Source organism: Poecilia mexicana, unplaced genomic scaffold (genome assembly GCF_051168715.1).
Source record: "Poecilia mexicana isolate PSO_F unplaced genomic scaffold, ASM5116871v1 scaffold_2, whole genome shotgun sequence".
Lineage (NCBI taxonomy): Eukaryota > Metazoa > Chordata > Actinopteri > Cyprinodontiformes > Poeciliidae > Poecilia > Poecilia mexicana.
This window is the reverse complement of record NW_028263371.1, coordinates 48,867,022-48,938,101: the sequence shown is the minus strand read 5'-3', so window position 1 is coordinate 48,938,101 and position 71,080 is coordinate 48,867,022. Positions and strand designations below refer to the sequence as shown.

General features: G+C 37.5%; 5 protein-coding genes across 7 annotated transcripts; 1 reads left to right on the top strand and 4 right to left on the bottom strand.

Moving 5' to 3' along the window:
- Positions 1-48,279: 48,279 nt before the first annotated feature.
- gtf2e1 (general transcription factor IIE, polypeptide 1, alpha) lies at positions 48,280-57,097 on the bottom strand. Its single transcript, XM_015006747.2, has 6 exons — positions 56,904-57,097; positions 55,802-56,097; positions 55,545-55,702; positions 52,287-52,482; positions 51,799-52,037; positions 48,280-49,430 (listed from the first exon to the last, which is right to left on the bottom strand). Exons 2-6 carry the CDS (start codon positions 56,089-56,091, stop codon positions 48,970-48,972), a joined length of 1,344 nt encoding a protein of 447 aa, XP_014862233.2. The 5' UTR covers positions 56,092-56,097; positions 56,904-57,097; the 3' UTR covers positions 48,280-48,969.
- A 125-nt stretch (positions 57,098-57,222) lies between these two features.
- On the top strand, positions 57,223-61,654 carry rabl3 (RAB, member of RAS oncogene family-like 3). Of its 2 annotated transcripts, none has more exons than XR_015761842.1 (8): positions 57,223-57,293; positions 57,889-57,980; positions 58,336-58,465; positions 58,549-58,663; positions 58,767-58,917; positions 59,893-59,964; positions 60,055-60,265; positions 60,407-61,654. XR_015761842.1 is itself a non-coding variant. In XM_015006754.2 (8 exons), the coding sequence occupies exons 1-8, from the start codon at positions 57,248-57,250 to the stop codon at positions 60,461-60,463; spliced, it is 702 nt and encodes a 233-aa protein (XP_014862240.1). In that variant the 5' UTR covers positions 57,223-57,247; the 3' UTR covers positions 60,464-61,654. The 2 variants fall into 2 exon arrangements, 1 of the variants encoding a protein (XP_014862240.1); XM_015006754.2 differs by having other exon boundaries at positions 60,227-60,265.
- Positions 60,655-63,300, bottom strand: LOC106929670 (mast cell protease 4-like). Its single transcript, XM_015006756.2, has 5 exons — positions 63,163-63,300; positions 62,845-62,992; positions 62,555-62,699; positions 61,065-61,325; positions 60,655-60,951 (listed from the first exon to the last, which is right to left on the bottom strand). Exons 1-5 carry the CDS (start codon positions 63,212-63,214, stop codon positions 60,799-60,801), a joined length of 759 nt encoding a protein of 252 aa, XP_014862242.2. The 5' UTR covers positions 63,215-63,300; the 3' UTR covers positions 60,655-60,798.
- Positions 63,301-65,058: 1,758 nt separating this feature from the next.
- Positions 65,059-67,839, bottom strand: LOC106929667 (granzyme B-like). Its single transcript, XM_015006753.2, has 5 exons — positions 67,687-67,839; positions 67,453-67,600; positions 66,745-66,883; positions 65,500-65,760; positions 65,059-65,354 (listed from the first exon to the last, which is right to left on the bottom strand). Exons 1-5 carry the CDS (start codon positions 67,736-67,738, stop codon positions 65,202-65,204), a joined length of 753 nt encoding a protein of 250 aa, XP_014862239.2. The 5' UTR covers positions 67,739-67,839; the 3' UTR covers positions 65,059-65,201.
- A 449-nt stretch (positions 67,840-68,288) lies between these two features.
- LOC106929665 (granzyme B-like) lies at positions 68,289-69,917 on the bottom strand. 2 transcript variants are annotated; one of them, XM_015006750.2, is made up of 5 exons: positions 69,828-69,917; positions 69,585-69,747; positions 69,207-69,348; positions 68,694-68,954; positions 68,289-68,584 (listed from the first exon to the last, which is right to left on the bottom strand). In XM_015006750.2, the coding sequence occupies exons 1-5, from the start codon at positions 69,877-69,879 to the stop codon at positions 68,420-68,422; spliced, it is 783 nt and encodes a 260-aa protein (XP_014862236.2). In that variant the 5' UTR covers positions 69,880-69,917; the 3' UTR covers positions 68,289-68,419. The 2 variants fall into 2 exon arrangements, with proteins under 2 accessions (XP_014862236.2, XP_014862237.2); XM_015006751.2 differs by having other exon boundaries at positions 69,585-69,729.
- Positions 69,918-71,080: the final 1,163 nt, after the last annotated feature.

Here is a 71,080-nt window from a genome sequence, read left to right as displayed (position 1 = left end):
ACATGATATGACAGGGCAGAGACAGGGGAGAGGAGGAAGGGAAAGCCTGAAGAGTAGAGACCCCTGCTTCAAAATACAACCTCTGTGGGAGGATAAGCTGCAAAGATTTAAATGGATGTCTATTTGGAAATATTTCATAATTAGGTATGTTTTTCTTGACATTGTTTCAATTACATCTACTTATGTTTTTGCTCCTGTTAGCAGAAGATGGTATATCTTTGCTGTGATCGATGAGGTTTAATTATATAAATGCAATAGTGTACAGGGTCAAAGGCCACATCCTCAAATTACAGAATGATGCAGTGTTTTCATAATACTTTCAACAAGTCTCTATTAGCCCATACATGAAAGACGACATTAATTCAAGGATACATTCGTACACCACCTGATCTTGAACCAATGGCCAGGATCTTCTGCACGGGGTCAAAGGCCAAAGATGTGGGTTGGTACGGGAATCCATGCCGAACCGTCTGCAAGAAAAACAGTAACGTAAAATATCAATACAAATAATATCCATTTTACTTTTCATGTTTAGTAATTCAAATGTTATTTTGCAAAGAAAATATTTTACTCTGCAGCTAAAAAACTGCAAGGAAGACACTAAAGCTTCCTTGTTCCTTTATTGCTCCTGTAGGGATTACATCAACACACGAGGGGAGAAGAATCCCACAAGATGTAGCACATCATTTTAACTTCATAATGTCAAGAACAATTGATAGTAGAAGACATAAAAAAGGAAATGTTCTACCTGTGACATTTTTGCTTTGTTATTTTTGCACCTGGCTGCTACTTTTGTAATGTTCATTGAAAACCTGCAACTTGCAGTTGAGAAAAAGCATTAATCTAAGAATCTACTGTCTTTGATTTATGTGAGATCAGGTTACAGCAATAATGAGTCCAAGAGGGAAAACCCAAACATCTTTCATACTTATAGTTCCTGAAACAAGTGTTTTGGTCTAAGCAGGTAACCATTGAATTAAAGCACCTGGAGGGATCCTAATCGTATGTCTGAACCGCCTCTACGCTCTTCTCCAGGTGGAGAAGCAGCAGCTCTGCTTTGAGCTTCCCCTAGATAGACACACTCTTTCCCAAGACTGAACCCAGTCGTCCTGCAGTGGATGCTCATTTAATCCATGCTTGAATATAGACAGAAAGGGAAATCGAGAGCTTGGTTTTTCAGCTCAGCTGTTTCTTTACTACAATGCCCCACAGCAGGATTCACATCACTGTCAAAATTGCCCAAATCCATCTGTCCTTGACTGACTTCTTCCTACTATTATCCATGAATGAGACGTTAAGTCAAAGAAAAACAGAATTTGTCAAAGACTTACATTTTACAGTTCTCCTTTTTCCAACCAACAACCAAATTACTTCATACTCGGCTCCAAAACCACTCCAGTGCGCATACCGTCATGATTTGAAGTTGCCAATAGAACCACGTCAGCCACAAACCCAAATATAAAACTTTCCTGTTCACCAACCAGTCACCTTCCTTTCCACAAACAAGATTAACGACCAGAAGCAGCCCTGACAGAGTACCACTCAATTCTGAAACAAGGTTATTGCAGAGAATGAAGACAGCAGAATGAGGAAAAAGTCATCATCTTCTGTAATATGTTATGTCTATTATTCTCTTTTGCCAAAACAAAACAGCATAGCTTTGACAAAAAAATTAGATTAACTAAAGCAGAAATAAAAAAGGTTTATATTTTGAACTCCATTCATCTGGAGCCTGTATCATTGTACTGAGATGCAAGGGAATCATTTCTTGAGAACCTATCGATAAACTTTACCTTCTGTTCACAATGCAGCTGGATTCTGACATGGAGTTAATTGAATTAGCTTCAGCTGTCTCATTCCAGAGGCTGACAAGGCAAAACAAGGCTGTCTCTCAAGGCCCACTTTGAAAGGCCCTGAATGCTCTGCAGCTGTCTGCCATTAGTCATGTTAAATATCCCAGCGGACTGTCACTTGCAATAAACCTACTCTGAGGGGATGTACATGAGAAACACGGCCATGATGGCTGCTGAATAAAAGCCCACTGCAGAATGAGGGAATGTCCTAATAAGATGCTATATAAAAAAAAATACATCCTATGCAGAGCTGCTAAATCAATGGTGTGATACAAACAACCCATGGAAGGAGTGACCAGTCCTCTTTATACAAGCAAACTCAATTAAAAAAGGTAATGCACTGAATAATTCTAACATTTTAATTGGACTTTGTGGTAAACACCACAATACAGGGACACATAATACCAGGATAATATGGCAGAGCCCATTTTTCTGCCATCTTCTCAATGACTCAATGCTTTCTAGTTTGTAAACTCACCCTGTGCTGTTTTTTTTTCTTCCTTACAAGCAGAAGTTCAGTTAAAGTCCCTCACTGACCATTTAAGGCTTCACTGTTATTCTTGCACAATGTAATGTCTGTTTGATCCAAAGTGCAGCACAGGACATCTGACAGAGAGAGCTCTTAGCATAATTAGCAGGAGGGAATATGGAGCCTAGACAAGCATATCAAATTTAAAACTACAGTCAGTGCTCACCATTAGCTACACCTTGCTGGGCCCCTTGTTTGCTTTCATAACTGCAATAATACTTCATGGCATACATTCAGCAAGATGTCAGAAACACTTTGTGAAGATTTTATGTTCGCAAATCCCAATTGTGATCTATTGGATTGAGATCAGGTGACTGATCTGATTCTGATGGTCAGCTTAATCTTCAGCTGAAGTCCAGAAGATGGCAAAATGTTAAATATGATGCTTTGTTGCCATTTGTGTTAAGAATTTGATAGGGTGTAGGCAATAATGGGGCTATTGAGTTTATGTTCGACTGAGAAACATTTCAACTTATCCACTTGGATGAAGTCGAGTATCTTAAGAACATAATTCCATAAAACTAAATGATGGTAGTCATCTCGTGCCCATTGTGGACTGTTACCAGGCAATGCTCACACACTGAAACATATGGGATCAGAAAAATATAAAGGTCACTTAGTCTGTATCTTCTCTTTTAAATCATTCAATTTGATTGTTCACTACAGTCCCTTTCCTCAGTACTACATCCTATAAGCGAGGTGGAGGTGTGTAATTCATCTTTGTTATAGATCTGTGTCTCTCTTTGCCAGCTACCATTTATTCACCCATTCACCACCTCAGCCCCTCTATCTCTGGTGTGTCCTCACTATGAATCTCACTCCATCTTCAGGAGTCATGAGCGAGAAGCTCTCACTCCCTGGGCACTCAGTGCTGCTCTCAGTCGCTTCTTGCACTCTTGTGAGTCTCATTAAGCTTTTCTTGTGTAGGCGTGAGCATGCAGCACCACCATTCAAGACAGGGGCACATAAAGCCTGCCCTTACATGCCTCACTGCTTTTCACCGGCCAGGGTCAATAATGGAAGCAGTTTCTGTCATAAGTTCCACATTCAGTGAGTGGAGTACCAAATATTTCTGTTAATGAATTCAAGCAGAGATCATGTAACAGATCATTTTCATATCATAGAAATTCCCAAGCATTTGCACAAACAGGGCACCACAGCATACGCAAGTTACTTTTATAAGGCTGGTCTTGTATAAAGGTCACTTATATATAAGGCCCTTGTTGTTTAACAAGGCCCTTGTTGTTAAATTGGTTTAAAATATAAGTAGAAACCAGAATGTACATGCAGATGCGCAAATGCAGTATAACTGAAAAGTAAATGAACTACTCTCGTCTACAACAAGAAAAAGACGGAATAAAATGTTTCTTTTAACTATAAATGTGACATTTCAGTTTGAGTTCTGCAACATGAGAAACTCCCCTGGTGTGGGTATATCTTGTAAAAAAATATTCACCAGGAACAAAATGTTCCCAAATATCTCTAATAACCTCTGGGCCAAGAGAGATGGAGGGTTCATGGATCAAACTGTATGAGGAGCGAGGAGAGAGGAGCTCGCGCCACTGCATTATTTGGGTTGCACATAATGTCTCATCATCCAAAATACCATCAATCATTCAAAAACTGCAATAAAAACCAAGAACACAGCATGAACAGAAAAAGGTCTGTTCATGCTGCAGTAAAACCTGCAGACTGTTTTTAATCAACAATTTTGAATGGCTAGTAAAATGTTAAACTAATCACCATCATTAAAATCCCAAGCCAATTTGGAATAACACTGTACACATCCAGCCTTCCCAAGCACCCAATCACCACCACAAAACATATTTCTTTGACCACCTTGATTGTACAGAGTCTGATGTTGTTGCTCTCATTAATGCTGGAGAGGCATGCGTTAGTAAACCTGCTGTAAAATCGCACAGAGGAGGAGGTGGTCGTGCTAAACACGGCAGTGCGAGAAACGAGACAGACGCAGTCTCATTCCCACCGCACTGCATATGTATGTGCTCATGGTTTGCACATGCAGAGATACAAAAAAAAAGACATAGATGCACCCCTAAGACACCCTTCCGATTGCAATTGCTTTTCCTTAATGTGTTATCTGGCAGAGCTTTTTGCATGTTTGTTTAGCCCACTTGCTTAGATAAACAGTGTTTCCGAAACATAGACTCAGTTGGCATATTTAATAATCTCTCTCTATTTGCAGCCTTTCTTTCGCTTATGTTTCGGGCCAATACAAATTTTGACATCACTGGTTTCTGTCTGAAATCATTTTGGTTCAAAACTGTGGTTATTTTAGAGGTAGAAATGATTACAGTTTGAGAATGTTGAATCTGTCAGTGTAGAAAGCATCACTATATCACTGACCAGTAGGAATATAATGCTAGATGTACCGAACTGTCAGACAAAAGCAGTCAGATGTTGAATGTGTCAGCCTCAGGTGATCAGTGCTCTGATCCAGAAGGGTACACACACACGTGCTTTCATATCCAGGGGAAAAAATGAGACAAAGCCTCCACACCAAACCGGTAAAGGAATGGCTGGTCATGTTGGCGTGCCGAAGCTTTAAAATTCACCTGTTTGCTTTAAATCAGCATTTTGTAATTGTTACATGCTTTTAGTAACACAGCCGTAGGCATAAAAAAATGTAGCAGGCCTATGGGTTAGCATAATGCATATTATATGTTAATGTGACATGAGTCTAGCTGATGTTTGAATATACATCTGACTATATATGAAATGTCAAACTAGACCCTGAAAAATGGACACCAGCCACAAAATTAACCAACAACCAGGTAAAAAAAAAAAAAACACTGAACACTTTATTTATTTAGGGAGGCAAAGCCTTAATGAAGTTATTCAGTTCTGTCCATAATGTTGAGGCCAATTTAGCTAAAACAAACAATGTAATTAGAACTTCCAAATATAAAGTATATAGCAAAACTGCACAATTTGAATCATAATCTAGTGACATCACAATGAACTGAAGATCGAAAAAATCATAACCTAAAAAGGCAGGTTGGTATAAATACTCTTTAAACACTTTGAATCTTCAGATATCACAAACTTCACGTCAAATTAGCATAATGTCAATGTCAAATGTATTTATATAGCACTTTAAAAACAAGTGTAAAACTGCACCAAAGTGCTGTACAAGAACAATAATAAAATAAGTTGATGAAAAGAAAAAGAGAAATATTACAAGAAAAGAAAAAAAATCCGTATATATTGTTAAAATAATATAAGTAATAAGTTAAAAAAAAAGTTTTAAGTGTAATCAATATTTAAACTTAAACACTATTTAGATCTAAATTATTTCTTTCCTTCAGGACAAAAAAGTTTCTTTGTTTCTCTTGTCATTTCTCTGGGGTCTCTTCCTATCATAGAAAGTTAGAACCATAAAGTTGCACTGCAAAACACTGCATGTGTCATTGTCTCATAGAAATAAGGATTAACTGAAAATAACCTGAGTACTCGCCATGTGTGGCATTTTAATCCAAATCTTGGCAAATACATTCCAGTCATAAATGAGAATTTCATTAACTACCTTATAAATAAATCAAATGTCTTTATATTTCTGCTTGTGAGGCTAAGCCTTAATGTAATATGCCACTCTGGAAAATATGGGTAGAAATATTACACTCCCTGAGGGTAAGGTTTACAAATGTTTTTCCCACTCAGAAAAACAATACACATACGCTTTGCTGTAAATCTATATGCCGTGTGTCAACGTGCATTAGAGTAAGCACTCCTGCAGCAGACCAATTAAGACTGCCTGACCTTCAGACGCAACTATATCCGATGGTCAACAAATGCAAACATAGCAGGGTTCCTGATGAACAGACTTGGTGTGCTCATTTCATTAAAAATTTATTTGTAAACAGTAAATGACCTACATTCAACACATAAAATGCTAATTTCAACATGCAATGTAAATCTACTGCAACCTTAACTTGTACATGTATTTTTGGTGGTTGGATGTTGAAGACCATTAAACTCTGGTGATCAATGTAACCTGGCCATTGTACTGGGATTTGTGCCACTGAGCTTGATTTGTCAGGATGCATTTCATCCTGTCCAATCAGCAAACAGGCAAACAGAGGGGAGGGAGTTGTGAACGATAACGCTGATTTTCTGGAATGCTTTTGAATTCTAGCCTGCCTGTAGTTTTAGCAATGGCAGCCGAGGACGTGAACAAAGTCACTCAGTCCGTGTTGGGCATGCTTCCAAATATTAAACAATTAGTCAGGGCAAGATGAATGTTAAAGGCATTTTATTGTTGGCAAAGATTTTGTTTCCCAGCCTGCAGCTCTCATTAACAGCCATCTCGTTTGGCTTGGCACTTCTCTTTTTGCAGTGGGGGATGGTGATTTACAGCATACACAATTTCTGGTAAGTTTCGTAGCGTCTCTTCCTTCATGATCAAGCTGGCGTATCGCATGTGTCACGGCCAAACGTTAGCAATTGGGCAAAATAAGATCCAACCATTCAAAACTTAAACAGAGTTTGCACCTCTAGGAATCAAATGTTTCTCCAAAGCTGAGGGTTCAGACCTTCTGCATGAAGCAAAGCATAGAAAAAGGCGCTGATTTTTACCAGGCTGTAAATAAATGTAGATATTTTTAAAGACGTTCTTAAAATAACCAGATTCCTATGCTTATATCACACCAAAATAGGTAAATATTAAATTATGTGATTAACAGAGTATTGTGTTAAAGTGTTACAATCTTCAATTCAATTCACTGCATGCTCATGGTGAAGAAACACATACGTATCTCTGAGGACCAACCTGGTTAAACAAACACATTCACACCTTCTTCCTCCAGGTGTTGCCACTAGTCCCCTATGTTTTCTGTAGTTGGACTTCCCTGACTCCATTGCACAGTTGCTGGGATACAGGAGTACCAGCCCCTTACATGTACACACAAAAGTGCCAAGGGTTTGAGAAATGTGTTATCCATCTATTTATCTTATACGAATGTTCTCCATCTACCTGCTTTACTTTTCAAGCTGCTATCCACACAAATACACATTTATGCACACGCCTTATGCTCTATCAGACACAGTCCTCACAAATATCCCCACCCCCTACAGACTGATACCACCACATGCCACCCACCAGCCTCTCTCGCTCTCTTTCGATGCAGCGCTCAGCTGCAGAGCTGGTCTAGACCCCTGGTTCTATAAATAGCAGTCAGCATCCATGTCTACCAGTGCCAGCCAATTGTGCACTGAAGAGCTGGATCTACAAACGCATGTCAGCACAACATGAAATCAGATTCTCCCTCCCAAATGTCCAAAAACAGCAATTATCCATAATTATTATACAACATAATGTATATACATTATATACATAATGTTGATGTTTTGTTACTTAGTAGGACGGAAAAAATTTTCTATGCTCCCAGTATGTTTTGCTTTATTATTTTCTATGTTTTTACATTGATGTTATGTAAGGACAGATGTAAGGATTTTATAGTGCTGTACAAATTAACTTTCCTGGTCTTGCCAAGAATGTGAAAAATGTATTTTAGCAAACTTGTCTGAATACCTCGGCTAAATCCTATGCTGATTGCCTTTATTAGCAAAAGTCGATGTATCCTGTTGTATTGATCTTTCTCACTTTTCAGGAAGGTTGGCAACCTATGAAATAACCGCCACAGAAATTACCAGCTTTTGTCCCTGTGACTAAGCCCGGTCAAAAATGCTGGGTTTTTTTTTTTTGTTCTAAGTAGAAGCAAAACGAGTGAGTATATAGCCAACTGTATACCACAAGGAAATTCAAGTTTAAGAGTTGCATTGCCTTTGTGTGGTAAAATAACAACCATCTCTTCCTCACTGTTACTACAAGTCACTGCAAAACATCATGCTAATGCATCAACCCAAAAAAATCCACTGTCTACTACTAGCAATTGCTCATGCTATATCAAGCAAAAGTATTCATACCTGAGGATGTTTTCACATTTTGTCATTCTAGGAGAACAAACTTCAGAGTACTGAGTTTATTTTTGCATATTGGTCTTATTTGACCACAGCAAATGACATTTTGTAAGACATATGACACTCTTATTGTCACTTTTCTATGAAGGCTAGATTTTTAGAGTGCATTACTAATAGCTGTGCTCTTGACAATATTTCCCACTAGAGTTGTGGATGTCTGCAGCAATTCCAGAATTGTTGTGGGATTCTTGGTTAGTTCTTCACTGCTTAATGCTCCTGTCCACCAATGTGTCAGTTTATTAAAAGGACAGCCACATCTTGATAGCTTCACAGCTGGGTGATACTTTCTTTTTTGATTGATATCTGAAATGGTGATGCATTAGGTGTCCAAAGCGCAGGTTATCGTTTTGTAACCTTAAAATCTTTTTTTACAGCTATATCGTTTTCAGTCTTCACGATCATGAGTATTCTCTACCAAAAGGGTTCTTAACCTTTCTGTACTTCGTGTCCCAACTTTTCTAGTTCAACATGACCTGAGGCCCATTTTTACAAATGTATTCATTTACCAAACTGTCCTCACTTTTGTTTGATTTCTATTCATTAGAAATCAAACAAAAATTGTTAAGCTGTACATGTATACGACTATACATGTTCAGCTTAACAAGCAAAAATGTCAAATAATGAACAAAACTGCAACAAGAATAAAGCAATTATTGTTGTAAAATTACTTAATTTTTTTATTTGCTTGATTCTTTATGACCACCAAAATGACTTTTAAAAATACTCAAATATTTACATATGGGAAAATGTGGAATAAAATGCTCAAAAAATGCAGTAATTTTCAAATTAAACATACTGTAAAAACACACATTGAAATAAAATGCAAATGAAAATATAACCATATAATCTGCAAATTAATGTGACAATTGCTTCAGCAACTTTCATTTTTACATGGTGGAACCAGAAGCTGCTCTTCATATCTGTAACACAATTACAATCACAACCGTTTATCTTTTGGCAAACTACCACACTTTTTTTTTTATGTTCGCTTCTTAACGAGACACTAGGGCCTGCCTCTTTCACACAATTAGATCCAGTCTAGTTGGAATGGGGGAAAGACTCACTATTACAGTAGCTCACAGATTAGCTAGGTGTCTGTTTTGGGCTTTGGTCTTTATTGTAGCCACAATGGAAAATCCTGATTCACACAGGGTTGTGGTTGTGGGTGGTAGGGGGAGTTTCACACTCCTCACTGCTAGAGGTGGATCCCAGGTCCAGTTTGCACTTCTGTAACTTTTAAATTGGTGACAGGAGAAACTCGTAGAAGCTGGGATTCCAGATGTGAAGACAAAGCAACGTAATTTTTAGTAGGATCCACAGAAAATGGGTCCAAAATCCACACGTGTCCCCCTCTAGGATCCTCCGGAAGCACTCATCAAATTTCTCTGTCAGTTGTGACAGGTGCCAAAAGACTGTTTCACTGATCTTCAACTGAGAGAGAGCCTTCAAAAAATGTCAGACAAAAGTGGAAACATGCCCTTCCTCTTTTCTTCTGTCCTTTTTGTCCACGAAGCAAGCTTTTTCTTGAATGCTTGAATTTTGTCTGCAGCAAAAAATGTTATTTCTTGTTATTCAGCTGGTTCAGTAGTGGAGCGATGTCACACAGGTAAGCAAGTTTAGCTGTGAATATTGTGTGGGTATTTTCAAGAGGGATTTTTTTTTTCTTGGTGAGAAAATTACAGACCTCATTCCTGAGGTCAAACTAATCCATAAGGACCTGTCCTCTTGACACCCATCTCACCTCTCTATGTTAGAGTATAGCTGCGCATGGTTCGCTTCTCTGTCCCCACAAGGCTTAGCTAAACTTCTGCAGTTCACAGCATTCTTTCTGATGAAGTTGACAGTTTTCACAATTAACTGTGGTGACATCTTATTTGCAGCAAGTTTTTCACGGTGGAGCAAACAGTGGGTCTATTTGGCTTCTGGTGCACAATCAAGTACATGATGGTGTGATGCCTTCCAGTCATCGATGCTGCACTTTGCATACACCGACACGGTTCTTTCAGGTCAGGCCATTTTCACTTACGTAGTCATCAATGCACCAGAAACATTCCTCAGAGTAGCTCAGAGTAGTTGCTCTTCAACTACTACTGTTACTCACAGTGTCGTTTGAGAGTGTGTTGGTCAAAACCTTCTTGGCAGTAATCATCTCACAGTGTGTATCTGGGCTCTGCCTCGTTACCTCCATTGTCAAAACTGTGCTAAATGAAGTCCGGGTTGTACTTTCACAAATTTTTATTTTATTTTTTTTTAAATACTGAGATGGTATTTTTAAATACCATCGTCTACATTTATTTTTTATTTATTTCATTTCAAACTCCTCTCTATAACCATCTGTTACAATCTTATGGCAGGCTTATTCTTCTGCGTATTAGAGCTTGTTAAACAACTGACTGTTGCATTACTGCCACCATGTGGTTGGAACCTGTATTGTAACTGAGAGTCAATTATTTTCAATTATTTTCCCTGTAACCAAAGAACAGAATTAACTGGGGTTCAGATAGCAGTTTACTATCAACTAGTTATGTTTATTCCAAGTTACTGGACTGAAACACATCCAACTTAAACACATCCAACTTCGTCATACACTTTTCTTGGAAATCCAACAAAGAAAAGAAAAAAAAAAACATTTAGATCATAAGTAATGCTTTCAGGGTCCTTGGTAAAAAAAAAATCAAATTAAAAGAAGCTGGCCAGCAAAAAACATAAATTGTTCATATAGAGTTCTATATGTGTGTGTGTGTGTGTCTGATGCGTACGAAACAGATCGATGAAAGAGGTTGTCTTGGTTGGGATGGCGACCCAGAATGACGATGGCAGCGGCGTCCACAGACATGGAAAACCCTGCAGCCTCTTTCTCTTCCTCCGCAGGAACAGGAACACCTTCCCAGTGTTCCTTTCCCCAATATCGGCCACAATAATGCACTAGCAGGAAAACATCAGGCACAAAGAAGTCAAGCGCTATGCAGAAGGTAGCCAGAGCATATCTCTGCTCCGCAGCAGCTCTGAAACTCCAAAGCCCGGGAGTTTCCCTAGTAACTGCAGTCGGAACACTGCCGTAAAGTGATGTCGTACTTTGCTCTTAAAGGGACACTACCGATAAAGTAAAAATACAGAAAAGCAAATAGCACAGAACAAGCAAATAAAATACAGCTGGGTTACATGGTCTTTACAGAACATATGTTGTAAAGACCACAATAATTTACAGATAAAATGACTCTTTTTACTGTGACATTTGAACTCAATTTGTTCAGAGGGGTATCAAGAAACACAAATGTATGCCAACTTTTTCCATATTTATTCCAAAAGTAATGGAAGGCGTGTCTCTATTTTCTTTTAATGCCGATCAACTCTGGTCTTTCATATTTAATGAAACTTACATAAAAGTGTGTGGTTGTATTGCTAAGGTAGGCAGTTTCAAAGTTTCAAGCCATACAGGTCCCTGCCTGGCTTGTAGTCACCTTATTCAAGCAGGGAAATTATCTCCTCAGCATTTATCTTTCTGCAGGAGACTGTTAATGAGTCACTCAACTAAATAAATTGTGTTCAAACAGGGAAAGATCTATGAAAAGGAAATGCAAGATAGGTACTTGTTCACATCGTGAGAAAAACAAAGGGGGAGAAATACTTTTGATAGGTAATGATTTTGTGTCTATCCTTGCAAAGCTTTGTTATTTTACACAAAGTAATGAAGATAATTACTATGAGTAGCAAAGAGCATACTTGACAATAAGTTTTATAATGAGATGGATTCAGTGATGCTCAGTTGTCCAAAGCATTGACCCAAATGATTTGGTTTTGCTTAATTTATTCTGCACATGACATCACATTACATCTTCAATGACAACATTCCACACAGGTACGTTAAAAATGTTGCCAGTACACAACACATCCTAACTTTAGTGTTGCTGCATTTATTTATACAACAACTAAATCCCAGGAGAATCCTTGTTCACAGGCCAGGATACAATTGTAGAATAATTTAAGAGGCCACTTGTGATTTGCAGTTTGGAGCAAGCGCTCTGAGAAATGGAGAGTAACACTTGGTAAGACTTGTGTCTGCATGCTGACAACGGTGGAATGCAAATGGAAGCAGAATTTATAAAGCCTGTGTTATGCATGGCAGGTCACAGCAATTCCTGTGCATTTCTGTTTGTAACATTTCCACAGCATAAAGTATTTTTGTGTTGCAAAAATGGAGCAGAGTTTGGCAGGAAGAAAACACAGTTTTACTCTCAATATTGTTTTGCTACGGTGCTGTAAAAATAAGCATTTGTTTCTGTCTACTTACTTTATATTGTCAAACCAATCCTATTTACTTAGATTATTAATGTTATAGATTTGGTATTAACCCAAAAGGTATGAAGTCACAAAAAATGTACTTTTAAAAATAATTGATATTATTCTGTTAATATATGATTTAACAAGCAGTGCAGATTAGTCCTTTATTAGATATTTATTTATTTATTTTTTATTTATGTTTGGCTTATATTGAAGTTTGTTTGATGATCTTAAATAGCAAAAGTACTGTCAACCTTGTTTGATAAAATGTTATTTTATGTAGCTCGTTTGGTTTTCTGGCTAAAACTTACCATACTGCTAAAAGCGAGTGTTTATCAGGGATGTTTAAAACGGAGTTAGCTTATCTTTCATTTCATAGCAGGACTCTGTCTGGATTTGTCAGTCTCAAACTAACAGCAGCAGTAACTCCGGCTTTTTAGCCTATTTGAGCTTGCGCTTGGCCCTTCACTTCTAAAGCTTTCCGGTGCATTTTTTTACTAATAAAAAATTGAAAGACACTTATTTTTCAAAGCCAAAAGAAGTTGCTCTGTTTCCTTTGACTGGAAGGGAAAAGTGGGCCAATAGATAATTTATGAACAAATTTTTCTGGGCTAAGTTTGTTATTGAAAGGCCGACGTGTGTATATGCCACAACAGATCTAGAGATGAGTGCAGTAAGGAGGGACATGAGGTGTTTGAGCCAGACGTCAGGCTAAAGGAAGATGCGCAAACAAAATATGTAAAGGTTTGCTTGCACCATTTCAGAATTGCTGTTTTTAAAATCCACACACTGCATGTGTACATTCAACTTATAATTTGCTTATTTCACAAATTTATATTTGTGCACTCATAGTCTATGAATTAAAACCAAAGCTTTTCGAGGTAAACTAGTTTTTTTTTTTGCTCATAGTGTGGAGATAATATATCAATATGTTTTGAATGCAATCTGCGATTCCTGGTTCCTGGTCTTCATCCATGCATCAAATCCAACCAACTGGTTTTTACTATATCACCTGACTATGCAATTTTAAACACCCGTTTTCATGAATCTCAAATATCTTGTGCCTATTTAATAAATGTAAGAAGAATGATGGTGTTATTTTCAATTAGTTGAGTCCTGACCAAACAGGTGTTGATACATAATGCACTAACAGAGTAATGCACAAACAGGTAATTCCCTCCAACGCTTTGCAGCATCTTTAGCTCTTATTTTATCACTCCAGCAAGTAAATAGGGCACATATGGTCTTCCTGCAACAGTGCCAAACTATTCTCATTCCTCTTAACCTGGTGAGGCTGTTTGGTCTGATAGGATTTTTTTTTTACGTTGATTTATTTACCCTAAATAACTGGATATCATTACATATCTTGAATGCCAAATTGCTCTTTTAAATAAATTTGGTATTTTGCTTCAGAGAAATGCCTTTCATGTGTTTATTATTTGTCTGACCTCAAACAGTGTATTACTATGTAATCCTTTTAAGTCTTCTATATGTTTGAGGCATATGGTTTGTTTCTACTGCTTTATAGATGATGCTTATTTAAATGGGAACATACCTGGATACAATATGTGACTGGGATTTTCAAATAAAATAAGAGCATTTTAGTGTCACCCTAAATTCACTAAAATATATTTTAACTTCTGTTTTAGTTGATCCTTTGGAGCAAGTTCTGAAATAATGATGCTTAAAACAAGTATGCCGCTTCATGTCATTAAAATGTGTTTTCTAATAATTTAATTGAACTCTTCTTTACTGTGTAGACTCAGCACAACTCATTTTGCCACTCAGCAAACAGACATGTTAATGTCACTAGTTTGGTTTATAACTATATTTTAAACAGTTAATGTTTAATGAATGCCAACAAGGAGGTGAAATAAGATCTTGCTCTAAAAGTATTTAATTTTAAATTAAAGTATGTCTTGCAAAATGCTGTCTTTAGTAGCCATCATCATCTGCTTCTGTCTGGAGAATTAAGTGTGTGCTACGGTTCCCAGATAAAAAAAAAGTAAATGTTTTAAACTTCACACATTGAATCTATGATTAATGCTCTTTTTTTTCCAAGTTAAGCTGGGGACACTACATGATTTTCTGCCTGATTTTACTCTTGATTCCAAGCGGGGAAATGTTTGCATCAGTCTGCAGTAGTTGGAGTCAGTAAGAGGGGCGAGTCGGTACAAAAATCTGTTGGATGAAGACCGGAGCCTGCAAGTGTGTGAGGAAAACCGACCCAATCTGACCTCAGCTGCAAATCTCCAATCCAACTGCAGATGTTTGTCGCTGACTAGATTGAAAAGAGATACTGGAGTATTTCATTTGGAACATGAACCCACAAAAACAGTGGGCGAAATACAGACCGTCATCTAATTACAGTCACATTGTGATTAAAAAAAACAAACAACAAGAGAAAACAAAGACAACCTTTTAAAATAATCTATTCTGCATCTGTTTTTTTCAGATTGAGTCATTGATAAATGAGATGGCCATTAGCTAACTGACAGACAAATGCTAACATTAACAATATGTTGGTCTCACATGTTCAGCTTAAGCTTAAAGAAATTCCTTATTGGAAAAAAAAAGAGAGAGAGATCAAATGTTTCAGAAAGTTACCAAGGAAACCTGGCAGGTAAATTTGGCAAATAAGAGATCTGAAAAACAAACAAACTTTGGAGCAAAAGTGTGACAATACAAACTGGTTCTACACGTCGTCTCGCATTACTTTATGAGCTCCTTATGTACATAGCCTCCTTTAGTGTGTGCAATGTGTTGCCTTTGTGCACCCAAACTGTTCTTATGCATCACCCAGGTGTTTTAGCACCTGTCCCCCCAGGCTAGGTGTCAGGATGAGAGGCAGCGGTGCAGGGAGAATCGGAGTTGCCTATTCCTGTCACAACCAACCATTCCAATCAACATGACTTTACGGAGTCAGAGCACCCATCAAACAAACAACGGCGCATGTGTCTTTCGCCTACCATCGTTTGAAGAGGGGAGATATTTTGAGGTTGCTCTGAAATTCCTTTGATCTAGTCAGGAGCTGCCTAAAATAAAGAGAAGGCATAACAGAACGTGGATTGGAGAGGAAGATTTCTGGGAGGAGGAGTGGAAGAGGAGATTAGGGATGTCTGAGCGTGGGAACAAATGTTGAAAAAAATAAATTGGTAAAAAAAAAAAAAAACATGGCCTTGTGTCAATTATTCATAAAAGGTAAGTGACGTCTATGCATCCATTTTTCAACTGAAAATTAAAGTTTAATAGTATTTTTAAAATTATTAATAAGAGTTATAGTTAAGTGGTCATTGATTGACCCTTAATTGTTTTTGTTTTACATAATAAAAGTACACATATCACAATCTAAATGTCTTGCAAAAGTATTCAGATCACTTTTTCTTCATTTTTGAAAATGTGGCATCCATTTGCATTCACACTCTTCTACTCTGATTCAGCTCTGCCTACTGCCTCCAGAAGGCCCTTAGTTAGTAGACAGAGTATCTATGGCGCAAGGAATAAAGTTATGAAGAAGCTTCAGGCAGAGTTAGATTTTTGAGCATGTCTAAACAGAAGTTTTGGGTGATTTTGATTGATTTTGATGAATACAAGAATTATTGGCCGACTGAAACCTCAGCTATTCATGCTTATGATACTAAATGCTCCTTTCAGCTTCTACCTGAATGAAGTAGTTCAGAAGTTTCACATCCCGATGAGCTGTGAAAGTGAAGTGATGAAGGGACTTTCCTTTCATCACTGAAAATAAACCAGATCTAATCAGCAACTCTACAATACTGTGCTGCACATAAATATACGCACACATACACACACACACACACACACACACACACACACACACACACACACACACACACACATTCAGAACAGCCATCAAATGTACACAGGGTGAGAGCCCAGTGTGTGAGAAGTCTAAAAATGAATGAATGAACCCATCAAAGATTCCTTCTCCGCAGACTGCGATGATCTCACTTGTAGAGCTGCAGACGACATGTGCAGCCAGATGGTGGTGAATCAGATGCACTTTGCATCTTTATTCTTTTACTCTTTTTATTTATAGTCATTTTAAATCTTACTTACGATTGGTCTTTTTTTATATATTTGTTTTTTGCATATTTATATTGAACGTTTTCTTAGCCTTTATTTTTGATTTACTCATAGCTGCTACCTATTTTGGCATAGGCCACTTTTGGGGTTACATGTTAGAAACATTTCTTTTCTTTGAACACACTCCTTGTTCAAAGCCAGATTTAGATAAGAATGAGACCGACAATACTGAGGGTCTTAAACACAGATGTAAAGAACAGTTCTTGATGAAAACTCTGGATAAAATGCTAAAAAACACACCAATAATAGACCATTGAGGTTAATAATAATTACATTTAATTAAAAATAATTACAGTAATCGCACTATAATATGATTCGTTATAAGTTGTAGCATTTCTGTCCTCAGTGCTACAAGCAGAAAAAGTAGCTTAAAGGCATCTTGTCATTCATGGTGCTTCCCAAATTCTTAAAGAGAGCTTAAAAATTACTTAGAAATTACTCATCCAGTCATCAGGGGGTTTTCTTGAGTGCAGTCTGCAGTTTGAGGATGTTCAAATAAGCGTACTCCATTTTGCAGGTTTTTCCTCTTAGTTTATTATGAAAGCATGGCCTGCTGTGTAACTACTCCCCGTTTCTGGCCACTATCATCAAAGCCACTGAGATGCCATCTGTAACTTCAGAAGGATTGTCACAGTTCTGGCTCTTACGCCTGATTTGTGACCTTAAAGATGATCACCAGTTCAGGTTACAAGCTATGTGACCATGAGCAGTAGCACAAGTAAACACAAAGATGCAAAGGGAAACTGCTTTGCCCCATTAGTGTGTTATTCTATATGTCCAATCTAATCACAATTAAATTTTATGCCAACCAAAGACGATAGAGAATAACTACTCAAACATCCCTGGCCTGTAATATATGAAGACATAATTGCCCTTGACAATCAAGCTGGTTGCAGCAACCACTGCCCTCAAGAATTTGTGAAAACAGGTAATGACGCTTTAATATCTCTGCAGAGGAAGCTGACCCACTCGTCTTTAAAGAATTGTTCATCACAGCCACCCTGAGGTTGTTTTCAGCTCAAATTCCCTGCTCAAGATCATTCAACAGCATTTCTATCAGATTTTGAATGGGCTCCTTCAAAACAATATTTCTTTTATGACCAAGACTTGCTGGGGGCATTTTTTGTTTGGGCCTTGGAACATTCATATTGTTGCCTAGTCACTTTATTGTTGAAACACAAATAATGACTAACTGAAGCAAGTGAGGCCTGTAGTTCTTTATAAGGGGTTCTGGGCTCTTTTTGTACTCCTGGATGAGTCGTTAATCTGCTCTTGGGATTATTTCGGACGGCTGGCACCTCTTGCAATAGTTCACTACTGTTAGTTATGTTTTATATTTGTGGTTTATAGCTCTTTTTGTATTTCACTTGAGTTTCTAGGCCTTTGATATTGCTGTGTAACTCTTTATAGACCAACAGATGTGAATTAACCTTTTTCTCTGTTCCTGAATTTCTTTAGATCAGACTATAACATGTTGTATTTTGATTATTTGTTTTGATACTTCAGGGAGTATTTGGGCTTTGGAAATTGAATTTATAAAAATTGATCTGCTGATCTGAAACATTTAAGTGTAAAAAATGAAGTTTTAAAAAGGGAAAATACTTTTTACAGCACTATGTGAATAATAGGTATGTAAAGTTGCTGATGTTTTTGCATCACTATTTAGCAGAGCTAATATTTCACCAAGTTTTATCAGAAATTGCTTCTAATTTGTTTGACTTTGTAACTTTCATTTTCAGTTTTTACCTCTCATCCTGCTTCTCCTGCCTTCACATCATTGTTAACGCCTGACCTTATTCTGGAAAGTAAATTATTTTTCGCTTGATTACTCCCGATAAAAAGTTGCTGTGACACATGCAGCATACGGCCTCTTTTTATTCGGCAGCATTTAACATCATTCGTTTGCATTTGACCCTTTAATGTTAAGCACATATCACTTTAGATGAGAGCGTGGGCTTGATATCCAAAAATACATAATTCATTTTATGTAATCGCAGAGCAGTGCGTACACATGTGAGCGTGGGTGGAAGGGTGATTGTTAAGACTGTAGGCTGGGGCTTTGCGTTGTGTTTCCATGCATCCCTGAGGTCACAAAGCAGCCATGTGGGGACCTACAATACATGCGGTTTAACCTTACAAACCAAAACAGCCAGGCTGTCCATCACATATAAAATCAACAAGGACGAATAATACCAAGGAGACCCCAGTAAGTCTTCCTGCATGTCTTGTGTTAACTAAAAGAATAAATATTTTAAAATGGGAAAGAAAAAAAAATCTGTTTCCTGGTATCCTGCTCCATATGATGGTCCTAAAAGCTGAGCTTCTTGCATTTATGAATTATTAAACGCTATGAAATGCATTCAAGCTAATGCAATTGGTAGTTCCCTGAACAGTCTCGCGGATGAGAGTGTGTTTTTACCACTCGCTAAACCATATGCTGAAAATGCATTGTAACAGTAAGATGAGGTATGATTTCCTCCTAGGAGACATGAAGTAAATTTTTGTGAAATTTTAAACAAATGTGTGTGTGTGAGAGAACTTTTCCACATTCAAATATATCATGAACAAACTTCATGTTTGATCTGAAGCTTTGCTGAATTTTCACCTGTCATCCTAGATTGTATTTTTACACCTAAAGTATTGGCTTGCACTTGTCTGGTCATTGACTCAATCATGCACAGAAATTGCATGATGGGAATTTTGTTCGCAACACGCTGATCATCCCAGTTAAAGCTTGAATCAAATAGACAAAGATTTTGGATGAGATTAAAGATTTATGTATTGCTTTTATGTGTTACTTGTATGCATACAATTTCAATTAAACTTAGAAAAAGGGGGTAGCAGAACATTTTATGAGAATTTAAGACTCCCTTGAAGTGAACATAGTCGATTTTACCCATGCAGTTATATTTTCCACCCACCACTCTGCAGCCTTGCTGCTACTAATGTCGATGCTGAAGCATCTCAGTCTGTGGTTAGAACCAGAAGGTTTTTAACTTCTTGAAATCAGGTCACTTTTAGGTTATTTATCCACATATCCAGTCTCTTTACCTTACTGTCCTTGCATTGTTGCTGCAGAGCAGGTGCCTACCTAAAGCAGTCACAGGAATCGCCAGCCCATTACACGACCGTTTTCATTTTAGAGATTATTAAATTAAAATTTACTCCAGTTTACATAGAACTCATTTACGAGGACTGTAAAATCTAGACAGCAAAGGAGGCTGATTCAGGTCCAGAAATATATAATTGAATCAATATAGTTGATTATATATTTGAGCCACATAGACAAGTAGAATCATATTCTCAATTTGATCCTTGTTAAAATGCAGCAAGTCAAATTCAGGTAAAGCATCACACAGTGAAAAAGTTAAAATGTCCAGTGAATCAAGTCATAGACTTGCAACAATGCGTCATCTTGAACCAGCATACGACAATGGAAAGTCACCTGTGAGTTTTACTGTATGTGAATTCTCAGTACAGACATATTTTGTGTCATCGTGGGTCTCATTTGACTTTAATTACCTCCATTTCCTGAGTAGTGATGCGTTTCTATGGAAATATAATACAGGATTAAAAACTTTAAACAACTGCGTCGAGGATGGAAAGATGGGCCTCTGGCTATTGTTGCAGTTTTTCTTGGCAGCTTTAGCGACAAATTCAGAGGTATAATCCCTTGTTCATGTCGTTCTATTTCTCAAAAGTGAATGCAACTTGAATTCTATCCTCTCCATGAACCACATCATACAAAAAAAGCATTGCATGAGCTCATTCTACTTGAGTGCAAACACTGAAAACTAAGTGAAGCGGTGATCTGTTTGAAAAGCTCACTCGATTATATTTGCACAGCGTGAGGTGAGGCAGGCAGTCTGCTGTCACTGAATGGACAAAGAGTTTGAAAGCCCACACAGAAATCAAGAGGCGTCTATTTCTCGTTCATTCTCTCAGACATGCTGTCACAGACACAAACAAAATGTAGAGTATGACACAACAGCAAATGGTTTTACATAGCATTTGTGAGACGTTACAGAAATCTGTGCATATTGTGTTTTAAAAGGTTCAGTGTTTTCTAAAGATGCTGAGGAAAACAGAATTTCATGCTCCACCTGACTATGGATTACTGAAAATGTATCCTATATGTTTATTTTTTTTCTCTATACTATCCTCCTAGCCTGACATCAGCTACTCCTTAATTGATCCCACACTGTGGCTTCTGACAGGCAGCCGACACATGGTAATGTGAGACTAGCTGGAAGTCAACCCACTGAGTCATCACACCCATGGAGAGCTTGTGGGGTCGCTGCTGAGGGAGTGAGGGTGATGTCATCCTTACAGGCAAATATATTGTGCTGACGGAGGAAGGCGGTACAGAAAAAGGCGGAGGTTAACTCCAACCCACTAAACTTAGAATATAAGGTTAAGAATATGCACTCGTCTAAAATGTCTTCAGAGAAAAAGTTAGTTTTTCGACTAGCATTTTCTGAAAGGTTTCTGCAAAATAGATTAGTATGACTATAGGATTTCATGAAGAATTTTTGTATCTAAATTTAAGCAATGCATGATCAAAAATCAAAATGTTAAATAAAGCAGATTTATTTTTTATAACAAAGCAAAACATTTTTGGTTAAATGAATTTCATCTTTGCATCCTAACAGGGACAAAAGGGATGACAATATAAAGAGAGCTTCTAATTCAAAATGCAGCTGTGCTGCTGTTCTGGCTAATTGTACATCTCCTTCTGAGATTAATCACTTATTAAAGCAGATTAAAAAATGCACTGAGGTCAAGATGACCTAGCAGCACACCGTTTTAAATTTTAAAAAATTCCACACAAAGAATTATGTATCAAAGGTTAGAAATGAATATTTATATGCAGATGTGGAGATGATAACAGAAAGCCAGAATGCATTGAGTTTTCCTTTATTTAACATAAACCTTTATGGCTAAGGGGACAAAAATGCAATTATTGCAGTACTGCAGCAAACACAACTAAGTTTTTTTTTCCCTTCAGCAGACTGCAGCATCTTTACTTGCCTCAAGTCATGAAGAGATTCCCATGAGCTAAAAGCAGCGACATATATATATATATATATGTATATATATATATTCAGAATTTTATCATTAGAAAATCCAGGCAAAACAATTTCCTGCCATTAGCACTGCAACTAAGGGGCTTCAATGCATCTACCACATTGCTGAGGTATATACATAAACACTTAAATGTCCCACTAATAAGTCTGCCTAAAATCTGATATTACGCAGATACTCTGTCTTTTCTGATGAAAACTCACCTACACCGGCTTGCTAAATGTTTGGAGTTGCTGACGTGGCCAATATCTTTGCCTTTATTGTCATAGAATAGTGAAAAACAGCACCCAAATGCAGTGAGGAGACAGGCAGGTACAAATAAACACTTTGTCTTAGTAAAAGAAAATCTTAGAAAACTAAAGTTAGAGGAGAATCCAAAGTAACAATCAAATAGAACAGAAGGAACCAAGCTGATGACAATAACAGGACAATGTAAAAGGAGCTGACTGCCTGAGAGATATTTAAGCTCTGCAGTTGATTACTGAACAAAGAGCAGGTGGTTGATTAGAAACTGGGTGCAGCTGAGAGGGAAGGCAAATAACTGAAGATGAGCTGAGAAAATAGGAGAAATGTTCGATAGAAATCAGAAATGCAAACAAATCAGAAACACAACCCAACACAAAAAATGATCAACATTCAAACCAAAAAGGTGACAAGAGAACACAGAACCAGAAAAGTAAGGTTCTCAAAATAAAACAAAAACTAAGACATAGAACTATAACTAAAAGACTGAGAGTTTAAAATAAATACGAATCACGTAAAAAAACAACCTAAAGTTAACGAGAAATCCAAATAAACCAAGGAAAAAACAAAATCCTATATATCATGTCACTTCCTTTCTGATTAGTTCAGCTAATAACTGTCAGATTATTTAGAAGATGTAATTATAAAGTCAGATTGTGCAGTTTGTAGAGTGTTCAATTTGATCAATAATTTAAAAAAAAAATGTAGATGGTGACATCAAGACTCTACTTATGTACCCCGGCCCAAAACGCATACACAACATTAAGCCGAGACACATCATAAGAGACACACATACTTTTAAGACATAGCAGGACAAATATCTCTTTGTGCTTATTTTCAGATGTGCTAATCCTCAATGCTTAGGTAAAAGGTAACTGGTCTTCTCATTTCCTGAAGAAGTTACCCCGCTCATCAAAAAGACATAGTTTTGAATATGTTTGAAAGCAACAGGCTTTGTAATCAGAAAAAATCACAGTGATGGGTCTTTAAGGTCACTAAGGGGGTAACTAGGATAGGTCAGCCACTGGCTGTACCTTCTGTTCAACTCAATGTTTGGGTTGTTGTTGCCTGACATCTGAAATGTGTCTCCCGTGATGCTGCGTGAATTGTTTTAGTCACATGTCCCAAGGTGTGAATGCTGCAAATCTGCCTGGGATGACTCAAGGTTTCACTGTAGGTGTTAGAAAGATTAAACCTGAGGCTACCTTCTATTATTATTATTATTATTATTATTATTAATTTAACACTAATGGCTTCTTTCACTCACTCCTTGTTCAAATAACCTGTTTTCCCTGTACAGAATGTGCACAACTTAAACCAAGTAAATTAGAAGTCCAGTTTTCTTCTACTCAAGCTCTTAAAAAGAATGCTCTTTGTGTTTGCATTTGCACCAACTTACAAGGCAAGATAAGGAACAGTTTGACACATCAGAGAATGATTATGGTCAGGTTTTCCAATTTCTACAATCCTTAACCTCACCTACCCTCTACTTCTTGCCTTAGTCTAATCACACACAGGGCTGTAATTATAAAGACTCATTTTGAGGGAGTTAAAACCTGTGCACACCTTTGCACATCATGCACCTCAAACATTTTCAGCCACCCAACCCAAATCACGTCAGAAAAGCTGCACTCTAATAAGCCCATTGCTTGAATGCTTTCTGATCGGATGCAGGACAGGATAGCTTTGTCACAGATGTCTGAAAACACACCAATGCACATGTGTAGATACAAACAATCTACACTTATCTATGTAGCTTAGATTTCCCAGAAATCCCATGAATAATCAGAGTTGTAATCTTCATTTCAGTATGAATGTGGGAACCTTTTTTAGAATTCTGCAGACAGGACTTCACTTCAGAGAGGTTATGGAGTAAATGGGAGTTACACATGCAATATGAATGAAGTCATTTGGATGAAAAGACTTCAAAAAATTTAAATGACAGTCATTAAAATCAAATTGTACCAACTTGATGATTATAGTAATTCGTTCATTTTCAGATGTAGAAGCATTATTCAGTGGCAGTGTCATTGATGATTGTGATTGAAACTGGAGGCCACACTCCACTTTAAGGCATATAATTGCAATTTTGGCAACCTGGTCATGCCTGGTCAAAGTTCTGTCACAGAATATGGCACAACAGATTAAACTTCCCATGAACTGTGAAAGTTATGTCTTCTACTGTTTTGTTGGACCATATATGGAATTTTAGACATCACAAATGTTAATGTATTTGAATGATTTTATGTAATTTTCTAGAACAAAATAAGGCACTTTGGTCATTATTCTTCAGAAAATAACTTAAAATGAATTAGACTGGATGGAAGGCATTTGGTGATTTTCAATGTGTTGTCACAAACTAAATTGGATGAAGGTCTAAACTGACAGAGCCTACTAATTAGGTGACATTTGAAGCCAGTTGTTACAATGGGTTTTGTCTTGGGTGATCAGAGTACATGGGGATCAATATACAATATAGTCCACTGCACTGAACCCCATTGAAAACCTCTTGTTTATTCCATCAAATATTGATCTCTAAACTCTTTCTGAATTAAAACATTAGTATTGTTGTTGCTAAATGAATATAAACTTGTTTTCTTTGCATTATTTGAGATTTGAAAGTGCCCATGTTTTCCCATTATTTTGACTATTTCTCATTTTCTGCAAATAAATGCTAAATTTGTGCTTGGAATTTCAGAGGCATGTTGTCAGTAGTTCTTATAATAAAAGAACATTCATTTTACCCAAACATAGGCCTATGTTTGGGTAAAATGAACTACGTTACTATGTTTGTCCTATGTGGTACTTGTGTGGTCTATTGACTTAAATCCAAATATAAGGCATTAACATTGAGAGCTTTAGCATGACAAAATGTGAATAGGTTCAAGTGAAATTAAAGGATTGCAAGTTATATTTTAAAAACAAATGTGTTAAAAACATAACGTATATTTTTAATCAGAGTTGGATTCATTTTCTGATATTTCTGGTAATAAATTGAGAAATGTATCACTCTGCTAAGTATTTTCTAGTCAATCAAGGGGTTAAGGTCTGGAAAAAGCTGGAAAAAAACGGCACAGTTCTTGGTTACCTAAGCAACAATATCACACGATTGTTAGTATTTTGATAACTGTTTTGCCCTCTGTTGAGACTGATGTCTCCGGTGCACACCAGTGTGACCTTCTCTGTGTTCTGAGAGTCGCGTAAATGTTGGTGAGTAACATTTCCTTGAAGAAGTGAGATAACCTTTAGACTCTGAATCACAGGCAATACACATGACTAACTGCCATCAAGATTTTGCTCTTGTTAAAAAAAACAGCAACATACTTTTGGTGTCCTCTTTGTTGTTTGTTATCAAGTAATAAATAAAGCAGCATAATACAAATTATCAGAAAAAAAGGATATATATTTGACATCTCAGCTGCCACTTAGTGCCGTGGAGTTTTAGTTTGGTGGGTATTTATGTTTTATCTTCCTACCTCCATCACAAAATTAACTCATTTCCCTCTTTTAGAAAAATCGATATGCACTGAAACTCCTCCCCACCAGCATGATTCCCATATCCTTCATTAGCTTCAACCTTTAGAGTGACTTCATTTGAAAGCTTGTTTCAGCATCTCAGCTATAACCACTCAACCAGAATGTTTTTGTAACCGATGTAAACAAAAATACTGTATTACATAAAAAAAAATGAGTTAATGCTTCTTCCTACACGCCACAGTGAGGATAGAAGTCATGACTACTTTGAGAAGTTTGCCAAACCCTCCCACACGTCGTACTGCACCAGCTGACAGATTTACATCCACTCCAGAAAGTCTAGATCCTGTCTAAATATATTTGGGATAATGAATGGAAGGGTAAAATTAGATATCTTCCTGGTTTCTCCCACTGTTTGTTTGAGAATAAAGACAATCTGTAGCTAGAACATTGCAGAGACAGGTTTCGCTGTGTCTGCTTGCTCAGTTTGATCCAGACAATGACTCGTATTAATTTTCTTCGTAGAACTTAAATTCAGAAAGATGGGTTCTTTTGTGTAAAACCGGTTTGTTCTCTCTCCGTGACGAAAAGCCAAGTTAAAGTTTTATTTATTGTATTCTGCACAACACCATACTCTGCTTGACAAGGGAGAGCAGAAATATCTGCACATCCTCACCATAGAGACACAAAATGCAGCTATTACCATAAAACACGATGTCAATCTCACATGCAACCTTTTCATTCCACCCTGATTCTTACAGATAATGTAGAAAAATAACATCAAAGACCCATCCAGGTCCCCACCTCTCCACATTTTCTCTGTTGCTGGGAGAAAAAGAAACCAAATCTACACATGCAACAGGAAAATATGCTACAAATTATTGGTGACAGTAGATTTTAAGGCAATATCTCAAGAGAAGTTACGTCAATGTATTGAGCCATTAAGTGAGGGGATGCAGCCTTCTGCATGGGACCAGTCTATATTGCTCTGCTCTATTCTAGCAAATTCTCTTACTTGCTATACGGTGCTCTGCAGCATCTTTCTCAGCTTGTGAATCAACCTCCCTCCTCGGTCTTCTCCAACCCACTCCCTCCCCCAACCAGTTTCCCTTTGCCCAGTAATAATCCAGCTCTGCAAAACACCCTGTGTGTTTTTTTTTCTTCTCAGGCTTCTCAATGAATTATTAACAGCCATGCCCACAATGCACCCCAGTTTCTGTAAGAGGGTAAAAGGGGGGGAATAAATAAACGCAGCAAAATGCATTCAGAAAACTGGCTGCTGCTATGCACGACAGTCGCTGCTATAAATACCCCCACCCATGCATTCAAGCTTCACCCCCTCCCTCATTCTCTCCCTCTTTCCCAGTGAAAAGCGCATCAGCTAGGACAGCACTGCAGGGCCCCTCCGCTGGCTTGATGTGCACTTTTTTTTTATGCAAAGGGAGGGACACCAGTTATGTCATCGCTGCCACACCATTCGTGCTCGCTTGCTGATGCAACGCGAGTTGGTTGCTATTCATTGACTCCCGTTGCACTGTTTGTAGCACATGTGTGTGAGCTACTGCGGCTACACAGCATGCTCATGTCGGGAGCCGTGCAGCCCATACAGATGGGGACGGGAGACTTCCCACAACTGTACACTGTGACACCGTTTGAGCTGCATTTCTGCAACAAAAGCGCCTCACATGTCAACTAAACGCAACAACTAATCGCCTCATTTGAAAGCGTGAAGTCTAATAGAAGAGAGAATTTGAATGCTTAATGTTTTGTTCGGAGTCGCTGTCCCTGGTGCTGAAGCGTTTTATACCGCGGACTGGAGAGCCCCGCGGCAGGAACAGCTGCAGAACTCGAAACTAACTTTTCAGGGGCTTTTGTGCCAGTAAATTCCCCCAAACACGGGCAAGAAACATGAACAAAAAAAATAAATGGATTGAAATTAAGTCTAACAGGTCGATGCTTTTATCGACTCTGCGCCGTCCCCGATGTTGCAGACCTCCAGCTAAATGCATTCACCTACCTTACACAGCTGAAAGTTTTCCGACACCAGCGTCTCCTGGACGTCGATTTCCTTGGGAGTTGGCGCCGCGGTGGGAGTCCCAGCCGCGCTGCCGCACGATGGGGACCCCATAGTCCCCCCCGGAGAGGAGGTGGTCAAACCGTCCAGCACCTTCCGAAACTTCTTCATTTTCACTCGGTCTGTCGAATGCTTTTTAAGTGAGTGAAACGGAGGATGCAAAGGGAAATCAGCTTCCTTTGTTTTCCCAGTGTTCACTTTGATGCAACAACCCTAATTCGTTTGACAGCAAAAGGGGGGAAAAAACGCGTCTCTTCCTGTGGAAGCAGGATGTACAGAGGGACCCCCCCCCCTCTTTTTCTTAGGTGCAGTTCAAAAAGTCACAAATGCACCTCATCCTGAGCTTAATGTGTTGCTGCCCATATAAAATGTTCCACTCTGATGGGATGATTTCAGCCAACGTTGCAGATGCAGGTCGTCTATCTCATCTCAGATTATGCACCAAAGGCCACTTAAACTACTCAACTTCATCTTCTCCCTGCTTCCTCTAGTAAGATCCACTCCTGAGCATGGAAACAAATCCCGCACTTCTGTTCCTTGATTTCATTAATTACAGAACAGAGCAGAGATTCTTTCATACGAAGGCAGCTTTAACATACGGAGGAAAAAAATCCAAAAAGAAAGAAAGAAAGAAAAACAACTTCGGTCAGGTCAGTCCACTCTCTTCCCTCCGTTTTTTTTTTTTTTGCAAACAGCAACAACAACAACAACAACAACAACAACAACAAAACACACTTTCACAACACGGTAGCCGCTAGTAACAGGAGGAAAATGAGGAGCCAAAAGCCAGCAGACGCAGAGGCAATGCAGTTAAAGGAGGTTGGTCTTCTGAGTCAGGCCACAAAACGAGACAACTCAGGCATCAAGCAGAAGGAGGGGAGAGGAGGAAGCTTTACGTTCGCGCCGTGAACTCGTGGTTCATCTGCAGATCGATATGAGTTTTTAACCTGATCCTGCCGCGTTTTGAGCGTCGCTTCGCTGCAGCCCACACACAAGTGGCGGGGATCTGTCGTGGTGCTGTGGGGAGGTGGGAGAGGGGGGGATAAAACTAAAATAACCAGCCAGCCCTGCGCCCCGCCCCACCTCTCCGTCTCTCCTCCCGCCTTCTCCTCAACGATTGGTTACAGAGCTCTAAATCAGAGAAACGGCATGATCAGGAGAAAGAGCCAAACCACAATAATGGAGTGATCCACTTCAACATATTACAGAAAACAAAGGTTAACTTGACACTCTTTCCATAAAGATACGAGGAGATCAGAAACCAACTCGTGAGGCTGGTGTGGAAAACCGAGGACTGCAGTTATCTTCGAGTAAATTTCTCCCAAGGATTGCTTCATTTAACACATTTTACATTTTATTATGCAAATATTTACAATATTTATAATTTGTCTACATTAAGAGAGTAAAACAGGTACAACAATCATTTTCAACCGAGCCAATTCATGTCGATTCTCTTGGTGTAGCATTTTATTTTGAACCCATGATGAACTTACTGGTCTGGTCAAACAAAGCTAATGTTAATTTTAACTAATATTAGGAGTTTTACGTATTTAATCCTTCCGAACTGCATAAAATTGTATAAAACAGTTAACCACTAGCACCAATGCCATCCGGATTAGTTATATTTCTACTTTCAAATCACTTTTTTTCACATTTCACAAGAATCCATTTTAGGTTCAGGTCACAAAAAATAAGAAATCAATTTTTTTTTTTTTTTTTATGAAGACCCATAGCTCCAGCCACAGCTGAAATAGTGCAGAACAGATACAAATTATAAAATAATATGTCTAATTAAATGACAAACACCAAACACACAACAATTTAAAGAAATTATAAACTCAATGCAAAATATAATGGAACAAAACAGATATAATCAATACCACTAAAAGCAGAGGAAAATCAATTCAAGGCCAATGAGCGAAAGTAGGTATTTGTCCAAAGTACAAATACCTACATACTTGCTAGCATAAAATGTATTTTAATTTGTCAAACCTTTAAAGTAAATCTGTGCTTATCTATTTAAACAATCAGCACACAAAATCATTTTATTTGTACAACAAAGAAAGCCTCTGTGTTGGGATGTGACCCAGACTTGCCTAAGGCCACAAAAGCTGAAGTTGCTTAGCTATTTAAATTCATATAAATTTAGCTCCGTAGCTCCATCCAAAAGTAAGACAGAGAAGCTGCGTGACAGGATGCATCTGGGTTTATTCCTCTGTTAGCCTCTGCTGTACCTGCAAAGCCACAGCTGAACTCAGTGACTTCCTGCCAGCAGCAGGCTCCTGCACAGCAACTATAACATTCTGGAGTAAACACACAATTCAACACAATCTGAGTTTTGATGGTTAGAGCTGGACTGTTGAGATAATATTAAGTCTAAAACAAAGAAAGAGACATGCATATTATCAATGAAATTATTAAGTTATTCATAGTTCTTCAAAAAGTCACAAATGTCTCATTTCAAGGTATTTTTGTGCGACACTCAGATCTAATTATGCATATTGACTTTTTCCCTGCAGCTATCTGGCCATCTCGTTTTAAACCTGGCAGGTGTACTGCTGGAAAATAAATGCAGCTTCACGTTAGAGGTCACTTGGACGGCTTGTGTCCCCGTTTTTGAAAGATTTGTCTTCTCTGCAACATCAGAGTCTGAACCACATTTGTTTCACGCCTTGCAAAAATGTCACAACTGTTAATATCAGCACCGCAGAGCCTATAGTATTTTAATAAAGCCGTAGAATGGAAATATCAAGCAGGCTGTAGTTTTCATCTGATTGTGTGGAGCAGGAATTACTTCTTAAACCCTCATATCTGCTTCCCTCACACTTCCTTCTCACAGAATGTGAAAGTACGTTATTCCACAGTTGATTATATATAAAAATATGTCTTACCTGATATTGTATTCTCTATGCAGTATAATTAAATACTGTCACTTAGGTCTAGCATCGAATTCTAAATATTTCAGAGAACAGTATAAATTAGAACGATAATAGAATTAGATAAAAACCCGATCAGCTGATGCAAAAACAAATGTCTCACATCTCATTTTTGAAATTAAATTTAAACCCACAACTATTAATACCCCTTGCAGATTTAGGTCTTAAGTAATCTTGTAATAATGCCAACATGCTTCTTCTGACTGGAAGCAAAAATAATGTTTTAGATTGAACCAGACAAATGCCTAACTTGAATGTGATGGAGAAAGTATGGACTGCGCTAAAGTTTAGGGTGATGAGAAGGAGGCTTTGCAACTTAAAAAAATGACCCTTACTTCAGATAAATCAACAAAATACCGTTCAAGGCATGCAGGAAAGCGAAGTTACATAAAGTGTTTAATTGCTGTAATGTCAATAAACACTTATTGATTAGCTATTAAAGAATTCACAAATAGCTTATAATGTGTTTTATTAAATAGAAATGTAAAAACAGTTACTTGCCTAATTTCTTAAAAGAAAAAAGTCAAGCAAACTCAACTTTTTAGTCAAAAACCGTGTGCTTAAAAAAATATTGAGGCGTTTTAATTATGGAAATTATGGAAAAAACACAATTAAATTAGTTTCAGTGCACTATACGACTCAAAAGCATTTACTGTGAGAGATTGCATCCATCCTAATATGCACTGGAGGATAAACAAAACATAAAGCATATTTACCTCATCAAGACCAGTGATGTTGCATGATAACTTACATCACCAGCCGCTGCCTCCTGGCCCTCCTTTATAATACCATTCTTTGTTCTCTAATTAAATAGAAAAACAGAAAAAAACTAAAGTAGCATTTTCTGCAGACTCTGCATATGTCACTGTAACCACAAAGACACGTCAGTTTCTGCTCTTCCTACCTCATGAAACTGGTATGTAGGTGATGTTGGAAAAATAATTTACTTCTTGAACCATGTTACATGTACCATCAACACTTTAAATATTGGTTTTGATAAGTTTTACTACTTAAAGTATTTTGCAAAAAAAAAAAAAAAATCATAATTAAACTTTAACATTATCTCATATCATATGCTCAATTTAATAAAATTTGATTATTAAAATGAGAAAATTCTGAAAAGATGAGACGCTACATGAAGGAGTTTATGCTCAGTTTGTGCTACTCGTTTCGGAGCTGATGAATCTGCAGGTAAAGAACAGGAGAGAGACATTCTCCTTTTTCTGTCTATTGTTGGAGATTTGCTATTACATCTATTACGAGGTTGAGTCTTATTCAAATTGTATGCAACAGGGTAATATAATAAACCACGGCATTTAAGAAGACCTAGGTTTGATAGTGCAAGATGTCTCAATACCACAAGCCCTTGTTCTTGGATCAATAAATGCTAATTATTTTATTGCTTAAGTATAATGTATTACCATGAGTAGCAAATGTACTTTCATTTGCAGAAAGTGCAAGTATTACTATATTGTGATAGTTTGAAACATGTCCAATTGAGACACTAGAATTCTGATTATCATGTTGCTTAAAGATGTTCCCACTGTGTCTGTCTGCAGCACAAGTGGATAATGTTCAGGACATTGCAACAATGTCATTTTGTGTGTTCGGTTCAAAGACGATAAGTACACAAACAAGCACCCACATACGGGTTTGTTTGGGGAGTTGCATGGTAATTAGACCGCTTGCTAATCACAGATCAGAAACAATCAACAGCCTTCGTCAAGATTTAAAAACACAAAGCAATTTTGTAATTTTTTTGGGGCGGGGGTATTTTGTGTACTAAATCACATGTCTGCAACTGAAGCTTGCTGTGCTGATGTGATCTCTGTTTAAGATGGCAGTCACAAACAGCCTCGTTACGCTGTGCTTTCCATTTTCAGCTTGATGTTTGGCTGCTATCAAGACCCATCAAAGGATGTCTTGAAACCCTTTAGGGTAATTATAGCTCACCATCCATTGAGGGGAAAAAGGAGCAACTCCGAACAATGATTATATGCTTGACTTCTCCATTACAGGGAATAATGCCCCTGTGTTCAGTCAGCCTCACCTCAGAGATGATTTGTCGAGGTTGATTAATTTTGAGAAGCAGGTGTAATTAAAAGTCTGTCCAAAAAAAGTCAGCTTAAACAGAAATTCTCAAAAACAAGCATGTGCACAAGTGCTGCAAGGCCAAAGATAGAATAAGGACAATTGACTGAGGTTAAGTATCACATTATAGCTTATGTTTGTATCTGGGAATAAATCATTCTGGCATAATTTCCTATTCTACCACAAAGTATTCTCAGTTTTAGGCAGACTTCGAGCGAGATTTCTGCTAGAGGTAAATCTGAACAGATGAAACTGTTTGTGACTAAAAACATTTGAAATAGTTTGTGACATAAAATGTGAGGCATTTGAAAAGAATTGCCCTAAATCAAAGTTAGTTTTGCGTCTCTTATTGAATTGGCCAGTTTGTTTTTAATAAGACTAATATGCTGACATTTAAATTTGTGTCACTTTTGAAGGTGTCAGAAGGTGAAGCCTAACCAGTAGGTCAGAAAATTAGATCAATCATAGCGAAGTCCTTAGCATTGAATCTGTACTTCTGTTCAGCATAAAGTCTGTCACAATCTTTGTCATCATTTTTAAGATGTGTCAGCAGTTAGTGGAAGAACTGAAACGAAACTTGATAGAAAGTTACAAACATACCATCAGGCCTAAAATAGAAAGGTTTTTTTTTTTTTTTTTTTTTTTTTTAAATCTAATCCTGTTCATGTTACCAAGACTAATGAAAATCAAGATTCTGTGGCAAAGGATGTTATCGCAGTGAAAGGTGGTTTTATAAAGTTGTTACTCACAATTATAGTTTTTCTCGTATTGTTTTATTGTAAAAAAAAAATCAATAAATGTATTAAAGTTTAGGGTTGTGATGATGCCTGAAAGTTCAAGAGTACGACTATTTTTACAAACTGCTACAATAATCACCAACAAACTCAACAATCATGACAAAAAGGTTTAGTTTGTTTTTACAACTTGTCCCTCAAATATATTTCTGATTTATTGGATTTTTCTATAGTTGGTCAAAATTATTTAAACATTTTTTTCCAGTTAAATTCCATTTTAACTACAATGGCAAGTGCAAAGAAAGTCAAGAAATATATAGCAAAAAAAAAGAGAAAGTAAAACACATTTAAAACTTGCAATACGTTTTTTTTAATGGAATATTCATACTTTGAGTTTTATATTTCAAACTGATTAAATGAACACTTAATGATTCAAATATATTCCTCGAAGTTGATAGAAGCCCTCTGACTTGCTGTGCTGCAGCAAGTGTTCAAATCATTGCAATGACAAAAGAGAAACAGATGAATGAGCCATATTGGATTGACATTATCATCAGAATCCTGTTATCTGATATCATGCAGCCCTACCAGCTTGTTTCACAGAGAAAGCCATCTTACAGTGGATTTTTAATTTAGTGATGCATCTTATGTCAGTCAGCAGATAATTGATAAATTGGTGTTTTAAAGGGAGAAGCACTGAGTCCCACACTGGAACCTAGTAGGACCAACGTTATCAGTCAGGGTGGGGCCAACAATTCATGTGAGAATTTTAATAGCGAGCAATGCAGCCTCAAAAGAAAAGGTCAAAGCATGTTTATTTATTTATCTGGGTATGGTTATTTATCCCCTTCACAGATTTGCTTACTCAACCTATTGTGAATGTCCCACTGCTGCAAGCTCTCCAGAACAAATAAGCCTCTTTATTGAGTAAACAAATGGGATGGAGCATTAATATGACTGCTGCTCTTAAAGCACATATCTGTCAACTTCTTTTTTTCTAAAGCTGAGATAATTAATACATATAGAATATTATTGATGGATTAAAAAATATATAGGTATTTTTTTTATTGGAAATAGCCTTTTTCAATGCCATTTAAATTTTTTAAAGGCAGGCCGTTCTGACCTTTGGTTTACATTTACATCACAGATTTGGCTTTTCAATTATTTATGTCTTAGCCAGTATGCAGCATTTAAATGTTGCGTGGATGCTGAAGCAAGACTACTTCATAAAGTGTTGGTGAATTAGTTGTACAGAGTTTTTGTATTTGTTTGGTAATATTACATCACTTAAATCTGCTTGGGAAATCTACTACAAAGGTCCAATTTTTTTTTTAGAATACCATAATGATGATTCTAAAAGTCAGGATCAAAAAGCCTGCTAGGAAAATGTTCTCATCAGTATGGAACTGAACAGTAATGCATCTCTTCCTCCACTGACAGGATGTTTTCTGATTGCCTCACTGTTGACTCAACGTTCCATATGCTGTACACTCATGTTTGTATTAGGAGGCTATTGCTCTTTATCCACCTGCCATCTTTGACTCACCATGACTCACCTCATGGGCTCTGTGGCAAACAAGGCTTTGTGGAAGCTATCATGTCATAAATGCTGAGTATATTGAAGGTCTATGGGACGTAATTCTGAACATCCTGTGTCACATTGAAAGCTTAATGCAAAACGCAAAACTTTCATCTGGTGCCCAGTGGATGTGAAAGCCTGCTTTATGGAGAAACTCTGAATAGGATTGAGTTGGGGGGAAACAAAGAATAATGGCACTTTTTAAATTTTAGATCGCTCTCACAGCAAAATCTGAAGCAGCTATTAAATTATCAAAAAGAAACAAGAAAAAAAAACAGGCTCTCATTGTGAAATAATCCCCAAACGCCCTGAAAGAAAAACACAATGCAACCACAAATCATGCAAACATAATTATGGTTGTTCACTCACCTCCGACTATATTTGTTACAAATATTCATAATTTTCACACATTATGATTTATTTGTGTTTTTCTAAGGCATTATTAAATCGGGTAATGTTTTCAAATCTACTCCATTGGGACTTTTCTTTGTATCCTATTCTTGTTGCTCTTGGTCACTTGTGAACGAGACTGTTCTGAATTTCCCTCTTTGTTTCATTTAATTTCAAAACATACTATATGATACACATGAGATATTTGTTTTATTTGCTTTGCTTCACATCTTGTTTGCTAAGATGCACATTTTCCTCATTATTATTTTAATCTGGAAAAAAATTGGTCTAAATACAAGTATTTGCATCTTTTATAAGGCTCTCCCATTACATATATTGCATGATAAACAGCACCACAACTTAATGCTTTGACCATCATGTTCAACAATGGGAACTGTGTTTTTAGGGTTGAAAGCCTCTCACATCCCTGTCCAAAAAAGGAGCTTGAGTTTAGTGTCATCAAACCAAATAACCGATTTCCAAAGCACATCACCATGTTTCAAATGTTCATGGGCAAACTTTAGTTGGGCCGTTGTTTCAGCAATGGAGTGACCTCAACGTCACACGTCTGTCTTCCTTCACACATCAACTCCAGAAGAGATTAACAACCACATGGGGCTCGTTATTGGCATCTGATTATTTTCTGCACAAATAAAAATAAGCAATGAAGCGTCACAAAGCTGTTCTAGATATCACAAATGTATCGTATGCTGATTACTCAGGTGTGCTGTGAAAGAACGAAATGCTCAGCTGTGGTCAGATTTGTCTTGGAGGTATAGAGAGCACAGGAAAACTAATAATCTCAATAATGATTCAATTTCTTCTTACAATTCAGCACATCACTAAAATATACGTATCAGACTTTGTTAAGATTATGTCTTTGTCTTTTTGAAAGCATGAACAGTTTTTATTATGATCCTTTTCATGGTAATATTAAGAGTTTGTGGGATTTCATCAGGGGCTAATAATTCTGACCTTAAATCCATCTTAAGCTCAACGTTATCACATTTTTTTGACCTAACATTAATGTCCAGCATTTGTCTTTTTTCAATTACTTCTAAGCTCCTCCTCTGTTGCTGAATCTATTCCTGTCTGCTTGGCTACTACTTTCCTACTTTCCTGCTAAAACTACCTCTTATTTAAGCTACCAAATGCCCGCCGGGTTATTCGATAAAGGAGCAGAGTTCAGAAGCAAAGTGAAGCCATGTAAAGTTTCCCTTTAAATCAATTTCCAATTAAGAATGCTTCCCTATCAGTAAGACTACTTGTAATTGAGTTAAAGTAGAGGGAGCTAAAGCCCAGGAGGTACAGAAGACCCTGCAGGGAATATTAATTTCCATATAAATGAGCTGATAAATGCACACCTGATTTTCAAGATTCATTATTGGCCAAAAGACAACGATAATGACTGCTTCCCGTTTTCACTTAGAACTTATTTTATTCCAAAGTTGCTGAAACCCTGTTTGATGTGCTTTTCTTGTGTGTAGATGGTTAGTTTCTGACAAGCAAACACACAAGCATGGACCGACTATTCACCCCTAAGCGAATAAAAACCTTTATGGAAGGCAGCAGGAGCCACAGTCCCACTGAGAACACCAGGCCATGTTTTGAAGTATAAGATTATCAAGTCATGAAATCGCACATCTACACTACAGAGTACTTGCCAAATATGTGCTTCAGTGTTGATGTATGTCATAGTTCTCTGATTTACAAAGAGCCCACAATGGAATACACAGAAAAAAGATTCACTATGTTTTTATTTGTATTATAAAAGTCATATTTCTTCTCATTCAGTATTTTATTGATGCACTTTATAAATGTTTTTAGGTGACAGCCAACAGAGGCAACAGCAATGCCTTTAATTGTACATTTATTTTAGTAAATGTACAGGAATAAGAAAAAAAAAGTAATATTTTGACAAAATGACAACAGTTCGGCTCTGTTTTGGTTGCTATTGCAAGAATCTCCTCTTCTGTTGCTTCCCTCTACAGTTCTGTGTTTGAGTGCAGCCAATCAAACACAACAGGCGGTCTCTCTGACGTCTTCCTCCCTCTCTTCTGCTTCCAGCTTGAAAAAGACTAAATCCTTCAGGATCACTGGTTTCTAATTCCTTGGCTCGAGTTTTTGGAAAGTCAACTGTTTTGCGGACTTTTCATTATGTAATAAATAGTCGAATAATCACAATAGTCATGACATGGAATGTGACTAAATTAAAGTGAGCTTGGCCAAAGGTATGTTATTTTTCGTCATTGTTCTTGTCACATGGAGTAGCTTCAGTCCATTGACGCTTCCTTGCAGTTGAGGTTAATGATTGCCTGACAATCTTATGTTGCAGATTCAACGCCCCTTAGATCCCATAATCTTAAACCATCTGTCTCAGTACTGCAAATGTAAAGGGATAGCTCAGATTTTTTTTAAATGAGGTTCTGTTAAAAGGTCAAAAGCAGCAGATGTCATTAGGCCCTATTCTTCCTGCTTCTTAATATTCACTTCATTTAATACTTTTTCCTGTTAAATTTGGGTTTCTGTGTAACAAAAACTGGAAATGATCATCTGATTACTCAGCACAGGTGCCACTGCCAACCGGAGCAGCTGAACTGCACCCTGCTGCTTGCTAATCAAAACATAAAATACAGTCACCACCAGGAAGCAAAAGACAGGAAGGTAATTTGGAATGAAGCAGAAATGGCTTAAAATGCTCGGTGCTTTACGCCATGTTGCCAATAACTGGCATAAAAAGATTAGAGATACGTCATGGGATATACATCGATATTTAAAAAGAAAAAAAAATCCACAGTTTCTACTTTTTCTAAGAACTTTGTCTTGTCCTGATACATAAATAAAATGTTACTGACCATAGCAAACAGGGTTAAAAAGACATTTCCAATAAATAAAAGAATAAATAGCTACCACTGCAGAATTAACGAATAAAATGACAAATTGAATATAAATGAAAATAAAAAGTATCTTATTCTCATCCCAATCTCATCACATTTACCATATGTGATAAGATTTATCACATTTATCACTTAACCCAAGTGACAGCAAGTGAGGATGTTTGTTGACTGAAATTAGGTATATTTATTATTTTAAATCATTCAGTAATCTATAGACCCATTTGATAAACAACATGTAATTTATAATGTCTGGTGTTAAAGCATTTCTCCTTGGCCAGATTGAGTTAAAGGTTTGGCAGCTGCAGCTCAGTCCAAGCTCTTCAGGTTTTCTAACAGCAGCCTGGGCTAATGGCTGCAGCTGCAGCAGAGATATCGCCACAACATGCTAAAGAAAGTAGTTGTTGGTATCATACAGACTACATTACATGCCATTTGGGGCAAGTAACCAATTACATTCATAAAATTGAATAGCAGCAATGCTGTTGTAGCTAGTTCAGCGTGGGTATTTCCTATCATTTTACACTGAGTAAATGCTGGCACAAAGGTAACTTTAAGCGTCGAGCAGACATACAGTATGCCGGCCTTTATTTGATTGCACTTAAAATGAAACATACACTTTTTGCCACGGTTACACTGTTTTTCTTTTCTTTTCTTTTTTTCTGCAGTTTCAATCACTGTCTGGAAGTGTCGGAAATGTCTGACTTGTTTATTTTTAGGCTTTTCTGAGGGACGCAGACGTAAATGTGAGCAGAAGTGCAACCTCCACAGAAAGAGTCATAATTTGATAACTCAGCTGGGCTGGGCTGCTGAGCTATTAACCTCATGTACAATGCATGAAGAGGTCCAGGGCACTTTGCATTCCACATAATAAGCAAGTGATTAAACTCAACATGGTCGGAGCAGCAGGGAAACATTAACTCATTCCACATAATCATGACAAGTATAGAATTGCTTTTAAATATATACATACATATATATATATATATATATATATATATATATATATGTGTGTGTGTGTGTGTCTGTCTGTGCGTGCAAAATCATTCTGCTACATTTTATTAAAGGATAGACTGGCTTTTTATTGAACTCTTCCATTTTAAATCCTACCGTGTCTTTAATGCTGCGACAGACTGGTGACCTGTCCAGGGTGACCCCGCCTCTAGCTCAAAATGTTGGAGATAGGCACCAGCACCCCTCCCACCAGGGACAAAGGTCTGACTTGGATGGATGGATGGATGGATGGATGGATGGATGGATGGATGGATGGATGGATGGATGGATGGATGGATGGATGGATGGATGGATGGATGGATGGATGGATGGATGGATGGATGGATGGATGGATGGATGGATGGATGGATGGATGGATGGATGGATGGATGGATGGATGGATCTTTAATGTTTTGTTGGAGTGCTGTGTGCTTCTTGCATGCTGAATACTGATGACTGGGTGAACAGCTGTGGATGTTGTCATCAGCAGATCTGCTGGTGAAGACACATGGCAGAATGGCCTCGAGTCAGACTGGCACTGCATTGCAACCAGTTTCAACCCAACAAAGCATTTATTATTTATTTATAGTACAACACGATGTTGTCGCTGAATAGACCATCGCCAAAGCGAAATCATGGGAAAGGCAGTATCATACTTTATTTTCAGCAGAAACAGGGAAGTTGGTTTGATTGGATGAAAATACAGAGCAATCCTCTAAGAAATCTTGAGATACCCAGTGGTAGCCGTACCCACTGACTTTGATGGGTGATACAAGTAAAATAATGTTTTGAAATATATAAAACATATCAATAATAACTTGAGTAACTGCCTGTGTCCTAACAGGCTGAGGAAACCAGGATGAATCTCTGGGTTAATGAGAGCATGTTACAGATATGACTGAGTCACACATTAGTGGATAATTGTCTTCCTGCGGGGCCTGAAAGTTACGTTTTGCCAGGAGACAGAAGCAAGGCTTTTGTTTGCTGGCATAGCAACAAGTTCTAATGTTGGTCAACTAATGAAAGGTGACGTCAACACTGCGATCTCCTGGGACTTTTCCCACAGGACAGAGAGGTGGGTGGAGAAGGAAGTGTGAAACCAGGAGTGGCAAAAAACAATTAAGCTGGAATGAGGATGCAAAGGAAGGAAGATGCAAAATGCATTGCAAAGGAAATCATTTCTGCAGTTGATATTCTATGTGTAATAACTGTTTGGGATGCAGTGTCATACAAAATCACTGATACACATTGAAGTCATTTACATTTTCACAAACTGTTTTTTATTTTTCTGAGATGTTGTATGACAGATCCCAACTTTTGTATAATTGATACGCGAGAAAACAAAGATGATTTGTTTTTAAGGCTTTTGCAAATTAAATCCCAAAAGTGGAATCTGCATTTAATTTCTGCCCTCTTTACCATGATACCCCTAGATAAAATCCAGTGTAACAAGCAGCCGTGAGAATTTAGTAAATGGAGTGCAAATATTCAATCGTATATTTTTTTTTTGTTTTTTTGGAGAACATATTAAATAAACATGGGTTGGGTTGGGTCTCAGGCTTTCAACATTTTATGACATTATGTTAATTAAATTGACAAACTCTTACGCTTGTCGTCATGGAAGAATTAAAAGAGAAGAAAGCCATTGTTGACATAAAGCAGAAGTTAGTAGAAGCAGTGTACAACAAGCCATGTAGGAAACACAGCAAACATATATCCCCAAGATATTTGTAATACTTAAAATACCCTAAATAAAAGGAAAGTACTTCTTTTTACATTTGAAATAATATAGCAAACACACAAAACGCAAATATATTTCAATAAAAAAAAACTACAAAAGTGTTTTCTATTTGGCATGTGATTCGCCACTTCACTTCAAACAATGGTATTTAAAATCCTAAGACACCTTTTTATTTCCAATATTGAAGCAAGTTTTAGGATCAGATTAATCATTGTTATTTAGAAGTATGTAAGAATGCTTCCAAAATTACAACTAATTAAAATCTATTCCATCCATGTGCAGCCAAGGCAGGTCACCAGTCCATCGCAGGGCAGTGTAGAGATACACAACCATGACTGCACTCACTTACAGCTAAGGACAATTTAGAGAAACCAATTAACATGACAGTCATGTTTTTGGACTGTGGGAGGAAGCCGAAGTACCCAAAGAGAACACACACACACACACACACACACGCACACACACACCCACACACACACACACACACACGGAGAACATGCAACCTCCACTCAGAAAGACCTGACACTGAACCTTGTTGCTGCAAAGCAGCAGTGCTTCCAACTGCAACACTGTGGAGTCCACAATTTAAAATGAGAATTAATTCTCTTAATTCTCCTGTTTCACAATAACTTAGATACATATGGAGACATTTTATCACCATATTTACTTAAAGTAGAGTGGTACAGCAATCATGTATGTATGGATGGATGGATAATACTGACTTTCTCTTCAGTACTGCAGTCAACCAAAGATGACATAAACTACCTGTGCAGCTCAACTACTACTACTACAAAAAACACCTAAAAACATCTATGCAGACAAATTTAAACGTAAAACACTCATGTCTGGATATTTCAATTTCACACAACAAAGGCAGTGAACACAGATGCTGCAGCATATTCATTCTGTGAAGTGTGAACAAAAGCAAAGGCAGAGACTTGACAGTGAGGATGGAGGCAGTTTGCTAAACCAAGGCTCATCTGGCGGAACGGGAAGGTGAAAAAGCAGGGCAGACAGGATGGGAAGGACGCAGGCGACAGGCAGGAGTCAGACAGATAACAGGCTGTGGCACCACAGACAATCTGGCAAACACATACTGAAACCTGTCCTCCATGTACCACATACTGGGAGCCTGATAAGGGACAGCTGAAGTGGATGATTGGATCACGTGACTGGACGCGGCGCAAAAGCTCAGGGAGGGCAACTAGTGGGGACACACAGGATGACAAGGTCTGCAGCTTTCCGCGGTCATTAAAGGGCTGATGTGCAGAGACAGTTGGAGGCTGAACGGGGGGGAAGGGGCGACGTGTCAACACAAATGACGCCAATGTTTGACTGGGGAGCCTATTAAAAACACTGGCCACCAGCCGCTTTGACAAAACTCTGAGCTACCTTTCCCTCTCATGTCATCTTTTTCCACTTGGTGTCATCTGCTGTATTTTTCTTTTAATTAAGAAAATTTGAGATATTAAGAAAAAAAAAAGGTGGATCACAAGAACGTCGTCACAAGATAACTCAGGTTCCTCATGAAGAAAGTTATGATTAAAAAAAAACGGTGTCAATTATCATTTAACGGAGGGACAAGCAGAGACATGCAGATGGTTTTACATGAAGCTGTCTCATCAGCACATGTTGATTGACTATGTGCCCCTGCATTCATCAGGCCGTGAACACTTGTGAGATTTCATTAGACACCATGAATACATGTACACACTAATCAGGCAGCTCCTGCTTGCAGGATGTTTCCCATGATTTTTTTTTATTTTTGTTCAGCCTGTTGTCAGGATCTATTTGACATGTTTGAACACAACGACTTGAACTCACGGTGAAATTCTGTCTCAGCGCCTGTCAGTTCAGTAGATTGGAATATTTTGTTTCATTTTAGTCATTTAAAAAGCAAGAGACCACACACAGAAAAAAAAAGCCATTGAGCTGTTGCGCTCTCTTGATGAAACATGATGGTTAGCATTTTTAGAAGATAATCAGGGGAAGAGAGTGACACATCTCGGGTCGGGCTGAAACAAACACACTCCCTCAGATGCATTACTGTCCTTGGCTAGTATGGACAAGTTCAGAGTTTCTCATGAATAAATAAGGAGATTAATGGATGTGAATCCTTCGATAAAAGGTTAACAGCCTCTAAAAAGGACAAACATTTGTCATGCTTGCGCTGCTTAAAGGGTCACTGTAACCCACGACTTGCCTTCAGATGGCGTACGTTTAATAAAAGATGTGTAATCTGTGTTGGTTTAGCCTTTAGCTATGAATGCACAATAGGGCACACGTGGGCAGGAAAAACACCTTCCAGTCACGTACTCCACTGCTTTTGTTCATCTAAAATATGGTGATCTGTTATAAATGTTTTTTTTTTTCAGAGTTGTTAATTTGATCCAATATTAACAACTCTGAAAAATGTGAAAAAGGGTATCTATTGTGAGATAATTACATATTCAACACATTTAAAGAAATTGGTTTGACTGTCCAGCACTAGGTCCAATTATGTTTCTTTATGCCTGCTTCCCTTGGCCTACATTACCAGAAAAAAGTTATATTGACTTTTGTTTCTTCACTTCTGCCACTTAACTCTGTGTATTAAAGTAACAATGTATGACTGAAGTTCCATTCTGGTCTGGAATGTTGATTAATTTCCTCAAGATGAATTTAAGAAATTGTAGAAATGTTGATTTTTGGTCGTAAAAAAAAACTTAAATATGATCGGGTAGTCACTCATGATGAGCTGACACTGGCGGTACCAATACAAAAAACCTTGAAGTTGTTTTCAAACAAGACTTATCTGTCATTTGTCATATTAAACAAGTCACCAACAAAGTGTTTTTTTTTTTCACCCTTGCAGCACCTGCAAAATACGAAACCTACTGTTTCAAAGTGATTCAGATAAAAAGCCCCCAACATTTTATCAACTTGACTTCACAACTGTAATGCTACATTATGTTCCAACAGCTCCTTAAAGAGATAATAGTTGGTCCAGAATGCTAATTATGTATTCATTCCAAAAATACTGCTTATAATATATAAAGTCCTCCAATGTCTAACCTCATTATTCTTAAAACAACAAGAGCCATCTTCACAAAATGCAAGTTTGTGAGGAAAACCCTTGTGTGTTTTCAGGACCAGAATAGGACTCAAACCAAATATTATTATGGTTTATTTACTCTTACACATTTTTTTTTATTTTTGTGTATTATTTATTAAATCAAGCATCTTTTATCATGGTCACATGTCTACACTTCTAGCAGCAACAGCAGCAACTCACTGTCTTAATTCTCAGCCTTGATTGTTCAGGTGAGTCTCTGCAGGGGAAGAGCAGAAAATGTCTGCATTTGCAGTCCTGCTGTGTGAAGCTCTGTACGAATTTAGCGAGATGAAAATGGCTCAGTTGGTGTTGGTTCTGATGCAAAGTTATTTGTTTTAAAGAATTTGTATTTTAGTATTGATTATATCAAAATATAGATTAATTAAGCAACAACAGTGCAGTCAAAGGAAAAACTGAAAAGATTTGCTAACAAAGTAGTTCATCGGATTAAGCAACTCACTGCACCGCTGTGATCCCTTCAGTGAAAGGTGAGAAAAAATGTTGAATGCAAAAGCTTGTCTCGGTACAGCAAAACATCTCTGCATTAATCATTTAAACAGCATGTCAAAAATAAATTCTCCCCATTGGAGCAATTACTATCAGTATGCTTTTTAAGGCCGTGTAACATTTTACTAAAATTCCTCTCAGCAACAAAAGAGGTAGAAGAAGATTGGACTGTTTGGGAAATGGATAGAAAATCAAAGGTTTTTGTCCCCTACAGGCTTCCCTCATAAATTGCTGACTTTATCAGCTCACAAATAAAATCTTTGTTGAAAATTTGACCATAAGTCTCATAGGTTCACAGAATGCTGCCATACTTTAGGTGTTATTTAAAACAAATCTGAAACATCCCTCTTCTGCATATCTTAAACCTTGACAGACATTTTATTTTTTTTTGGTCAAATGATCCAAACTGTGCAAAGAATATTAGATGAGAAGGGGAAAAATATCATTACAATTTATGAGTGGAGGCATGGTGTAATAGCAAGCAATGCTGCTTCGTGGCAAGAAGGTTCTGGGTTTAAATCTCAGCAGGCCTTTCTGCCTGGGCGTGTGTGGGGGTTTTAGTCTGCAGTCCAAAACATGCATGTAGCATTAAATACTAGAATCTAACTTGTCCTGTTGTGTATGTAAACAGCTGTATATCTTACATCTCTCCTTGAGGAACTGGAAAACTATATATGGTAACATGAAGAAGATAGTTAATAATTCAAAGATTAATTAACACATTTATGAATGAATTAGTGCTGCTATATTGGTAGTGTATTTTTTCAGAAACATAGTTGCTAAAAGAAAGTCTTATAATCACATACCATCTCTGCAACATGAACAGTGAAGCAGAAAGTCACTTTACATCAGGTTAAAAAGTCAATGTGTATGCATGCTTGTATTGTTATTGTTGCATGTTAGCATTCAGTTATTAGTCCTTGATTAACAGTTTGATATAGGTTAGTTGCAGAAATAAAATCCTGTTTTCAGAAACATTTTTTATGTTTTAAGCTAAGCTACATGGTGGATTAATTGTTGCCTTGCAGGAAGAAGGTCCAGGGTTCAAACTCTGGCCTGGCAAAGTGTTCCATAAAACATTTCAAAACTTTTATCAAGCAAATATTTCTCTGACATCACACAGCAAGGCTGTTTTGCCACTTCAGCACCATATATCTGACGACACCAAGCCTTTCCTCAACACCCAGAGCAAGAATGGAAAAGGGAAAGCTGAAAAAAGCCTGATCCAAAAAAATGCAAACGTTAGCAATGACCCTCACTTCTCTATTCTAAATCTTACCGTGATGTTAATTTTTTTTTACTTTGACCACTTGACTTTTTAAAGACTCAAAGTAAGGGATCAAAGGAGATTGCTGTGGCTGAGCGACAGACAAACGGGGTCGATTATTAAGTCGTTAATCTTTGGGCTTCATTAGATCAAGAGTGACAGACACCTGCAGTCAATCAATCTTTATGTAATCTTCTCAAACAAACCTTGTGAGGCATCACTGTTACAGTCTGCCTTTGTGTGTCTCCTCCCACACTCGCACAAACCAGTCAGATGCTACTGTGTTCCTCATTCAGACCCAGTTAAATGTGATTTTGTTATTCAGTTTGTGAATGTTAACCCTGAGTACGTCTTTTTTACATAAAAAGAAGGAAATCAAGTCATGTAAAAAAAAAAAAATAGGACGAAGGTTTGGGTTGTAAACTCAGTCATCCATGTTCTAACTTATTAAAACACGAACCCACCTGTTCTTTCAGGTACTATGACTTTTTGCAGCTTTGTGGATTCCCCCCCTCCCTCTGAGTTCTTCTTCACACACCCTGTGACCCAGACCTGCCTTGGTAGATCAATGGAACAGCATGGGCTCAGCTTTTTAATTGAGCTGTCCTGAAGGGCAGGGGATGTTTTAATGAGCCCTGGTCCTGTTTTCATCCTGACCTTTGAGGTTCTTCTCTACAGGTGTCCATCCTCTAACTTAAAAAGAATGTATGGGCTTGTAGGGTTACCCCAGAGGTTTTTACCTCACCACAGTCCTCTGCAAAGGATGACATTTTCAACCTGAATTTAATATGTACCAAAGGCTTTTTATTTTATTGTGATTAAATACTAGACACATTTGATGTATGTTTCATCAGTGTGAAAAGGAATAGAATCTTAGTCAAAAATATTAACAGGCCAGAACAGAGCGGTTTTCTTTAAGCATTAAAGTACTTAAAATATAAAGCAAGACTTTTTGACATTATTAAATAAAGTGGAGTCTTGTTTGAAATATCCAAAGATGGAAATATACTGACTCCTGAAAAGTTTAACAAATAAAGTTAACTAAAGAGCTTACTAGAATAAAATAATTATTTCTTAGAATAAATCTAAGATATTAAATTGATGTTTTCGTCTGTGACCTTTGTGTTTTACATTTCGGTCACAGTTTGCTGATTGGTTGGCTCAGTGGTGTGGCTGCACATTCTGGATTGGCTGTTTAACAAAACCTCCTTCAAGCTTGAAGTTTGTCCTCCAATCAGTGACCACGCATGTGTCTTCAAAATTCTGGCCGTTTTGAAATTGGCAACCTCTTCTACCTCAAACCTCAACAAAACTGTCGAGGTCCTCAACTCGTACTACAATACACAAAATTCTGTTTAGAAAAATGCAGCACCATAAGCTCTAAATTGTCATCAACCAATACTATATGTAACACGTGATCAAATCCTCTCCTCCTCTTGCAACACAGAGGGCAAGATGGAAATAAATACTGGTTAATAATATAGACATAAAATCAATATCTCGTGCATCCCTAATGGTTACAGGTTTAAATATTTGCGACTTTTGAGAAGGGTTCCAGACTGCTGCCTGGGATATAATGCATTTCTCCCTACAAACAGAAGTTTTAAAACTTAGTCCATTCCATTTTCAAAAACAGTTAATTAAAGCATTTTTTCTGTAATTACCATTAAGGGGAACATCTGACCTCTACAGACAAATTCAGTGAAAGTCTAATTTGGCTGCTTTTGAACTATTAGCGTTTTGCTGCAGTGTGATGACGGAGCATAAATTATTACCACTTTTTAATCTACTCGCACATCTAAAAATAACATTGGAATTAACAGAAGTATAAATAAACAAAGATTTAACCCTCATGCATTCCAACAATTTCTATTATCTCAACATTCAGAGGAAAAATATATTTAAAAAAGTCACTTTAAAGAAGATGCTGCAAAGAGAGAATATTAATACAGTTGGTAACGTGACAAGTGTAACGTTGGCATATCTTTATGCAAATACAAGAGCCTTGTCAGAATGTAGGCCTTGGCTTGGAGGTGACATTTCTCTCTGTGTGAGTGGGTCACTTCATGCCGCAGGACGCTGTGGTTACACTAGAGCAGTGATTACAAAGCAAGTTTCACATCATCCTCAGGAATCTGATCTGACAAGCAAGAAAAGGAATGACTGGAAGGTTTCTCTGAGCTGAACGAAATTAAACAAATCTTTACTTTTCTACCCTTTCCATCCATTAAGGCAGGTCTCCACAGCAGGAAACAGGTAAGAGTTTTCCTCCTCCTGCACTTCCAATGCATTAACTGGGTTAAAATGAAATGGGTAGACCTTTACCATTTAAAAATTGTCTAATAATTGTGCAACACCTGCAAACATCACATTTGATTTATAGTAACAAGATAAGGACACATTCAGCCAGGGTAGCAGGAATATTTTATTACAGATATCTCAAAGTTACAAATGTTTCACTGTTACCCATAAAAAAAAAAGTACCAAAAGCACCTTCTCTTTCTCTGTATTTTGCCTGAGATGAGAATTCAGACCAAGCCTGTTGAATTGTAGAATATTCTTTGACTCGACATCATCTGAACAGGCAGGATAATGAAAGCAGCCGTCGCTTGCTCAGTGTTTCAGTGTCCAACCCCCGCACTGTGAAGTGCTCAGATATCTTTCACCAGTTCTCTCACGCAATCAATGCAATTATGCCCATTCAACAAAACTGACTGGAGGCATGAGATGGATGCCGGTGTGTGTAGACAGCTGCATCGATTAAAGCAAATGTTGCGTCCCTTCTGTCCGGTAAATGAAAGAACAATGGCTGAAACATTTCTGGTAAAGATGAACTGTTTTGAACTGAAGCAAATAATAGTGGTAAAAGAAAGAGAGCGCAGCTGGCAGACTGAAATTTGTTGTCGTTTGGTGACTTTTGAAAATACTTCAAATAGAAATACTACAAATATGACCGGTGGAAAAAAAAAATACTGGCAAACCAAACATTTTCTGGAGTTTTTGGAGCAGCATCCTGTTTCCTCTTCAGTTGTCCACCGACAGTGTAAGACAGCAGAAGCATCAGTCAATGAATGCAACTTAAAGTATCTGAAGTTCTTCAGTAGAACATATCCTGGAAGAGGTTTTGTCCCATCTCAATGTAAGCCTCCTTTTCCTGCATAGACATCTGCTCCACCAGCTCCGGCCTCTCGCCCACCTCTCTGTATGAGAACTGCCGGCCCCCCACCATCACCATCGGCTCATCCCCTACCTCCTCGAAGTCGTCGTCGTCGTCCTCTTCTTCGACCTCTTCAACGATGCGATGCTGAGAGGCTGTGGCAGTGGTGGGGCCCGAGGGGAGTTCGTCCTCTGATTCACTGGTGTCGCTCTCTGAGTCACTGGCGTTAGCTGTGGCGGAGGCGAGACCCCTGGCAGCTGCGCTCGCTCCACCCACACCTGCTCCCGCGACGGCTCTCTTCTCGTGGATGAGCAGGGCGCGCATCACTTCCTCGTTTTCGTCCGCCTGGCCTGCCCCGTGACCGGCTGCGCCGTCCTGAGCTCCGGCTGCGATGTCGCCGCCTGCGGAAGAAGCATTTTTAATTTGGAAAAAGATTCCCCCCCAAGAAAAATAAACCTCACTGAATGGCTTAGCTTCAAAATACGTCAAAGATGTGTTGTTACTGTATCAACCTTCCAGACCACTCAGGTCTTGAGGCTGTAGTCTGATCTGCATCTGCAAAATCTCAACCAAACATGGACCACAAACTGCAAAGCTACCAACAGACTGAGCTCCTTTAAATCACCCATCGGTTTAGAGCAGCAAGTGGAACATTGATCAACGGAAACAGAATGTGTATTGGTGGTTAATAATTGGTTACTTTATCATGTTTTTGGGGTGTAAAGCTCTTTGAACTGCCTTGTCGATGAATTGGTTATGCGAATAAACTTGATTTTGACATTAAGATTTAGGAAAGCATTACAGACAAAAATAAAATACACAGCAAAGTATTTATAACAAATCACTGACCAGTTTTCTTTCAAACTGAACCAAGTTCCTTGTCCTCCTCTGTCATCAACAAGGGACAGGTTTTCAAACTGAATCAGGACTCTACCTTACAGAAAGGATGTTTGTGAGTCATTTGCACAAGAAAGGATCCTCTTGTTGACAAATCCTCACTCAAACTAATCAAGGCCGATTATTTCAATTGAGCAATTATGCCACAATAGATGTCTGACCAGGTCTGATTGCCACATGCCCTTGTTTGGAGAAACAAAGTCAGCGTGTGATCGCTCACTGAAACCCCACGCTGGAAGAGGACGACAAGCTTAGTTAACAATTATCTGTCTTCACTTCCCGTCCACGGCCTTTAGTTTGACTGAAAGCTTAGATTGGTGCTGGCAGCATCATGCTGCAGGGCCACGTTTCTTCAGCAGAGACAGAGAAGCTGGTCAGAGTTGATGAGAAGATTACTGGTAGTGAATACAGAGCAATCCTGGAAGACAGCCTGTAAGTGACTGCAGAAAAAATAATTTTTTTTTTTTTTTAAATTCATCCCCCAGCAGGACAATGAGCCAGGGCTGAAACAAATAATCGGATTAATCGTGATTAGTTGACTATTGAAGAAATTGTCAATTAATTTGGTAGTGCATTAATTATTAATACACTCAAAATAGGTCATTTGCTAAAAGAACAACATACTCAGAGCAGAAATTAATCCAAAACTGTAAAAGAAAAAATATACCTTTAGCATTTAAAGTAAAAAAAAAAAAATCTTTGTCACTCTTCAAGTGGTATAATTTCAGCTTCACTTACTTCAGATTTTGTAAAACTGAATAATGATTGCTATTCCAATCATTAATACACAAAACAGCCGTCTGATGTTGGGTCAAGCAGAAACAGCAGAGCTTTTCACATGTTGATGTTAAACGTATTTTTATTTAGCTGCAGATGCATCCTCTGCTACAAATGATCAAGCTACTCAAAGGAATGCTCTTGTTGCATTTTAGGCAACAACATGTTTGTTTTCTTATCTGAAAAAGGAAACAAATAATTTTTTATGTATTTCTAATGTTGCTTAAAATAAGAGGTTAGATGAAAAATTTGCAGAATGCCAATTTTTTTAATCTGATTCATTTTCAGATTAATCAATGGAATATTTGATTGCTAAAATAATCAGTTACTTACAATGAACCTAAACATACAGCTGGCAATTTAAAATTCAGGTTCACAGAAAAATGGGAACAAATAAACCGTTTATTCCCATTTTATATCTGGATTCTGTGAAGTTAATTCATGAGCAAAAAAACCCGTGAAAGAAGGTTTTCAATAAAGAATATGTTTAAAATATTTGGGGGAAAAAAAAGCCTTTTATAGTTCACCATCATAAAATCATGGCAGCACAGTTAAATAAATGAAGTCATACCAGGGCCCATTAGTTGAATTTCGATTTCTCAGAGACATTATCAGGGGATTAGGACCAAAATGCCTCTGGACCCAACTAATTAGACTTACAACCAGTAAGAGCAACACAACACGTGATGTAGATCTGGGCCATTTGGCAGCCGCCCACTTATCTGCTCTGACTTGGAGTAGAGAAACTTTGCCCCCACTACATCAACAGCAGTGACTGACCGACTTGAGGAAGGCTCGGTGGATTTATGTTGGACCAGAAGGACGTCTGAAGTCCAATTTTCCAGAACAAATAAAGCTAAGGTTGGTCAATCCTCTGATCCTCAGTTTTGCTGTAAATCCCTCTTCTCACCTCAAACTCACTGAAGAGAAAAACCAGAGAACTGGAACAACAACAAAACAAAAAAAAAGAAGAAAAACTGTACCCTTTATGACTCTATAAGCTAAAGCTAAAAGAAAAATGCTAACTAACTTTTTTCTGAACAGAGAGAAAGCTCGGCACAGAAGAATGTTTCACGTAAAGAAGAATTCACTCACGGCTCTTGAGAGCATCCGGCTCGTTGTAAGCCCCCTGCACCGTGCTCTGCGTCAGCCAAACGGGCCGCTCCTTGGGGGGCTTGCCCTCATTGACCTGCCTCTTTTGGTCATCCTGCTCCTCCATGCTGATAACCACATTCTGGATGTACAAATCAGCGTAGGTCGATCCTTTATTAGACCAGGCTTCGCGGTGCGGTCCGCCTGCAGCATTTCCTGCAGCAGCTGCAGCTCGTTCACGGCTAAAGAAAAAGGAGAAAAAAAGAAAGCAATTTCAAAAAGCAAAATAAAAAAACAAAAAAACAATAAGATTAGGGAAACAATGATACATTTTAGCTAAATTACCTTTAGAATAAAGCAAGCATTGACAATAAAATGAAACATAAGCCATTTCCATTTCTGCAGATGAATAAATACAAAGGTGAGCTACAATCCACTCCCTGCCTGAGGCGGTAAGTGGTGTGTTGCTGTGAGACTTGTTTCGAACGGACCTCTGCTTGAGAGCGGGGATCTCGGTGGGCTCCGGCTCCAGCAGGTCATGGGACAAGTTAATATCTTCGGTTTCGCGTAGGAGTGCGTAGATGGGCTCGATTTGCTCATTAAAGCGGGCCACAAGTGTCCTGGCATCAGGGCAGACCGATTCATCTTCTTCTACCTCAGTCTGACAAAAGGTGCAGCGAAACGTACCTGCAGGGAATCAAAGAACTCAGAGTGAAGCAGAAAACAGAATTAAAACAAGAAATTGCATTTCATGGAAGCCACTGTAACATCTAACTGATGCATGACAATGTGCTTGGCATTATTGGTGTATCCATTGTACATAAAGTGCAGATGTTTCATTACTTAAAACATACATGGTGTTTTTCTGGGATCTAACATAGACGAGCATGCTAATAGCTATGAAAGAAAAAAAAATATTACATAAAAACATACAAAAACTGAAACACCTGAAACAAGAGCAATAATCAGAGATGTCCCCCAGTTTTGCAAGTGAATCTTTCTTTTTTGTCCAATGGGTTTCTGATTTGCCCATTTGTTGGTCTGCAGTGATCATCAGAAATGATATTGATGTTTTTTCCAAGGTTACTTGATTTTTTTTTTTTTTTTTGCACGGTGACGACCTCATTTATTGTAAGCAATAAATTACACCATCACTGTGTAGATCTCAGGTCAGGCAGACACCAAAAGACCCCCAATGTTTCCAAATCCAGAACATTCAACGACATGCAGAGATTGAAAGTCCAAAAGTATTTTTGCTGTAAAACACTCAGACTTTATGTCGACTCCAGGTCAATTAGCTACCATGCCATTTAATTTTGACAGAGTCCCAAAGGAAAGTATGATTAATAGTCCTGCTCCTACTCTGAACAGAAAAAACTTCAAAATGGAATAGGACTGAAATGACCACACCTGCTAAAATATAAATTTCTGTTCAGCTACCAGAACGAACATGTAGTATCACTCCACAACAATAAAAGGTTTTATTCATATAGGTTCTTCAGGGTTCATTGGTGCATCTTTAGCAAAAATGTAGAGAGTAATCTTGGGACTGGTTCAGTATTTTACCAAATATAGGGAATAGCTCAAATATCTCTCTGTGTTTTAGAAGGGATTCTGAAAATGCTCAGTGACCTGTGACTGCTGCGCCTATGAAACAGATCTAAGAAGAATCAGCATGGAGAATCAGTACTCCAAAAAGTCTCCAAGCTCTGTTTGTAGAGTTACAAACTATATTTTGCCATTTGTTTCTCTGCACAACAAAAACTGAATTTAAATTGCTTTCTGTGTGCACTCTGACTCGGTGGAACTCGCACACTATCAGGTAAACACCAACTCATCCTTGACTGTGAAGACAATGTGTAGAGAAAATACACGGCAGGTAACCTAGGCAACCAGATTTTTTTTTTCCCAGAGTGGATTTTTTTTTGTTGGCTGGGAGAGGGGTAATAATTTGAAAAACATTAAATTATATTTCTGAGGGCTGTCGGAAATTGGACACAGTGCACCTCACCCCTTGCCTCCAAACAGTAAGAGAAGGATGTGTCTGACCATCTGCTTCTCTTCCTGATCTCAGTTTCAATAATTGGAGGCATTCCAACATTAGCACAGACCTCATGTCTGCTTTTAGCCCTTTGTGTGCATCAGGGATGGAGCAAAACAAAGAATGCTCATTTTGGGCTTGAGGCAGAGAGAAAAATGACCGCTTAGAGAAATAAGTAGAAAAAAAACTATTGTTAATGACCAGGTGGATGTCTATAAATGTGACTACTTCCTGTCATGATGTCAAGACCAAAGAAGCAGCTGCAAAACGGTAAAGATGCTGATATTTCTCTAAGTTGAATCAAAAAGAAATAATCTAAAAGGAGGCAACTGACAAGGAAAGGGAAAAAAAAAAGATGTGTTTTGCTCAAGCTGCAGGGTTCTGGCTCTTCTCTGAGGGTCAGGCTGAGATTGAACTGAAAGTCCAGCACTGTCATTTCCTATCCCTATGGGATCCCACTGAGTGTTGCTGGCCCCGCAGAGGCTACCAGTCCATCCGACTATTATGAGATCTGGCTACTTGATTTTAAACAGCTTCCTTCGGGTGGTAGAATAACTTCCCTTTACAACAGTAACTAATTCAGAAAATGCTCAGAAATTGAGAGGATACTGTAGGATAAAAATCAGTCGCCACATGACGGTTAAGAAGGAAAAGTGAATCTTGTGTTCACCCTCTGCAGAAATGCATGCTGTTACTGTTAGAAAGATAGCTGATGAGTTCATTATTTTCTCAGTTAAATCGTTTTGCTGGCTGAAAAGCCATGGTGAGGTTCAGTTTGAAATGCTTTGAACTCATTACATGTTTCTTTTTGTCTGCGTGTTTCTTCCTTATCTGCCATAGGGGCTGCAAAATGTGAATGCTAATGTGGTTTAATCTACAGTAATATTTAGTTTTATGCATTCTTGTTTTTCATTTTTGCTAATATTTTGTTGACTTTCTTCAGGAGTATCTTATCTGGTAAAATGTGATTTACCATTTATCACATTTCACCGTGAAATAATTTGTTTGCTACTCTTTCTGAAAATAATTTGGCATCAAGGGAGAAGGGTGGATGTATGGCCAACACCAGGAAATTAGATTTGTCTAATATTAAGCAGCTGATAATTGTATTTGCTAAAATGTAAGTGTGAAGCTTTATGGGCAAAACCCAATTCCAACAGAAACAATACAACTTAAAAAAAATAATATATGGTAATTTTAAAAAAAATGAAATTGTTTGAACTGGTCTGTGTTGAAGGACTTGGTGATGAGCCACTCAGGAAGCAGGAACTAAGCAACAATGTACAGAAAATAAATAGTGTGGGTTTCATGGAATTATCTCTGAAAGAGTTCATAGCCATTTAAATATGATTAAACATTTTAATGTAAGAAATGCAGGTTCACTGATACAGTAAATAATTCCATTAGTACAATTCATTTTTCAACATGTGCTTTCACTGCCATCTAGAGGCAAATTAAGCTGCATGAAACAAAAAAAACTGTGAATCAATTTTGATGGTGTGTCTTTGAGCATAGACCTCTTCTAGTTCCAATTATATCTAAATATCAATTATTGTCAAAACCCTGCTCTGTAGGAAGGAATACAAATGGTGCATGAGATTTTGATATCTGCGTTTCCCCAAACTGTCCAAGTACTTTTTGCCTTTTAAGTGTAATAAGAAAAAGGCAAGAAGTGTTTCAGGAAAACTGCTTTGTGTCAAGTATTTACCAGTCATGTGATCAAAAAGCTGATTGGCCTCCAGGTCAGTGAAAGTGGAGAAGCAGCAGGGGCATCTGAAGGAGGCGCGGCTGGTGGAGTCCCGTTCGTCTGTCTCAATGCGCCGTCGCATGTGGTCCAATTTGTACTTTACAACGTTAACCAGCACTCTAAGCAAAAAGAAAACCTGTTTTGTAGTTTATGTGCAATTAAATGGATCTTAGTTAAACTGCAGAGTGAGATCCATAAACAAATAAATATAAACAAACCTGTAGTTAATGAAATAGTAGTTGTGACGTGTTGTCTTCCCATCAGGAGCTGTCTCCACTCTCATACGGCACTTGACAAACTTGTCCGCCTTCAGGGTGTTAAGCACAGAGCGCAGCTGTTTCCTGTCAAACTTCAGCAGCTCCAGCATGTCCTCTTCTCGGACACATGGGTTACGTATCAGCACGTCCAGAGCCAAGGCATGTTCTACTCCATAAAAACCCCTTACAACCTGCTTAGCCAGCCGCTTCAGAGACGCAGGGACTTCGGTTAGTACCTCAGGTTCAATCATTTTTAGCTGTGGAGAAAGAAACATAACTATAAAAAAGTTCAGACCCATCTAATAAAATAAAAAAGGAAGAAAGGAAGCACGATTAATAATTAATAAAAAAAAAGATCTTTGAAGAATAAATGCTTAAGCATGATTTATTTTCTTTCCATTTTTATCAACAACTAGATATGGCAAAAATCTGAATTCATACTGTAAATTGTACGGCTTTGGAAGTACACTGGAAAATTGGAACACTGTTTATAAAATTTATTTTATCCATGTTCATATCTTTATAAAGTAAATTTAAGCAATCAATATCTGGTTTTAAATATGACTTTTTTTTTTTTTTTTTTTACTTAAAGACATACAATTTACACTTCCACAGGTTTCATTTACTCATGTGACGTTTTCTTTTTATTCGAGAGGGAAAGTTGTATGTAATAGTAAAGGTGCTTCAGTATTTGAAGGAATAATGAATACCGGAGACTGCAAAAACAAAAAAAGGGGGAAAACTGCCAGCAGAGAAGATTGGATATTTTGACCAACTTATTTACAGATTCAGTTTCTAAACATACACAAAATAATGGCTAATTTTATATAGACAATACCAGCAACAAAGTCATCACAATTTACCTGAGCGTCATTTAAGCTAAGTAACAAAGGAACAAACATTTGTAGGAATTTGGTCGAGATATTCGTCTTTAAATGACAAGCCCTTGATAACATAGTCTTTACACACAACAGTTTGCTTATAAATATCCATACACATTTAAACAAGCTATAAGAGTTTACCTCATGGTAACTACATTTCTAAAAGTTCGTTAGCCTCTTACCCGTTACTCTTCCTGTTTCACCAGTAACAAAAATCGAAACGCTAATTTAAGCCATTTGAGATTAAAGTTACTCGATCATATCGTCAGACAAAAACGTTTTAATCAATCAGCATTCTTCTACACTTCCGAATGTTTCAGTTGCTAAGTTTAGCTAATGTGCTGCAAGAATTATCTTGAGAGGGTAACTCCGGAAGTAAAACTATAGACCTGCTCTTACTAAATTCCTATTGGGCAGAAATGGCACTGGGCGGAAAGGTCTTGTGGAATTAACCAATCAGCGTAGATAAAATTATCTTCAAGGCGGGGATAACTTGTTGTTCTTCCGGTACTCGTCGTCATCAGAAATGGCTTCTCTTGACAGGGTAAAAGTGTTAGTTTTAGGAGATTCTGGTAAGCTACGCTCTATTTTTATTTTACGAATGACAACAAATATATATGTACCTACTTTTTATCAATGGTTTTCTTTTAATCCAGACTTAGTTTCGGTGGTGTGAAAACCATATCTTGATTAAGAGCCTATAAACTATAACTGCAAATCTGTTTTGCAGCTATGAAATCCTGACGCATTAAGAGAAAAAACAATGACACTTGTGGATGTTGCAAATGTAGATAAATGTAGTACTAGCCATATTATTATCTCCTATAAGTAAGCTCAACTCCACTGGCGCATCAAAAGGAAACGTAGTGAAGCACTGTTTTGAATTGATATAAAAATAAAGACTTCTGTGTCATAGTTTGCACAGAGTCTTTGTTCCAGGCATACAGACTTTACCTGACTTCCTGTTGTGAAAAATTATGCTTTGTATACAACGCAGGTAAACGAATCTGTTTGTATTCTTGAACGAAAGGTTATTGCAAATACCAAGCAGCACTAAAAGACAAGCTCTCCCAGATTGTTGTGCTCAGGAATTGTTATATAAGCATACATTTCACATAAAATCGTTTCAGTGAACCTTTCTATATATATTTTTTTAATCATTTACAGGGGTAGGCAAATCTTCCTTAGTCCATTTAATATGTCAGAATCAGGTTTTTGGAAATCCATCTTGGACTGTTGGCTGCTCTGTGGATGTACGGGTAAGCACTGCAAACATGTCACATCATTAATGAAAGGAAATGATTCTGTTACCGTTGTCAGATGTAATTGGTTTGCCATTTATTTGGAAAATGCTGCACAACTTTAAACAAAAGTCTATTTACCATGCATAGTCATTATTGTTATTCATCAGGATGCCATGGAATTTAATATAAAAATATGCACACATATTAAAATGTAATTCCATGATGCCAAATCATGACTAAGCAATAATTCTGAAAACTATTCCATCTATCATAATGTGGGCTTTTGTAGTCAGACACACCTCCTAATGACTGATTCATATTTTATTGCCTAAAGTGCCATCATATCACTTCATATCTACTTCAATTACAGGTTCAAGATTACAAAGAAGGAACACCTGAGGAGAAAACCTTCTACATTGAACTATGGGACATTGGAGGATCAGTTGGCAGTGCCAGCAGTATCAAAAGCACCAGAGCAGTCTTCTACAATTCAGTAAATGGTAAAATAAAATAAAAATAACGATTTGTATCTAGGACGAAGCTCTCAAATCTTATTGAAGTGACTTTATTTTATATCTTGTAGGAATAATATTGGTACATGATTTAACAAATAAGAAATCTTCCCAAAATCTCTACCGCTGGTCAATGGAAGCTTTGAATAAGGATTCCTCCCCAACAGGCGTCATTGTCTCAAATGGGTTGGCTTTCATCAGCAAAATATTTTCTAAACCTTTATGGATGCAAAAAGCTACAACTCATGTGCCCTGAACTACTTCTTTTTGTATGTTCATGTAAATGCAGTGACTATGACAGAGAACAGTTTGTTGAGAACGCAGTGCCTTTGCTGCTGATTGGAACAAAGTTTGACCAGATTCCAGAGAACAAACGCAGTGAAGTTCTCACTAGGACGGCCTTCCTTTCTGAAGATTTTAATGCAGAGGAGATCAATCTCGTAAGTTTCTTTTTTTTAACTGAACTTTGAAAAGTAGATGTTAGAAAAACTGCCTTGTTTGTTAAACAAAGGTAATATTTCACATGTTTGTTGGTTTATGATTCAGTTTACCGTAGAGCGTTGAGAAATGTTTCTCCACCCCACACATTTCTTTTTTTCTCTTTTGTCACATTTAAATGTTTTGAGATCATCAAACAAAACTTACAATCAGACAAAGACAACCTGAGTAAATTCAGTTTTACAAATTATTTATTACAAATTAATTATTTATTATTTAAAAAATTATATCAAAAACCAACCTACCCTTTATATAGAAAAGCAATTGTACCCCTTGGTAAAGCAATAATTTACTGTGTTTAACAACACTTTTGGCTGCACAGTGGCGAAGTATGTAGCACCGTAGCCTTGCAGCAAGAAGGTCCTGGGTTCGATTCCCGACCCGGGGTCTTTCTGCGTGGAGTTTGCATGTTCTCTCTGTGCATGCGTGGGTTCTCTCTGAGCTCAATTTCACTAGCCACTCCCAAGCTTGATTACTTGATTTCTACAGGTCTTGATTAGATCTGTACAATCAAGAAGGAAAGAAAGAATAGCACAAGGCCTGAAGCTGATAGGCTGACTGTGCTGTACTCCAGGTCCAGATCTAAAGTCAGACATGGGCTGGAATTTATGAATTCTGCTTTCTAGCAGAAAATCATAGGAGAAAATTTCCCACCATCAGTTGTTGACCTGAAACTAATGCTGTATTAAAACAATATTTAATACTACGTAAAACAATAGTATTAAAATTAGCCCAATCTGAATCATTAATTCTAAATCAGTCAATATCATGAGCATAAAACAAATACAAAGGAACTCCAGCAGGGGGGCTCTCCACAACTCTCTTTGTCTTTCTTACCAAAATCCCCTGCATGTGGAAACAAACACAGTGGTTTACCACCTCAGAAAAAAAAGCTGAAAATTATCATGTTTTCCCAGGACTGCACAAACCCGAGATACTTTGCTGCAGGCACGTCAAATGCTGTGAAACTTAGCCGTTTCTTTGATAAGGTGAGGAACCTGAATAGTGCAATGCAATGTTTTATGAATTTTAGGACAGTCTGGTGGATCACAAATGTCACAAACATCTCTGTTTTAAAGCTACTTGCAGTGTCTCTGTTTTGGTGGTCTCCAGACAAAGTGAAACTGAAACCCAAGTAGACAAATATACATTGTAACTTTTTTAAAAGATAATGTTTAAATCAAAAATAATGAAGTTTTCTTTATTTGTCATGTTTTGTAGTAATCTGAAAAATCTTATGACTTTTGGTAGGTAATAGAGAAGAGATATTTCACCAGAGATTCAAGTCAGGTGAGTTTTGTTTGCTTTTGACACTAAAACATTTTAAACTGAATGTGTCACAGTTTAAATAGAATATAGGTGCAAATGCAGACTAAAGTGTGAAATGAAATGACCATCTCTGAACTTTCCTTTCCTTTCATTTCCTTGCAGATGACAGGCTTTACTGACAGAAAAAGGTTCAACTTCAAAAGTTTGCACTATGACTGAGTTCCATGAATGCAACAGCAGTGGTCTGTGGTTTTCTTCTGTGGGCTGACATGTTGGAGACCAGCCTTAACAACATAAACAACCTCACCTCCGCCTCTTTCTGCTATTTTATATACTTTTGACCCAAGTGTGAACTCAAAAAGAAATTTAATGTAAATTGGGAATAAATCTTTTACAGATAATATGCAAGATTATTAGGGAGTATATTTTTATTTTAAATAAACTACTTGATTTTTTTTTTCTATCATAAGCAAATCATCTTGTCCACAAACAAAACACTTCTATCAGGTTTCGACACGTAGATTTGACTAAACTTTCCGTTAAATGAGGTTGATTCAGCCTTTCATCACATTTTTGATCCACTGCAGAAAGGAACGGACTTTAGTGAAAACATGTGGATGCTTTGGGTCATCACATTGTTCTTTTAGAGTAAAAGCAGCTATTCCTTGAACCCTGGTGTTGCAAATAAGAGGTCCCCCAGAATCTCCCTACAAGAGACGAGAAAAAGACTTGATTAGGTTTTCCAAGGAACCAGCTCTTCTTTTCCAGTGAGATGCTTTGTTTTTCATATTTTCATTCATGGTATGTATTCCTTGATTACCTGACATATTCCTCCCGTCTTTTTGTTGAACTTGGTGCAGATCATATGTGTGGAATTGAAATTCATTTCCCAGATATGTTTACACTCAAAGCTGAATTGGATACTCTCTGTGGTCTCCATCAGAACATCTGAAATGGGTTTGGTTGGTCCAGTTTGTCCCCAGCCAGCCACTTCACAATTTGTGTTGGCAGGAATGTCCTCGTTTTTTGTTGCTAAATCAATTGTCTTTACATTGTTGTTGACTTTGGCATTTTTTTCCAACTATTGAGAGAAGAATATATTGTGGAGAAGAAAAGCAGTCTAATTAGAATTACTGTAAAATCAAAAAAATTGTTCTTTGTCATTTCTAAAAATGTTCCCGTTGGTCTCAAATATATTTGAGCCTTTTTTTAAGCTGGTTTGTATTAAAAAATTGTGCAGCACAATTATGTGATTACTGTGGATTTTAGAAGTGTACACACCGCCAGATTTAAGCATCAAAGGATTTGATAATTTTTTTGAACATTTGGAAACATTGTTCACCTTTTATTTGACAGATGCATCTGTTGGAGGAAAAAAAAATTACAAAATAAAAATTGCATACTGTTCAACTCGCGCTTTGTTGGGTACCTTTTGTTTCAATGTTAGCATTCAGTCTTCTTTGATGCAAGTCTTTTAGCATCCTACATCTTGACTTTGCAATATTTTAGCATTCTCTCTTGCATAAGTTAAATGGTACGCGGCCTGTTCAGTACTCTTTGGGGTTGCTTTACATTTCATTCAGTCTTTTACTCATTCACATACTGATGGTGGCAAGCCGCTATGTTGTAACCACGGCTGCTCTGGGGCAGTCGGGCATAAACAAGGCTCCTCTGCACCGGCGCCACCAGGCCCTCTGACCACAAGCAGCAGGCAAAGCGGGTGAGGTGTCTTGCCCAAGGACAAAACGACAGACAAATGGAGCAGGGGTTTCAACCAGCAACCCTGGTTACAGGTTAATACTGTCTCCCTTCAAGATTTTTAGACCGCAAGGGCATCTCTTTTTTTTTCCACAGATCTTTTTTTGTGTCAGATTTAGTTTTGGACTGTAAGACTTAAATTTTCTGAAGTGTGAAAGTCTTTTTTTTAAATTTATTTTAACTTGCTTGGAGTGTCACTGATGCAGAAAAAAATCAACAGTTCAGATTTCTAGCAAACACCTAAAAGTTTTCTGCCAAGTTTAAGTGGTATTTAGACCTTTGTAGAAATTGCTCCACATTGACTAACATGTCTAAGACGATTATATCGACAGTAAAATACGGGATGGCTGCATCATGTTGGTGTAGTTTGCCTCTGGATGAACTGGTTCATTTCACAAAATAAATTGTCATGAGGAATAAACACAATGTTACTTGGAATTGTGTGTTTCTGATGCACAGCATTTGGCCTAACTGTTAATTATAAATGAAGTACCTGAAATATTTGACAAGGCAAAATTTTCAATGAGGACAAATTGTATAAATGGAGGTTACCTTAAGGAGCATAATGTCATACTCAAACTGGTTGGCTTTAAATTGCGGATGTACATGGTACTTCTTCACGTTAATCCTTTGTTGGCTTCCCTCCTTCTTGCTGATGTTATGAGCACCAAGGACGACCGTGATGTCTTGGTAACAGCTAATAATGAAAAAGATGTACTTTAAGCACAAATGCCTTAGAATTCATGTTTAATTTCTTTATTGGTTTATTCTTAAAGTTAAACAGTAATTTTATGTTAATTTGTTGTAATATGCACATTTTTAACGTTGCCACACACACTCACTTTTTGCAGTGTGCTGCGGTTAGAACATAGTCCTTCCGAATAAGCATCCCACCACATACATGATGTCCTCGAATCTGGAGTGACGCCATGTAGGGCCTGGAATGCGGTTTTGCAACTTTGCCACCTGTTATACCATACGCAGCTGCCCCTTTAGGAGTGAAATGTAAAAGTTCAGTCAAATTAAACCTCATATCAGGCGAACAATTTCCTTTTTCTGGCTACTTAAACAGAAAATCCAAAATGGACATTTGAAAATTGGGAACAAAAATCTGTAACTTAAAAGTTCTCATTTAAAAAAAAAACAAGATCTACTCTTACCACTGAAGTTGACGAGCAGAAGGACGTAAATGATGCCAGTTGCCTGAAGCATGGTTGCAGAGAAAGGATGAAGAGCCTGGCTTGCAGAGCCCCCTCAACACCTTTTGTACTCAGCCTCAAAACTCACAAACGGAAACACCGACTGGTGGGGAGGTGTTAAAAAGGTTGATGCATGAGTGGAACCTGTATCACACATACCTTTGCTGTTGCTTTATGCAGCAGTGCTATTTTACAATCATATAAATGGTCAGGAAATGACTAAACTGAGTTTTTTTTCCTGCTGCGAGTATTTTTGACTAATATGTAATTTAATTAATAAGCATTTTTGTTCATTTTTTGGACGTATAGTATGTGTCTTATAGGTTACACTTTCTGCATTAGACAGTTCTGTGAATTAGGGCTTTTTTTCTGGTGATTGACTTTAACATACAACGATGCTGACTAACCTACTCAGCATAGAAACTGAAACCACAACTTTAAACCACCAACTTTCTATCCTGTGGGGGCATTTTGTTTTGGTCAAAAAGGTTTTATTTCTTTTTTTGCGGTAGCATTTGAATATAGGGGGAAACATGAAAATGTTTTCTCTTCAGTAAGAGGCAAATAGACCTCACACAAATATGAACTTATACAAATTAGTATATTACATCCAAATAGTTAGAATGTCAAGGCTGCATTTTAAAAACTATGTTCAGTTATTGAAGATTTGGTGGTTAAACTACCACAGCAGCTGAACATGTCAAAAATCACCTCGTCTTTTTAATATAAATACAAAAGGAAATGCAACCCAAGCCCAGATCATGTCGCGCTACATTGTTTACAGCGATTCAATCTCTTCCTGTGTGAGACGGTTTACTTTCACTAAGTCTATAAGGCCTTACACACTTTTTAGGGCCTGCCATAGTGCTTTTATCTGATTTTTGTTGACTTATGCTAATCAGTTAGAATGTGGTTTAGATGAGTTAACTTTAAAATCAAGCAGAGTGATTCCATATGGTCATTGGACCGGGTACGGGTGGCTTTGCAAGTTCTGCTGGATTACTTATTCTGCACCTCCATCAAACTTCTGAGCAGAGAGAAGAAACTTTGGACTCAATAAAAAAAGAATGTAGCACAGGAGATGACATGACTCCCCAAATAACCACGGACATATAGCTTTACCTTGAACTAGAAAGAAACTGGTCTTCTATGCCTCTCCGCCCTTTTTCCAGTCAAAGTTGATCAAAATGTCACAAGTCAGAGTCTGTACGCTACCGTTTGGTTTCAGACTGAAAGTATTCAGACCAGGAAGCAGAAATCTCCCAATTAAATTTGCATTATTGGTGGCAAAAAATTATAATTAAAAAACCTTCAAAAATTTCAGAATCAAGCTAAGTTTTAGCATTGTATTACTAAGAAGTTTTTCTCTCACTATTTTAATTTATTTTGAATAATCAGGGAAAGAAAAAATCAATGTATTGGTATGCATTTATTCATTTACTTGCTGTTTTAGAACTCATGGGACAAACTGAGACTTTCTCTGAATACCAGATGTGTGAATGATGATTTATTCCCACCGGCCTGCCGTAGCATCATTGATGTGTTCTGGAATCTTTAGTTTTGGGTTAAACGTTTTTTCTTAGCGATTCTGTAAACTTGAAAGGCTTCATCGGATGTGTTTCTTCATTGAGCAGCATAGTTAATGCCTGCATCCTACTCATAGAGAGGTCACTGGTGGTTGCGGCAGCATGTACCTATGAACATTGTTTTGTGTGAGGGAGTTTGTGGTTGGGTCTTTGCCGTGGTACTCACAGATAACAACCCTGTGGTTACTACTCTTTTCTATAAGTGGATGAGTAAGAAATAAATGCTGAAACTTTCATTGAAGTGTAGAGCTCTTTCAAAGAATAAAGAAACTTACTTAGGAATGTGGCTTTATTGTAGATTCTAACAATATTGTTAGTTTTTTTCTGAAACAAGAGTTTTCAAACAGTGCAATGAAGGGTTGTCACAGCTTTTTGTTTTATGTAAAAGAAAATCAAGTGGGTACAACACTGGTCTCATTCCTGCATCGTCTTTTTGATCCAGGGAAGAAAGAAATTAACTTTAGTAAATACGTGTGGGAACTTTGGATTGTCACATTGGTCTACAGCAGTAAAAGCAGTTATTCCCTGGAGCTTGTTTTTGCAGATCAGAGGTCCACCAGAATCACCCTAGAAAAAAAGGCAAGAAGACCTGAGTTAAATTCTTCAGCAGTTATAATACAGTTTTGAAAAAGAAAAATAGATCACCATTTTGCAGTTTAAAATGTTTTTCTGCGTCTTAATGAACTGGATGTAATGCTTCGAGGTCATTTACCTGACATATTCCTCCCGTGCTCTTTTTGAACTTGGTGCAAATCATTTGCTGGGCAGTGAAATTCTCTTTCCAGAAATTATCACACTCAGTCTTGAATTGTGTCTTTTCTGTCGCTTCTTTCAGAACAGTGGAAATGGGTTCATTTCTTCCAGTTTTGCCCCAGCCAACAACTAGACAATCAAGGTTGGCGTTTATTTTCTTTTCTTTCTTTGGTAACTCAATGGGCTGGACGTTTTTATTCAGTTTGGCATCGTTTTTCAGCTGTGAAAGAAAGCACACGATACCTTTAAAACTTTACTTGTAGTTTATAAAAGACTTACTAACATAGTGATAATTCCAACAAATATGTAAAAATCTTTTTGTAAAAGTTACATTACTGCAGCTTTAAATGACCAAACAATTTTACGGGTGCATTTTAATAAATAACAGTTATTTTAGTACCTCGATTCAGAAAGTCAAGTATTAGATGTATCATGCAGAGTGACCTATTGCAAGCATTTATTTCTGTTAATTTTTATAATTGTGGCTCACAGCTTACATCTGGTGTAAATTTAAAAGTCACATTGCACAAAGTAGAATGCCATATAACACATGCAATTTACAAGGATGTAGTTATATTATGGCTAATCACAGAGAAGACTGACTGCACGTGGTAGCAAGCAAAACCAACAGGCAACCACAGCTTTAGTGGATTGTTAAGCTAACCCCATTTAACAACGAGAGGACATTTATAAAGTAAGGACTGCAGCTGGAGTTAGCGCTTCAAGTCCCAGCAGATAGACATATTCATACATGGGTTACAACTTATTGTGTTAAGCAATAAGTTATTGTGTATGAAGACTAAAGAGGCACAGATTCCAGGATGAAGTGTTCACAGTCAATGAGCCATTTCATCTGCTGGTGTGGCTCCACCGCTTGAGAGCACTTCATCCTTTTCTTTATTACAAACTTTGTGGAGATGCTCATTTCATTTTCTAGCAACACATGAGAGCTGTTAATACTGTCAACAGTACAGCTGCCAGTTTTAATAATCATGGTGTCAAAATTTGGAGTCTCCAGTAGCTGCAAGCATTAAAATTAGCTAAAATAGTCATATCTCTATATGTAATGGAAGTTCTATCACATAAGTTTCTCTTTTGAATTGAATTACTGTTGTTCAAATCTACTTTGATGCATCTCCATTCACTCCATAAGACACTACATAAACATTAAAAAAAAAAAAACAGTTTGTCCATCTTAGCTTACCTTAAGCAACATAATGTCATTGTGAAAACCTCCGTTGTATTTTGGATGCTTGATGAACTTTGCCACTTTGATCCTTTGCTGACTTTCCTCCTTCTTACTGATATCATGGGCTCCCAGTACCACTTGGTCACTTTGAGTTCTGAAAAATGAGAAAACGGTTTCATTTTAAATTAACTTTCATAAACTAGTGAGTTGTTAAATAGAAGGAAATCCATTAAAAACTAGAGTATTTTTTTATTTCCAATATTGCATGTACTTATATTATGACAGAAGTTTTCATATATTGAATAGAACATTGCACAATATTTTTATCACTGTCTAAAATTAAATCAGACCAAAATTCTCTTGTTTTAGCTTAGTAAGAATTATCAACAGTATTTCCATTTGCTAAATACCAGAAAGTAGGGTAGCTGTGAAAATGAGTGTGCCAATGGGGCAGCCTTGTGAAAACCTTATGGAAGGAAACTGAAAAGGCTTGACAAAAAGCATATAGTTTAAAAGAGAATTATGCCTGATACCTAAATGTAGGTGCATTTCTGAATTCAAAGAAAGTTACAAAAAAATCTTGCTTTTTTGGCATTTAGAAAATAGAAAAAATTTTAGTACTGGGAACGAAAGCAAGACAAATTTGTTCTAATTTAACTTCAGAGAGTAAGAAAAATGATTAACATAAACTTTGAACTTAGGGATGCAGTTAAACATACGTACACAAAGCAGTGTGCCGCAGTTAGAACAAAGTCCTTTCGAATAAGAATGCCGCCGCACTTGTGGTCTGTTCCGTACTGAAGTGAAGCCATGTAGGGCCTGGAGTGCGGCTTTGAAATGCGACCTCCGAAGATGCCGCTTTCAGAAGCCTCTGTGTTGAAGATTTGTCAAATGAATATCAAAAAAGACTTTTAAAAAAACTTTAAAAAATGTCAGTGTATTTGAAGTTGGACTTACCAGTGAGAATGACCAGCATGAAGATGTAGACGATGCGACCTGTGTGTATCATGTTTACTTAGATGGAAAGGATAGAGCATCTGCTTTGCTGACTCCCCTCACACCTTGCTAGAGTCAACCCCCAAACCGTTGCATGCTGAAACTTCGTGGGCAGGTGTCAGAGATGTTCGTGCAAAGAAAGTGAACAACCTGCAACTGCACAATCTGTGCTGTCGCATGTCAGTGAGTGATTTTTTTTCTCTATTTGTCCTTCAACCTAAACAGTAATTATTTAGTTGCTACATTTGAAATTCAAGTTTCATTTTACATAAACAGCCTTTTTAAGATCATGTGGAATCATTAATCTGTAGCAGAACCCAAGATTTTTTTGAAACGGGGATCATAAACTGATTTTCGGACATCGTCGTTCGCTAGAGCAGAATTCCTGATTCTATTAAGTATGTTAAGTCGTCCAGGTTCTGATGCATCAGAACAGGCTCAGACCATCATTACCTCCACTATTTAAGTACCATAAGTTATTAATGATCAGCACAAATAACTTCATGTAGTGCTTCAACAAAAAGAGAATTAAAACACACAAGAAATAATTTAATGAAAAGAGGTATAACTAACAAGTGTGTTTTTATTGTAAATTTAGAAAATACAGGCAATTGAAACCTACACTTGTTATTATCCTTTCTACATTTCATTAACAATGCACCTGTTGGGTTATAAGAACAAAGTACAGACGTGTTCAGCATAATGATTTAGACTGCATCATTTTCTTGATCCACGGTAGAAAGTAACTAATGTTCGTGAAGACATGAGGATAATCTGAATTGTCACATTGACCGTCGGCAGTGAAAGCAGTTATGCCTTGCAGCTTGTTTTTACAAATTAGAGGTCCACCAGAATCACCCTAGGAAAAAGAGAGGAGAGGAAGGAAGTAGTTTTACAAAAACTTATTCATAAAAATGAATAAGATTTCAATTGTGTGAGCTTCTGTATTTGTGGCGTTATTTCATTACCTGGCATATTCCTCCATCCTTCTTGTTAAATATGGTGCAAATCATTTGCTCTGATATGAAATGGTCTCCCCATGTATTCTTACACTCAGTGATGGGCAGAGTCTTTTCTTTCCCTTCTTTCAGGACGTTGGACTCAGGCTCACTGGGTCCAGTTTTTCCCCAGCCAGCAACAAGACAACTGAGTTTGGCAGAGATGCTTTTGGCTTTCTTGGGCAGGTCCAGAGGCTTCACGTACTTATTCTTTGTGGCATTATTTTGTAACTGTAAAAGAGAATGGTGAATATTGTTAACTCAGGTTTTAATATGCAAAAAAATATATATATATAATAAAACAAAAACAGTCAAGGGACAGTCCAATAGGATGTTTAAAATAACCACAGACAACCAAAGTGTTGAACAAGAATTTGTTTTTCGTTGTACAGGAAATAAGCTTTAAAATGTATAAACACTATTTGATGTGGGGGGAGTATGGAAGATAAATGTACAAAAATAAATTTCCAACAGTTTGCTCACCCTAAGCAGCATGATGTCAAAATCAAAATTTCCAGTGAAGCGTGAATGTGGACAGAACTTTGCTACTTTGATCCTTTGCTGACTTTTCTCCTTCTTGCTGAGATCATGTGCTCCAAGAACCACCGTCATGACACCTGGAGCTCTGAAGACACAGATTCATCTGTTTTATTGAAGATAACTTTGAAAAGAGCTAACCTTTTTCCCAGAAAGAAATACTAAAGAAAAAACCAATATTTTTTTTATGTTTTATTTGGGATTAACTATTGAAAATCATTAATCGCTAATCTATTTTAAAAAATTTAAAAAAATCCCAACCATACCATTCTATGTTTTATGTGTTGCATAAAAATAACTTTGTATCACAGGAAACATACTCACTGGCAGTGTGCTGCAGTAAGGACAAAATCCTTCTGAATAAGAATCCCACCACATGAATGTTTTCCTTGGTACTGCAGGGACGCCATGTAGGGTCTGGAGTGGGGCTTGGAAACTTTGCCTCCAACTATGCTGCTCCCAGAAGCGCCTGACATATGGAGAAATTCTTAAATCAGGAAGAAAAGATTTCCTTACAATAAATTAAGAAAACACAGAAAATATATCATTTAAAAAAACTGCGTTTACCAGGGAGGGGAGCCAGCAGAAGGATGCAAATAATGGCGCCTGTGTGTATCATGATAGTACAGAGGGGGGAAACAATAAGGCATGTGGCTTTAAAGTCCTCCAGCACCACCTTTTATAGTCAACCTCTGAACCAGTTCAGACGGAAACTTTGTGGGTAGAAGTTTGATATGTTCACTAACACCTTTGGTGATGCATGCAAGAAATAACGGTAACACTTTATTTGAAGGGGGTTGAATAAGACTGTCATGACACTGTCATAAACACCTGTCATGAACATGAATAAGCCTTCATGAATATTTATGACTGTTGTCATAAAGCGTCATTCGGTAAATTATGACACTTTTAATACAAAGTTGACATTATTCAAAATATCTTTGTTATGACAACTTGACATTAACCAAGAAATCATTACTGGTATAAATTTGTTATAAAAGAATTACTGATTGCACTTTAAAAATTAGGTAACTTTATGTTATTAAAGGTAAAGTTTAAACAGTAATGATTTCCTGGTTAATGTCAAGTTGTCATAACAAAGACATTTTGAATAATGTCAACTTTGTATTAAAAGTGTCATAATTTACCGAATGACGCTTTATGACAACAGTCATAAATATTCATGAAGGCTTATTCATGTTCATGGCAGGTGTTATGTCATGTTTATGAAAGTGTCATTACAGTCTTATTCACCCCCCTTCAAATAAAGTGTTACCGAAATAACTGTGAAATCAGTTGGAAACTCCTAATACTACACATTTTTTCTATTGTCTGAACTTCTAACTGAATCAGTGATCATTTAAATAGGACACATTCCCACTCCCAGCTTGACTGACACAAATCAGTTATGCCAATGAGGCCGGCTGGTTCAGACGATGGTCTGAACCAGCCGGCCTCATTGGCATAACTGATTTGTTATTTAATGTGTCTTCACTCATCTCTCATATGGCCATAGATAAGAAAATCTAGCCTGGAATAAAGGACATTTTAAGTGTTTTTAAAGGTTTTGTCCTCTCATCAAAGGAGACGACATACATTCTGTTAGATGTAAGAGTTATTTATATCTGCAGGTTTGATTATGTAAATACATGTAGAAAAAATTTATTTCAACAACAAGAAGAAGTCTGCAGTTTGACGTGCATTTATAATAGATCTCAGCACAGTTAAATCCATTGCAGTTAAATGCTTCGATGTCTAATGTTTCTTCTATTTCAGTATGACACAATACGTTGTGTTGGCCTATAAGAAAACTTCCTAGA

What these genes read in the sequence shown, in the direction of transcription:
- gtf2e1 (XM_015006747.2), bottom strand. Translation starts at nt 56,091, where the DNA reads ATGATTGAACCTGAGGTACTAACCGAAGTCCCTGCGTCTCTGAAGCGG. An exon ending in ATCCCCGCTCTCAAGCAGAG is followed by an intron (nt 52,038 to 52,286) that starts GTCCGTTCGAAA and finishes CTTTTTCTTTAG; the next exon opens with CCGTGAACGAGCTGCAGCTG. An exon ending in GCCGGATGCTCTCAAGAGCC is followed by an intron (nt 49,431 to 51,798) that starts GTGAGTGAATTC and finishes CTTCTTCCGCAG; the next exon opens with GCGGCGACATCGCAGCCGGA.
- rabl3 (XM_015006754.2), top strand. Translation starts at nt 57,248, where the DNA reads ATGGCTTCTCTTGACAGGGTAAAAGTGTTAGTTTTAGGAGATTCTG. An exon ending in GGCGTCATTGTCTCAAATGG is followed by an intron (nt 58,664 to 58,766) that starts GTTGGCTTTCAT and finishes ATGTAAATGCAG; the next exon opens with TGACTATGACAGAGAACAGT. An exon ending in TCACCAGAGATTCAAGTCAG is followed by an intron (nt 60,266 to 60,406) that starts GTGAGTTTTGTT and finishes ATTTCCTTGCAG; the next exon opens with ATGACAGGCTTTACTGACAG.
- LOC106929670 (XM_015006756.2), bottom strand. Translation starts at nt 63,214, where the DNA reads ATGCTTCAGGCAACTGGCATCATTTACGTCCTTCTGCTCGTCAACTTC. An exon ending in TCTGCTCGTCAACTTCAGTG is followed by an intron (nt 62,993 to 63,162) that starts GTAAGAGTAGAT and finishes TCACTCCTAAAG; the next exon opens with GGGCAGCTGCGTATGGTATA. An exon ending in ACCGCAGCACACTGCAAAAA is followed by an intron (nt 62,700 to 62,844) that starts GTGAGTGTGTGT and finishes TTTCATTATTAG; the next exon opens with CTGTTACCAAGACATCACGG.
- LOC106929667 (XM_015006753.2), bottom strand. Translation starts at nt 67,738, where the DNA reads ATGATACACACAGGTCGCATCGTCTACATCTTCATGCTGGTCATTCTC. An exon ending in ATGACATTATGTTGCTTAAG is followed by an intron (nt 65,761 to 66,744) that starts GTAAGCTAAGAT and finishes TTTCTTTCACAG; the next exon opens with CTGAAAAACGATGCCAAACT. An exon ending in GCACGGGAGGAATATGTCAG is followed by an intron (nt 65,355 to 65,499) that starts GTAAATGACCTC and finishes CTTTTTTTCTAG; the next exon opens with GGTGATTCTGGTGGACCTCT.
- LOC106929665 (XM_015006750.2), bottom strand. Translation starts at nt 69,879, where the DNA reads ATGATACACACAGGCGCCATTATTTGCATCCTTCTGCTGGCTCCCCTC. An exon ending in TCTGCTGGCTCCCCTCCCTG is followed by an intron (nt 69,748 to 69,827) that starts GTAAACGCAGTT and finishes TCCTGATTTAAG; the next exon opens with AATTTCTCCATATGTCAGGC. An exon ending in AGGATGGAGGAATATGCCAG is followed by an intron (nt 68,585 to 68,693) that starts GTAATGAAATAA and finishes TCTTTTTCCTAG; the next exon opens with GGTGATTCTGGTGGACCTCT.